Here is a 72,089-nt window from a genome sequence, read left to right as displayed (position 1 = left end):
GCAATTCATATTTAGAGCCAGCTCAATACATTCACACTGCAATTCATATTTAGAGCCAGCTCAGTACATACACACTGCAATTCATATTCAAAGCCAGCTTAGTATACACACTGCAATTCATATTTAGAGCCAGCTCGATACACACACTGCAATTCATATTTAGAGCCAGCTTAGTAAATACACACTGCAATTCATATTTAGAGCCAGCTAGGTACATACACACTGCAATTTATATTTAGAGCCAGCTCAGTACATACACACTGCAATTCATATTTAGAGCCAGCTCAGTACATACACACTGCAATTCATATTTAGTCAGCTCAATACATACACACTGCAATTTATATTTAGAGCCAGCTCAGTACATACACACTGCAATTCATATTTAGGGCCAGCTCAGTACATACACACTGCAATTTATATTTAGAGCCAGCTCAATACATTCAGACTGCAATTCATATTTAAAGCCAGCTCAGTACATACACACTGCAATTCATATTTAGAGCCAGCTCAGTACATACACACTGCAATTCATATTTAGAGCCAGCTCAGTACATACACACTGCAATTCATATTTAGTCAGCTCAATACATACACACTGCAATTTATATTTAGAGCCAGCTCAGTACATACACACTGCAATTCATATTTAGAGCCAGCTCAGTACATACACACTGCAATTCATATTTAGTCAGCTCAATACATACACACTGCAATTTATATTTAGAGCCAGGTCAGTACATACACACTGCAATTCATATTTAGGGCCAGCTCAGTACATACACACTGCAATGTATATTTAGAGCCAGCTCAATACATTCAGACTGCAATTCATATTTAAAGCCAGCTCAGTACATACACACTGCAATTCATATTTAGAGCCAGCTCAGTACATACACACTGCAATTCATATTTAGGGCCAGCTCAGTACATACACACTGCAATGTATATTTAGAGCCAGCTCAATACATTCACACTGCAATTCATATTTAAAGCCAGCTCAGTACATACACACTGCAATTCATATTTAGAGCCAGCTCAGTACATACACACTGCAATTCATATTTAGAGCCAGCTCAGTACATACACACTGCAATTCATATTTAGTCAGCTCAATACATACACACTGCAATACATATTTAGAGCCAGCTCAGTACATACACACTGCAATTCATATTTAGTCAGCTCAATACATACACACTGCAATTCATATTTAGAGCCAGCTAAATACATACACACTGCAATTCATATTTAGTCAGCTCAATACATACACACTGCAATTTATATTTAGAGCCAGCTCAGTACATGCACACTGCAATTTATATTTAGAGCCAGCTCAATACATACACACTGCAATTTATATTTAGAGCCAGCTCAGTACATACACACTGCAATTCATATTTAGAGCCAGCTCAGTACATACACACTGCAATTCATATTTAGTCAGCTCAATACATACACACTGCAATTTATATTTAGAGCCAGCTCAGTACATGCACACTGCAATTCAGCAATTCATATTTAGAGCCAGCTCGATACACACACTGCAATTCATATTTAGAGCCAGCTCAGTACATGCACACTGCAATTCATATTTAAAGCCAGCTCAGGACATACACACTGCAATTCATATTTAGAGCCAGCTTAGTAAATACACACTGCAATTCATATTTAGAGCCAGCTAGGTACATACACACTGCAATTTATATTTAGAGCCAGCTCAGTACATACACACTGCAATTCATATTTAGAGCCAGCTCAGTACATACACACTGCAATTCATATTTAGTCAGCTCAATACATACACACTGCAATTTATATTTAGAGCCAGCTCAGTACATACACACTGCAATTCATATTTAGGGCCAGCTCAGTACATAAACACTGATATTAAAATTTAGGGCCAGCTCAATACATACACACTGCAATTCATATTTAGAGCAAGCTCACTACATCCACGCTGCAATTCATATTTAGAGCCAGCTAAATACATACACACTGCAATTCATATTTAGAGCCAGCTCGATACACACACTGCAATTCATATTTAGAGCAAGCTCACTACATCCACGCTGCAATTCATATTTAGAGCCAGCTAAATACATACACACTGCAATTCATATTTACAGCCAGCTCGATACACACACTGCAATTCATATTTAGAGCCAGCTTAGTACATACACACTGCAATTCATATTTAGAGCCAGCTCAGTACATACACACTGCAATTCATATTTAGAGCCAGCTCAGTACATTCACACTGCAATTCATATTTAGAAACCAGCTAAATACATACACACTGCATTTCATATTTAGAGCCAGCTAAATACATACACACTGCAATTCATATTTAGAGCCAGCTCAAAACATAAACACTGATAATAAATTTAGAGCCAGCTCAATACATACACACTGCAATTCATATTTAGAGCCAGCTAAATACATTCACGCTGCAATTCATATTTAGAGCCAGCTCAGTACATACACACTGCAATTCATATTTAGAGCCAGCTCAATACATTCACACTGCAATTCATATTTAGAGCCAGCTCAGTACATACACACTGCAATTCATATTCAAAGCCAGCTTAGTATACACACTGCAATTCATATTTAGAGCCAGCTCGATACACACACTGCAATTCATATTTAGAGCCAGCTTAGTAAATACACACTGCAATTCATATTTAGAGCCAGCTAGGTACATACACACTGCAATTTATATTTAGAGCCAGCTCAGTACATACACACTGCAATTCATATTTAGAGCCAGCTCAGTACATACACACTGCAATTCATATTTAGTCAGCTCAATACATACACACTGCAATTTATATTTAGAGCCAGCTCAGTACATACACACTGCAATTCATATTTAGGGCCAGCTCAGTACATACACACTGCAATTTATATTTAGAGCCAGCTCAATACATTCAGACTGCAATTCATATTTAAAGCCAGCTCAGTACATACACACTGCAATTCATATTTAGAGCCAGCTCAGTACATACACACTGCAATTCATATTTAGAGCCAGCTCAGTACATACACACTGCAATTCATATTTAGTCAGCTCAATACATACACACTGCAATTTATATTTAGAGCCAGCTCAGTACATACACACTGCAATTCATATTTAGAGCCAGCTAAGTACATACACACTGCAATTCATATTTAGTCAGCTCAATACATACACACTGCAATTTATATTTAGAGCCAGGTCAGTACATACACACTGCAATGTATATTTAGAGCCAGCTCAATACATTCAGACTGCAATTCATATTTAGAGCCAGCTCAGTACATACACACTGCAATTCATATTTAGAGCCAGCTCAGTACATACACACTGCAATTCATATTTAGGGCCAGCTCAGTACATACACACTGCAATGTATATTTAGAGCCAGCTCAATACATTCACACTGCAATTCATATTTAAAGCCAGCTCAGTACATACACACTGCAATTCATATTTAGAGCCAGCTCAGTACATACACACTGCAATTCATATTTAGAGCCAGCTCAGTACATACACACTGCAATTCATATTTAGTCAGCTCAATACATACACACTGCAATACATATTTAGAGCCAGCTCAGTACATACACACTGCAATTCATATTTAGTCAGCTCAATACATACACACTGCAATTCATATTTAGAGCCAGCTAAATACATACACAATGCAATTCATATTTAGAGCCAGCTCGATACACACACTGCAATTCATATTCAGAGCCAGCTCAGTACCTACACACTTCAATTCATATTTAGAGCCAGCTCAGTACATACAAACTGCAATTCATATTTAGAGCCAGCTCAATACATTCACACTGCAATTCATATTTAGAAACAAGCTAAATACATACACACTGCATTTCATATTTAGAGCCAGCTAAATACATACACACTGCAATTCATATTTAGAGCCAGCTCAATACATAAACACTGCAATTCATATTTAGAGCCAGCTCGATACACACACTGCAATTCATATTTAGAGCCAGCTCACTACATCCACGCTGCAATTCATATTTAGAGCCAGCTCAGTACATGCACACTGCAATTCATATTTACAGCCAGCTCGATACACACACTGCAATTCATATTCAGAGCCAGCTCAGTACCTACACACTGCAGTTCATATTTAGAGCCAGCTCAATACATACACACTGCAATTCATATTTAGAGCCAGCTCAATACCTATACACTGCAATTCATATTTAGAGCCAGCTAAATACATACACACTGCAATTCATATTTAGAGCCAGCTCAATACATAAACACTGATGTTAAAATTTAGAGCCAGCTCAATACATAAACACTGCAATTAATATTTAGAGCCAGCTCAGTACTTACACACTGCAATTAATATTTAGAGCCAGCTTAGTATACACACTGCAAATCATATTTAGAGCCAGCTCAATACATACACACTGCAATTCATATTTAGAACCAGCTAAATACATACACACTGCAATTCATATTTAGAGCCAGCTCGATACACACACTGCAATTCATATTTAGAGCCAGCTCAGTACATGCACACTGCAATTTAGCAATTCATATTTAGAGCCAGCTCGATACACACACTGCAATTCATATTTAGAGCCAGCTCAGTACATGCACACTGCAATTCATATTTAAAGCCAGCTCAGGACATACACACTGCAATTCATATTTAGAGCCAGCTTAGTAAATACACACTGCAATTCATATTTAGAGCCAGCTCAGTACATACACACTGCAATTTATATTTAGAGCCAGCTCAGTACATACACACTGCAATTCCTATTTAGAGCCAGCTCAGTACATACACACTGCAATTCATATTTAGTCAGCTCAATACATACACACTGCAATTTATATTTAGAGCCAGCTCAGTACATACACACTGCAATTCATATTTAGGGCCAGCTCAGTACATACACACTGCCATTCATTTTTAGAGCCAGCTCAGTACATACACACTGCAATTCATATTTAGAGCCAGCTCACTACATCCACGCTGCAATTCATATTTAGAGCCAGCTAAATACATACACACTGCAATTCATATTTAGAGCCAGCTCAATACATAAACACTGATATTAAAATTTAGAGCCAGCTCAATACATAAACACTGCAATTCATATTTAGAGCCAGCTTAATACAAACACACTGCAATTCATATTTAGTCAACTCAATATATAAACACTGCAATTCATATTTAGAGCCAGCTCAATACATTCATGCTGCAATTCAAATTTAGAGCCAGCTCAATACATACACAATGCAATTCATACTTAGAGCCAGCTCAATACATAAACACTGCAATTCATATTTAGAGCCAGCTCGATACACACACTGCAATTCATATTTAGAGCCAGCTCACTACATCCACGCTGCAATTCATATTTAGAGCCAGCTCAGTACATGCACACTGCAATTCATATTTACAGCCAGCTCGATACACACACTGCAATACATATTCAGAGCCAGCTCAGTACCTACACACTGCAGTTCATATTTAGAGCCAGCTCAATACATACACACTGCAATTCATATTTAGAGCCAGCTCAATACCTATACACTGCAATTCATATTTAGAGCCAGCTAAATACATACACACTGCAATTCATATTTAGAGCCAGCTCAATACATAAACACTGATGTTAACATTTAGAGCCAGCTCAATACATAAACACTGCAATTAATATTTAGAGCCAGCTCAGTACTTACACACTGCAATTAATATTTAGAGCCAGCTTAGTATACACACTGCAAATCATATTTAGAGCCAGCTCAATACATACACACTGCAATTCATATTTAGAACCAGCTAAATACATACACACTGCAATTCATATTTAGAGCCAGCTCGATACACACACTGCAATTCATATTTAGAGCCAGCTCAGTACATGCACACTGCAATTCAGCAATTCATATTTAGAGCCAGCTCGATACACACACTGCAATTCATATTTAGAGCCAGCTCAGTACATGCACACTGCAATTCATATTTAAAGCCAGCTCAGGACATACACACTGCAATTCATATTTAGAGCCAGCTTAGTAAATACACACTGCAATTCATATTTAGAGCCAGCTCAGTACATACACACTGCAATTTATATTTAGAGCCAGCTCAGTACATACACACTGCAATTCCTATTTAGAGCCAGCTCAGTACATACACACTGCAATTCATATTTAGTCAGCTCAATACATACACACTGCAATTTATATTTAGAGCCAGCTCAGTACATACACACTGCAATTCATATTTAGGGCCAGCTCAGTACATACACACTGCCATTCATTTTTAGAGCCAGCTCAGTACATACACACTGCAATTCATATTTAGAGCCAGCTCACTACATCCACGCTGCAATTCATATTTAGAGCCAGCTAAATACATACACACTGCAATTCATATTTAGAGCCAGCTCAATACATAAACACTGATATTAAAATTTAGAGCCAGCTCAATACATAAACACTGCAATTCATATTTAGAGCCAGCTTAATACAAACACACTGCAATTCATATTTAGTCAACTCAATATATAAACACTGCAATTCATATTTAGAGCCAGCTCAATACATTCATGCTGCAATTCAAATTTAGAGCCAGCTCAATACATACACAATGCAATTCATACTTAGAGCCAGCTCGATACACACACTGCAATTCATATTCAGAGCCAGCTCAGTACCTACACACTGCAGTTCATATTTAGAGCCAGCTCAATACATACACACTGCAATTCATATTTAGAGCCAGCTCAATACCTATACACTGCAATTCATATTTAGAGCCAGCTAAATACATACACACTGCAATTCATATTTAGAGCCAGCTCAATACATAAACACTGATGTTAAAATTTAGAGCCAGCTCAATACATAAACACTGCAATTAATATTTAGAGCCAGCTCAGTACATACACACTGCAATTAATATTTAGAGCCAGCTTAGTATACACACTGCAATTCATATTTAGAGCCAGCTCAATACATACACACTGCAATTCATATTTAGAACCAGCTAAATACATACACACTGCAATTCATATTTAGAGCCAGCTCGATACACACACTGCAATTCATATTTAGAGCCAGCTCAGTACATGCACACTGCAATTCATATTTAAAGCCAGCTCAGGACATACACACTGCAATTCATATTTAGAGCCAGCTTAGTAAATACACACTGCAATTCATATTTAGAGCCAGCTCAGTATATACACACTGCAATTTATATTTAGAGCCAGCTCAGTACATACACACTGCAATTCATATTTAGAGCCAGCTCAGTACATACACACTGCAATCCATATTTAGTCAGCTCAATACATACACACTGCAATTTATATTTAGAGCCAGCTCAGTACATACACACTGCAATTCATATTTAGGGCCAGCTCAGTACATACACACTGCCATTCATTTTTAGAGCCAGCTCAGTACATACACACTGCAATTCATATTTAGAGCCAGCTCACTACATCCACGCTGCAATTCATATTTAGAGCCAGCTAAATACATACACACTGCAATTCATATTTAGAGCCAGCTCGATACACACACTGCAATTCATATTTAGAGCCAGCTCAGTACATGCACACTGCAATTCAGCAATTCATATTTAGAGCCAGCTCGATACACACACTGCAATTCATATTTAGAGCCAGCTCAGTACATGCACACTGCAATTCATATTTAAAGCCAGCTCAGGACATACACACTGCAATTCATATTTAGAGCCAGCTTAGTAAATACACACTGCAATTCATATTTAGAGCCAGCTAGGTACATACACACTGCAATTTATATTTAGACCCAGCTCAGTACATACACACTGCAATTCATATTTAGAGCCAGCTCAGTACATACACACTGCAATTCATATTTAGTCAGCTCAATACATACACACTGCAATTTATATTTAGAGCCAGCTCAGTACATACACACTGCAATTCATATTTAGGGCCAGCTCAGTACATACACACTGCAATTTATATTTAGAGCCAGCTCAATACATTCAGACTGCAATTCATATTTAAAGCCAGCTCAGTACATACACACTGCAATTCATATTTAGAGCCAGCTCAGTACATACACACTGCAATTCATATTTAGAGCCAGCTCAGTACATACACACTGCAATTCATATTTAGTCAGCTCAATACATACACACTGCAATTTATATTTAGAGCCAGCTCAGTACATACACACTGCAATTCATATTTAGAGCCAGCTCAGTACATACACACTGCAATTCATATTTAGTCAGCTCAATACATACACACTGCAATTTATATTTAGAGCCAGCTCAGTACATACACACTGCAATTCATATTTAGGGCCAGCTCAGTACATACACACTGCAATGTATATTTAGAGCCAGCTCAATACATTCAGACTGCAATTCATATTTAGAGCCAGCTCAGTACATACACACTGCAATTCATATTTAGGGCCAGCTCAGTACATACACACTGCAATGTATATTTAGAGCCAGCTCAATACATTCACACTGCAATTCATATTTAAAGCCAGCTCAGTACATACACACTGCAATTCATATTTAGAGCCAGCTCAGTACATACACACTGCAATTCATATTTAGAGCCAGCTCAGTACATACACACTGCAATTCATATTTAGTCAGCTCAATACATACACACTGCAATACATATTTAGAGCCAGCTCAGTACATACACACTGCAATTCATATTTAGTCAGCTCAATACATACACACTGCAATTCATATTTAGAGCCAGCTAAATACATACACAATGCAATTCATATTTAGAGCCAGCTCAGTACATACACACTGCAATTCATATTTAAAGCCAGCTCAGTACATTCACTGCAATTCATATTTAGAGCCAGCTCAGTACATACACACTGCAATTCATATTTAGAGCCAGCTCAGTACATACACACTGCAATTCATATTTAGTCAGCTCAATACATACACACTGCAATACATATTTAGAGCCAGCTCAGTACATACACACTGCAATTCATATTTAGAGCCAGCTCGATACACACACTGCAATTCATATTCAGAGCCAGCTCAGTACCTACACACTTCAATTCATATTTAGAGCCAGCTCAGTACATACAAACTGCAATTCATATTTAGAGCCAGCTCAATACATTCACACTGCAATTCATATTTAGAAACAAGCTAAATACATACACACTGCATTTCATATTTAGAGCCAGCTAAATACATACACACTGCAATTCATATTTAGAGCCAGCTCAATACATAAACACTGATATTAAAATTTAGAGCCAGCTCAATACATACACACTGCAATTCATATTTAGAGCAAGCTCACTACATCCACGCTGCAATTCATATTTAGAGCCAGCTAAATACATACACACTGCAATTCATATTTAGAGCCAGCTCGATACACACACTGCAATTCATATTTAGAGCCAGCTCACTACATCCACGCTGCAATTCATATTTAGAGCCAGCTCAGTACATGCACACTGCAATTCCTATTTACAGCCAGCTCGATACACACACTGCAATTCATATTTAGAGCCAGCTTAGTACATACACACTGCAATTCATATTTAGAGCCAGCTCAGTACATACACACTGCAATTCATATTTAGAGCCAGCTCAGTACATTCACACTGCAATTCATATTTAGAAACCAGCTAAATACATACACACTGCATTTCATATTTAGAGCCAGCTAAATACATACACACTGCAATTCATATTTAGAGCCAGCTCAAAACATAAACACTGATAATAAATTTAGAGCCAGCTCAGTACATACACACTGCATTTCATATTTAGAGCCAGCTCAATACATACACACTGCAATTCATATTTAGAGCCAGCTCAATACATTCACACTGCAATTCATATTTAGAGCCAGCTCAGTACATACAAACTGCAATTCTTATTCAAAGACAGCTTAGTATACACACTGCAATTCATATTTAGAGCCAGCTCAATACATACACACTGCCATTCATTTTTAGAGCCAGCTCAGTACATACACACTGCAATTCATATTTAGAGCCAGCTCACTACATACACGCTGCAATTCATATTTAGAGCCAGCTAAATACATACACACTGCAATTCATATTTAGAGCCAGCTCGATACACACACTACAATTCATATTTAGAGCCAGCTCAGTACATGCACACTGCAATTCATATTTAGATCCAGCTCAGTACATACACTGCAATTCATATTTAGAGCCAGCGTAGTACATACACACTGCAATTCATATTTAGAGCCAGCTCACTACATCCACGCTGCAATTCCTATTTAGAGCCAGCTAAATACATACACACTGCAATTCATATTTAGAGCCAGCTCGATACACATACTGCAATTCATATTTAGAGCCAGCTCAGTACATGCACACTGCAATTCAGCAATTCATATTTAGAGCCAGCTCGATACACACACTGCAATTCATATTTAGAGCCAGCTCAGTACATGCACACTGCAATTCATATTTAAAGCCAGCTCAGGACATACACACTGCAATTCATATTTAGAGCCAGCTTAGTAAATACACACTGTAATTCATATTTAGAGCCAGCTCAGTACATACACACTGCAATTTATATTTAGACCCAGCTCAGTACATACACACTGCAATTCATATTTAGAGCCAGCTCAGTACATACACACTGCAATTCATATTTAGTCAGCTCAATACATACACACTGCAATTTATATTTAGAGCCAGCTCAGTACATACACACTGCAATTCATATTTAGGGCCAGCTCAGTACATACACACTGCAATTTATATTTAGAGCCAGCTCAATACATTCAGACTGCAATTCATATTTAAAGCCAGCTCAGTACATACACACTGCAATTCATATTTAGAGCCAGCTCAGTACATACACACTGCAATTCATATTTAGAGCCAGCTCAGTACATACACACTGCAATTCATATTTAGTCAGCTCAATACATACACACTGCAATTTATATTTAGAGCCAGCTCAATACATTCAGACTGCAATTCATATTTAAAGCCAGCTCAGTACATACACACTGCAATTCATATTTAGAGCCAGCTCAGTACATACACACTGCAATTCATATTTAGAGCCAGCTCAATACATTCACACTGCAATTCATATTTAGAGCCAGCTCGATACACACACTGCAATTCATATTTAGAGCCAGCTAAATACATACACACTGCAATTCATATTTAAAGCCAGCTCATTACATTCACACTGCAATTTATATTTAGAGCCAGCTCAGTACATACACACTGCAATTCATATTTAGAGCCAGCTCAGTACATACACACTGCAATTCATATTTAGAGCCAGCTCAGTACATACACACTGCAATTCATATTTAGAGCCAGCTCAGTACATACACACTGCAATTCATATTTAGTCAGCTCAATACATACACACTGCAATTTATATTTAGAGCCAGCTCAGTACATACACACTGCAATTCATATTTAGAGCCAGGTCAATACATAAACACTGCAGTTCATATTTAGAGCCAGTTCAATACATTCAGACTGCAATTCATATTTAGAGCCAGCTCAGTACATACACACTGCAATTCATATTTAGAGCCAGCTCAGTACATGCACACTGCAATTCATATTTAAAGCCAGCTCAGTACATACACACTGCAATTCATATTTAGAGCCAGCTTAGTACATACACACTGCAATTCATATTTAGAGCCAGTTCCATACATTCAGACTGCACTTCATATTTAGAGCCAGCTCAGTACATACACACTGCAATTCATATTTAGTCAGCTCAATACATACACACTGCAATTTATATTTAGAGCCAGCTCAGTACATACACACTGCAATTCATATTTAGGACCAGCTCAGTACATACACACTGCAATTTATATTTAGAGCCAGCTCAATACATTCAGACTGCAATTCATATTTAAAGCCAGCTCATTACATACACACTGCAATTCATATTTAGAGCCAGCTCAGTACATACACACTGCAATTCATATTTAGAGCCAGCTCAGTACATGCACACTGCAATTCATATTTAAAGCCAGCTCAGTACATACACACTGCAATCCATATTTAGAGCCAGCTTAGTACATACACACTGCAATTCATATTTAGAGCCAGTTCAATACATTCAGACTGCAATTCATATTTAGAGCCAGCTCAGTACATACACACTGCAATTCATATTTAGAGCCAGCTCAGTACATACACACTGCAATTCATATTTAGTCAGCTCAATACATACACACTGCAATTTATATTTAGAGCCAGCTCAGTACATACACACTGCAATTCATATTTAGGACCAGCTCAGTACATACACACTGCAATTTATATTTAGAGCCAGCTCAATACATTCAGACTGCAATTCATATTTAAAGCCAGCTCAGTACATACACACTGCAATTCATATTTAGAGCCAGCTCAGTACATACACACTGCAATTCATATTTAGAGCCAGCTCAGCACATACACACTGCAATTCATATTTAGAGCCAGCTCAATACATTCACACTGCAATTCATATTTAGAGCCAGCTCAATACATAAACACTGCAGTTCATATTTAGGGCCAGCTCAGTACATACACACTGCAATTCATATTTAGAGCCAGGTCAATACATAAACACTGCAGTTCATATTTAGTCAGCTCAATACATATTCACTGCAATTAATATTTAGAGGCAGCTCAATACATAAACACTGCAGTTCATATTTAGGGCCAGCTCAGTACATACACACTGCAATTCATATTTAGAGCCAGGTCAATACATAAACACTGCAGTTCATATTTAGAGCCAGTTCAATACATTCAGACTGCAATTCATATTTAGAGCCAGCTCAGTACATACACACTGCAATTCATATTTAGAGCCAGCTCAGTACATACACACTGCAATTAATATTTAGAGCCAGCTCAATACATTCAGACTGCAATTCATATTTAAAGCCAGCTCAGTACATACACACTGCATTTCATATTTAGAGCCAGCTCAGTACATACACACTGCAATTCATATTTAGAGCCAGCTCAGTACATACACACTGCAATTCATATTTAGAGCCAGCTCAATACATTCACACTGCAATTCATATTTAGAGCCAGCTCAGTACATACACACTGCAATTCATATTTAGAGCCAGCTTAGTACATACACACTGCAATTCATATTTAGAGCAAGCTCAATACATACACACTGCAATTCATATTTAAAGCCAGCTCAGTACATACACACTGCAATTCATATTTAGAGCCAGCTCAGTACATACACACTGCAATTCATATTTAGTCAGCTCAATACATACACACTGCAATTCATATTTAGAGGCAGCTCAATACATAAACACTGCACTTCATATTTAGAGCCAGCTCAGTTCATACACACTGCAATTCATATTTAGAGCCAGCTCAATACATACACACTACAATTCATATTTAGAGCCTGCTCAGTACATACACACTACAATTCATATTTAGAGCCTGCTCAATACATGCACACTGATTTGTATGGTTGGGAAGCTTTTAACATGTTGTGTAAGGGGTGTCATATCCATTGAAACTGGGAGGGGAACAGATCTCCTCCGTTTTATCCACTTGTACACCATAGGAGGTTGGTAGCACCTTCATTGGGGAGAACGGGCTTGTGGTAATGACTGGAGTGGAATCAGTGGAATGGTATCAAATACATCAAATACATCTGTGTTGTTTCTTCTTCTCTTCTACATGAGAGATGTTACATGTTAATCCTCCTCAAAGTTCACAGCCTTCTCTTTCATCTGTAATACCATTTTCAGACACCGCCATCAAAGAACCAGAATATTCGGTGGATTATGCTAACCACATTTTGTTCTACGCTTTTATCTTGACCCAGAAAATGTGAGGGTAGCTTAGTTTGAGCATGCACAGCTTATTTGTGTGCATGTCTGTGTTAGTAGAAGGTCTTTTTGTGATGCACTTCATTTGAGGGCATGCATCGTGTCCATGTGTGTGTGTGTGCTTCTCTCTGTGTGTACTTCTGGGTGTTCGTGTACATTTCTGTGTGCATGAGCTTTCTTAAGCGTGAGACCACCATTGTGTGTGAGGCAGCGCGGAGAGAGTGGGACAGCCAGAGAGTTGAACCACTTTTCAACACAGCTCTTCCTGTCCCCGGTCAATGACCAGCATCCCGCTCTCAATCCATTTCTGTATGTGTTATTATGATGTGGCCTGCATTTTTTCTATAATACAATTACTCTGGATAACCATAATGCAATTTAAGCATTGTTTATTATACCCTCACCGTATATAACTCTCCTTGTCAAACATAGGATGTTGAAATGCCATAGCCCATGAAAGGACCTCTTTATGTTTCAGAAGTTAGAGTTTCTCTCTGCGGTCTCCAGGGATCATGTCTATGGGAGAATTAAATTAACGTGGCCAGCAGAAAGAGCTTCTTAGAAGCTTTCAATTGTAGACAAGCCCTTTAAAATCAATTTTCCACTCTTTGATTAGATTTAGTGTTATCATCACTGTAGCACAGATATGTCTGTTCTTCATTCATATTTCAGAGAAGAAACATTAATCCCACAAATTGGTTCCTGTCTCTTCTTGTTAAAGTGATCTAGATTTATGACTGAGAAACTACAAGGCCTGAGTCTCGTTGCTTGTCTCCTCAGTTCTTCAGCTTCCTAAATAAACTATCCATGTTTTCATGTAACCGCTGTTTTCACAGAAATGAAACTACAGTAAATCAAACTGTCTATCATCTATGAGAGCTTACTGTTCCATTAATTGTTAAAGAGCATAAAATATGATAATTATCATGGAATAATTTATACCCACACAAAATGGAATGTTGTTCTTTAGCAAACCCTTTCAACAAGTTTTTGGTCCCCCTCTCCCATAGGGTGACACATATTCAGGCTTTGCTGTGAGGCAGTGAGCTGGTTGGTATATTGTTGATGGTGGGGGGGTAGACCTGGACCATCTCTCTCTCACATAAGCCCAAGGAGGAGAGGGGCGGGCTGGGGAGGGAGGGGAGGGTTGGCTGGCCTGGTCCTGGTCCCCTGCTGCCAAATGCGTTTTAACACCTGGAGTCCTGGCTGGGCTGTCTCTGAGTGCTGCAGCATAATGAATTGTTAAAGGGGGCTCAATAGGGGCAAATCACCTGATAAAAAAAAGAGATATTGAGTGTCGATGAACACAAAAATGGGCCATTTAGAAGAGGCCCTGGTTAGGGTTATTGTGCAGTTAAGCTATAACCAGTAATTCAATGGGCTCTCAGTCATATGTTTGTTTTGATACCTGCTTTATTTGTAAATTTAAGCAATTGAGAAGAGGACCTATACCTTGTATAACATGTGGTCTAAGCATTACTCATATGTGGTATAAGATTGTTTTGTGTATCATCTTTCTCATAGAGTGCATGCCACACATGTTTTCCAATTTCTCATATCACGTATGGTGGTAAACTTGTGAGACATTTGATAGCATGCATTATAGTGTAGTATAGCCTTGAAGTATTTTAGAGAAGGCTTGGAAAAAGCACGGATCTTAACTTAACTGTTTTCTGCCTCTTACAATGAGTACTCTGCTATCACTGTGTTTGCTCAAAATAAGGCCTTTTGTGCATTGCTGCACTCCGTTGTTTGCTGCAGTTGTGTAAAGCTGTGACAAGGGACAACAGCAGTATTGAAGAATACAGAGAGCTCTGAGCCAACGAAGTGAAGTGAAAGAGAAAGGGGAGATGACAACATTCTCCTCCAGAGACATACTGCTGCAATGTCTCGTGTGGATAGGATACTACTACTGGTCCCATTTCCTTTCCTGTCCTCCTGGGTCTGCTTGAGCATGACTGTGGTTTCCACTCAACAGTGGTCAGCCTTTAAACCCCTCCTCAGGACCAGGAAGTTCAGTATGGGTAGAGTTGACGACATCTCTCACAAACATTGTGATGTCAGACAGAGGGAACTTGTGCCAAATTAGGCAACACTGGTATACAAACATAGTTTAGTAAAGCATAAATCCCAAACAAAACAATTGAAGGTATAACAACAATTGTATGCTTCTGATAGAAGGCTGTAATTTTATATGGTCTTTATTGTTTGAATATTCCACCAATGCCTATTTCCTTTAACGACATCGTCAGGCTGAAATAATGGAGTGTTTTGCTCTGAGGTATTTCCCTTCATAATACAGCTCTTGTATCCTTCTAGGTGTATCATCAATTGAACCATATCTTGTCCTCGTTCTCTCTTGTGCTTTACAGTCAAAATGCAGCACAATACATCTTCAAAGCTGCTATTGTGGCAAATAATTGAACATATCAGTTCACAGAAGTTAATAAGGTATACTTTTGTAATGTAGGAGGCTTACATTGACAAACGGATTGCATTTACTCCTCGCTGCCTTGCTTATTATCAGTAACTTGTAATATATGCAAATATCCCTGCTTGAACTTTACAATCTTTCAGTTGAGGCCATTCATCTCTTTTTAAGTGTTCATTTGCATCTGGAGAGTGCCCATGCATCATGCCGTGTCATTTTGAAAGCAAATATTAATCAATTTTGCATCGTGAATTGCCCCCAAGCTGTGCGTAATGGGCGATAGTGTGACTGTTTCTCTGTCTGGATGGATCTTCACATACTTCTCTGTTCAAACTTATGAAGATAATTAAGGAGTGGATGAACATTCATCAGGAGCAGACGAAGGCGTAAGCCTCCTTATCACGTGAGAGCACAGTTGTCCTGCTCTGATCTGGGGCTAACAGCTAGGACTTCATACTTCTCTCTCTTATCCTATGATCAGTCATAGGAAGTAGACTCACTCAGTCCTATTGCTCATTATGGAGATATTGTAGAGTAATAATCATAAAATAAATTAATTATAGCAACTGGGATTATGACTTCAAGGATGAGTTGAAAAGCCAGCTGGCATGTTGGTAGTTTACTGGCAGTGTGTGTTTACTCAGTGACTCGTTATAGAATTACAGTCAATGCCTTTTCAGACCTGTTCGAGTCATACAGTATTTAAGACTTTACAGTAATACAAACTGGCCTGAGTCATACCACCTACTGGGCACAGAAGTCAGTTCAACGTCTAGTTTTGATTTACACTTGATTGAGCTGTCAACTAAAGTGAATTCAACGTGAAATCAACAACAAAAATGACCATGTGATTGGATTTAAGTTAAAAGTTGGATGAAAAAAATACAAAAATCCCCTATGTTGATGACTTCTTGCAAAACCAGTTACAAGTTGATTCAACGTCATCACATTGAATCTTTTTGTTGAAATGACGTGGAAACAATGTTTATTCGACTGTTTCAACAGATTTCGTTATTCTGATAGTTTGCTAACACCAGTCACAACTTGTCCACTGGACTGCAACATCATTATTAAGTTACAGGAAATTGCCTATTTATACATTTCATAGCTGAATAAAATACTACTATACTGCTATGTTTAATGAGATCTCCTTTATCTGAATCGTGCTTATGCCTTAATGCTGTTTACTGTCCAACACGGCATTATAAGAGAACACTAATGAGCTTAAACATTGTGCCATGTTTTCTAGCAGAGTTACTGCAAACACACACACACACACACACACCATGCAGTGGTACGCAGAATGACTCAGACAGGCCTTGGCCTCATTAAGGTTTGTTATAAGTGGTGAGATGGATTCCATCCGTGTGTGTCCATCTGTGTCTCAGCCTCCTGGGATATCACACTCACTCAGGCATGACACTCGTCCACACAGAGCCCCCTTGTATTAGTTGCACTGAATACATTGCAGAGCGTCGTACTATGTCATACCACATCAGGCCAGGCACCCGTTTCTGAGGAGTGTGTGACAAACCAACATGTTTTGCTCACAGAACAATTGGCAGACTGCATGGAGGCTGAATCCTAATGAAAACACTCACCCCCACACTACAAAGTGTCATCTGACCGGCCCACAGACAAACGATGATAAAGTGATCCTCTCATGACTTTGACAGGCATGACAGACAGCGCCAAGCCGGCCCACGCTATAAGGCCGGCCAGACAGCTTCTCTCTTGCCATCCCACACGATTCAAACACACGCTGTGGTTTTCACTGTGACAGCATGATCAAAGCAAACACCACCTCTGATAATGCTCGCAAATACCAGCAGACCCTTGTTTTTTATCAATAAGCTCATGTTTCACAAAGGAGTAGTGACACTCTTTTCAGAAATTACAAAACAGAATTGACATACTTTAAAATGCTCTACATCTATAACATACATTAATGGTAAAACATATCATTTATGAACATGTTCACCTTACAAAACGTGGATTATTTTGCTATGCAACTTGAACTTGTTTTGAGATGATTTAGCCTTACATTTTGAAACATTGTTACTGTTTCTCTGGGTTCATAGATAACTTTCTAGGCATCCTTACGATGAGGTACATACTGTATAAATAATTTTGGATGAGCTATTTCTTCGAAATTCATTACAGGTGTATTTGGACCTATGCATCCAATCACAGGCTAGGACTGCTGGTGACTTTTAAGCACTGGTAAGGACCATATTAGATTTTTCAAGAAGTGGTGAAAATGTGACAAGCCTGCAAGGAGAGTGGTAAAGTAAAAAGGTCAAGCATGTAATATCAGGAGAACAAGAGTCCCCTGGAGCAGAAAGAATAATATCAGGGGAACAAGAGTCCCCTTGAGCAGAAATAATAATATCAGGGGAACAAGAGTCCCCTGGAGCAGAAAGAATAATATCAGGGGAACAAGAGTCCCCTGGAGCAGAAAGAATAATATCAGGGGAACAAGAGTCCCCTGGAGCAGAAAGGCAGAAAGAATAATATCAGGGGAACAAGAGTCCCCTGGAGCAGAAAGGCAGAAATAATAATATCAGGGGAACAAGAGTCCCCTGGAGCAGAAAGGCAGAAATAATAATATCAGGGGAACAAGAGTCCCCTGGAGCAGAAAGGCAGAAAGAATAATATCAGGGGAACAATTTCAGGCTCCCGAGTGGCAGAGCGGTCTAAGGCACTGCATCTCAGTGCAAGAGGTGTCACTCCAGTCCCTGGTTTGAATCCGGGCTGTATCACATCCAGCTGTGATTGGGAGTCCTATAGGGTGGTGCACAATTGGTCCAGCATCGTCCAGGGTAGGCCATCATTGTAAATAAGAATTTGTTCTTAACTGACTTGCCTAGTTAAATAAAGGTACAAATTAAAAATAGTCCCCTGGAGCAGAATGGCAGAAATAATCATATCAGGGGAACAATAGTCCCCTGGTGCAGAATGTCAGAAAGAATAATATCAGGGGAACAATAGTCCCCTGGTGCAGAAGGAATCCATTCTGTTCAACATCAGCAGCCAGTCATCTCTTCTGTTAATTATAGTCATATCGCCCTATTGAAGTCTGCTGTCCCTTAACATATTCCACTTTATTTTGAGGCCTGTTTTCTCTAGTAATGAAATGTCAACTCTCTGCCGGTTCCCCCCCGTGTCGCAGAGTGTTGATCAAAGTGACCTTTGTCCCTGTTCTCCACGCTTCGCAAATCAATACACACACAGTCAACAACACCTTGACAGATGAAGGCACAACATATAATAAATGACAATTCACCATCACAATGGCCAGAGCATATCTGACACCTACTGCTCATAGCAGTCATTTTCAACACAATGCCAGCCTGTTATGTTCAGAGTGGGGTTCATTTGCCGGGCCTGTCTCATTCTCTCACAGGTGTTGATATTACAGAGGAGCGACTTTGTTAAAAAAAACACTTAATCTCACAGTCATACATTTCTCCTAGTATATACGCCTGTCCTGGCTAAGTGCTGACAGAGGGAATGGTATGACTACAGTTGTAGGTGTTTTTTTTATTTTTTTTATTGTTGTTGTCTTTCAGAAGAGAGGTTATATCGAAAGCAATTTTCCTCTTAAGGGAGCAAATTGTTCTAAGGAAAATTGTAACTGCCGTCACTCTGGGATGATTGGCAGTGTGTTTGGTTGTTGGTAGACAGGAATGAAGGGGGGATGGAAAAAAAGGGAGGGGAAAAAAAGGCAGAGTGCATATTACAAAAATGGTGGTGAAAAACAAGTGTGAAATTTCACACACTCCCTAGATCGGATGAAAATGGCTGCTGTTTTTCCAGGTTGGCTCAGATGGAGCGGTAGAAATCTGACACATGTATTGTATGTACACAGGTTTAGAGAGAGGAAATGCAGTGTGTTCTATAGTCTACTCTATAGGGGGGGTAGAGAAAGAGAGAGAGAAAGAGGGGGGAGAGAGAGAGAGAGAGAAAGAGGGGGGAGAGAGAGAGAGAGAGAGAGAGAGAGAGAGAGAGAGAGAGAGAGAGAGAGAGGAGCCCCTCCAGATGCTCATTCATTGTGTAGGCTCCACGGTGGGTCATCAGAATGGTAGAGACTGTGTGTTTCACAGATTTGTAAGGATCAAGAGGATTTGTTTCCGCTGGCAACCTTCCAGTCACCTGAGACAAAGGAGAAAATGGGAGGGAAAGGGACATTTGGGTTTCAGAAATGCTCTTAAACTGTCCTCTAACCAAAACAAATCCTACTAAGACGCAGTTCCTTGGTGTGAAAGTGTAAAACTAACCCTAGCTTCATGTCTACATCCTGGTTCAACCCTAACTCTAGCCTAAATGACAACCCTAACCCTCAGCCACAATGACAACCCTAACCCTGGCCCTCAACCACAAACCTAACCCTCAGCCACAATGACAACCCTAACCCTGGCCCTCAACCACAACCCTAACCCTCAGCCACAACCCTAACCCTCAGCCACAATGACAACCCTAACCCTCAACCACAACTCTAACCCTCAACCACAACCCTAACCCTCAGCCACAATGACAACCCTAACCCTGGCCCTCAACCACAACCCTCAGCTACAACCCTAACCCTCAGCCACAACCCTAACCCTCAGCCACAACCCTAACCCTCAACCACAACCCTAACCCTCAGCCACAATGACAACCCTAACCCTGGCCCTCAGCCACAACCCTAACCCTCAGCCACAGCCCTAACCCTCAGCCACAACCCTAACCCTCAACCACAACCCTAACCCTCAACCCTAACCCTCAGCCTCAATGACAGCCCTAACCCTAGCCCTCAACCACAACCCTAACCAACAGCCACAACCCTAACCCTGTTGGAGTTCGGTCTGCTGTGTTGTCCCCACCCTGCCTCTCTCTGTCTCTTTCGTTCTCTGTCTCTGTGGCACACAGCTCTCTCCCTGCCTCTGTCTTTCTTTCTGTCCGTTTGTCTCTGCTCTGCTTTTTATTTAACCACGTAAGTTTGCATTTACAGCAATGACCTGGGGAATAGTTACAGGGGAGAGGAGGGTGAGCCAATTGTACGATGGGGATGATTAAGTGACTGTGATGGTATGAGGACCAGATTAACACCCATACTCTTACGATAAGTGCCATGGGATCTTTAGTGACCACAGAGAGTCAGGACACCCGTTTAACGTCCCATCTGAAAGACGACACCCTATACAGGGCAATGTCCCCAATCACTGCCCTGGGGCATTATGAGTTGTTTTTTTAACTAGAGGAAAGCGTGTCTCCTATTGGACCTCCAACACCACTTCCAGCAGCATCTGGTCTCCCATCTAGGGACCGACCAGGACCAACCCTGCTCAGCTTCAGAAGTAAGCCAGCAGTGGGATGCAGGGTGGTATGTTGCTGGCTGCTGCCCTGCCTCTCTTGGTCTCTCTGTCTCACAGCTTTCCCCTGCCCTACCTTCCCCTGCCCTGCCTCTGACTTTCTTTCTGTCTGTCTGTCTGTCTCTGCCCTGCCTCTCTTGGTCTCTCTGTCATACAGCTCTCTCCCTGCCCCGCTCCCCACCTTTTCCCTGCCTCTCTGTCTATCTGGCACCCAGCTCTCCCCCTGGGCCCTTGAGCCAACAGGTCCCTGCTGCAGCTAATTGCCCAGACCAGACACTAACATGTCTCTTATTATGGACATAATGAATTATGAAAGTGACTGAGCAGTCGTCGTCGTCCCCCATTCATCCTCCTTCCTCACACCCCTAAATAAACATGTTTGTTTTGGGTCTGGCTCAACCTCATCCATTAATGTTATTGTTTTCCCTAAACATTACATTGATTCAATTTAACACCAATCAATTTGAAATGGTTCTGACATTCAGATATGACCTTAAAGCGAGGCGATCTAAGAACTATGATTAGGATTAAACTTTCAGCTAATGAGGTGATTTCTCTTCCTGGAAGTGCGTCAGACAAGACCCAACAGGAATGGTCAGTAAAAATTAGATCAATTATTGCAAACTGAACAGGTTTAACTTGATTACCCCTTTGCACCCGCTAATTTGTGTAATTAATAACCCTGTTTCGACCGGGACAAAGCAGTTTATTAATATCAATCTATATCTGTGCTCCTTAATGAAATGGCATGGGCAGGTCATCCGTTAGGCAGGTAATGTCATAATCAATGGTGCCAAAGATGCATGTTAATTAATACCATTATTAATTGTTACAGTTATAGTTCAACGCTACACGCTGTCAGCTCCTTTGTCCTATTATGTATGGCAATCAGCGGATTGGAAATGGCAACGTAATTAACCATTCAGACAGGCAGCGCTGGAAATCCAAATGAGACGGTATCGGCTCTGACAGCTGGCAGGCGGAGCGCTGCACATACTGGGCGTCGAACAAAACCAGCATTATCCACTGACCCGGGAACAACAGGAAAAGGGATGTATTGCAAACTAATAAATACATTCACAGTAGCCGGCCTGCCATATCACACAAAGGCCTGATGAAATGCCTGCTTGATGCCTTTGTGTGGGTACAAGCAGTGTTTATGCATTGGCTGTGCGTTTGGGTGGTGTAGTACTTCAGCCTGGCCTCAGAGCCATACGAAATATACTTTACGTATTTCTGAGAACCTCCAAGACGTATGATACCTACTAATGATCTAGTTACTTCAGACAGAAACAAAAGTAGATAGGTTAGTCAGGCAAAAAGGGTTGGTGTAATTCGTGACAGTCTAGCAATCCAAAGGTGTCCACGCTAACCCTTCCCTTAACTCTTATTCCAAAGTTAAGGCTCTATAACCCTTCCCTTAACTCTTATTCCAAAGTTAAGGCTCTATAATCCTTCCCTTAACTCTTATTTCAAAGTTAAGGCTCTATAACCCTTCCCTTAACTCTTATTCCAAAGACTCTATAACCCTTCCCTTAACTCTTATTCCAAAGTTAAGGCTCTATAACCCTTCCCTTAACTCTTATTCCAAAATTAAGGCTCTATAATCCTTCCCTTAAATCTTATTCCAAAGTTAAAACTCTACAATCCTTGCCTTAACTCTTATTTCAAAGTTAAGGCTCTATAACCCTTCCCTTAACTCTTATTCCAAAGTTAAGGCTCTATAATCCTTCCCTTAACTCATATTCCAAAGTTAAGGCTCTATAACCCTTCCCTTAACTCTTATTCCAAAGTTAAGGCTCTATAACCCTTCCCTTAACTCTTATTCCAAAGTTAAGGCTCTATAATCCTTCCCTTAACTCATATTCCAAAGTTAAGGCTCTTTAACCCTTCCCTTAACTCTTATTCCAAAGTTAAGGCTCTATAACCCTTCCCTTAACTCTTATTCCCAAGTTAAGGCTCTATAACCCTTCCCTTAACTCTTATTCCAAAGACTATATAATCCTTCCCTTAATTCATATTCCAAAGTTAAGGCTCTATAACCCTTCCCTTAACTCTTATTCCAAAATTAAGGCTCTATAGAGCTTGCCAGCTTGTAGTCCTAAAACCCTGAAACAAGTTACCTCTTGTTTGTTCAGCCATCCCTATGGAAATGAATGGGGAAAGAATAGGGCTTTGAAATAAACACTGAAATAAGGTCTTAGGCTTAGGGGATCTTATACATTTTGTTCTATGAGATAATAGCAGTCAATTAACATGCCCTTTATGAATTATGAAGCCTTTGTGTGATTTATGTTTTTTATTATTTCATAAATTCTTAAAAAATTCACAAAAAGAGACGTTAGATATTTTCCTCATAGGCTTTGTCCAACGAACCATGGTGGAGTTAGTGCCGATAAAAATACTTCATTAATATTTCTCTCTATTCAATCCGCATTGCATAATTAAACTTTACAGCGTGATTGAAATTTAAAGGCAATGTCCCCACTTTAAAGGAGACCGCATTCAAGGTAAACGCTGCATTATGTCGGCTCAATCGGAAATTACCTTTACACTTTTATCGCACAATCTGTAATACTTCAGCTTTACGCAAATATTATAACAATTTAAACAGCTAAATGCATGAATTTAGTGCACTTTGAGATTAACATTGAGAGATTAGATATTTTTCAGGTAACTTTCACCTTACCACCTGACACAGCAGACAATCTAGTACTCAATTACAGTTGCTACTGTGAGTACAAACTCCTCTGGAACACTCTCTACTCTGGAACACATACAGTACCAGTCAAAAGTTTGGAAACACCTACTCATTCCAGGGTTTTCCTTTATTTTTACTATTTTCTACATTGTAGAATAATAGTGAAGACATAAAAACTATTAAATAACACACATGGAAGCATGTAGTAAACAAAACAAATGTTAAACAAATCAAAATCTATATTTTTTTGAGATTCTTCAAAGTTGCCACCCTTTTCCTTGATGACAACTTTGCACACTTGTGGCATTCTCTCAACCAGATTCATGAGGTAGTCACCTGGAATGCATTTCAATTAAAGAAAAAGTATCCTCATAACAAAGCAACACAACTCCATACATGACAGAAGCTACATAGCCCCTAGGGCCTAGGGTATATGAATATAAAGCGAGACATGGGCCAAAAATGTTTTACCTGTAGAAGGGAATAAGTTATAAGACCTCTATGACATTTGAGGACACATAAATTAAGGGCTTAAGTTTTAAATGTTTTGTTCACCTAAACTTAGCAAAAAAAGAAACGTCCCCTCACTAGCACCTGCGTTTATTTTCAGCAAACTTGACATGTGTAAATATTTGTATGAACATAAGATTCAACAACAGACATAGATTGAACAAGTTCCACAGCCTCTCTCAGCCTATTGCGGACAGTCTGAGCACTGATGTAGGGATTATGCGTTCCTGGTGTAACTCGGGCAGTTGTTGTTGTCATCCGGTACCTGTCCCGCACGTGTGATGTTCGGATGTACCGATCCTGTGTGGGTGTTGTTACGTGTGGTCTGCCACTGCGAGGACAATCAGCTGTCAGTCCTGTCTCCCTGTAGCGCTGTCTTAGGCGTCTCACAGTACGGACATTGCAATTTATTACCCTGGCCACATCTGCAGTCCTCATGCCTTCTTGCAGCATGCCTAAGGCACATTCACGCAGATGGGCATCTTTCTTTTCGTGTTCTCAGAGTCAGTAGAAAGGCCTCTTTAGTGTCCTATTGCCTACCGTCTGTAAGTTGTTAGTGTCTTTATGACCGTTCCACAGGTGCATGTGCATTAATTATTTATGGTTCATTGAACAAACATGGGAAACAGTGTTTAAACCCTTTACAATGAAGATCTGTGAAGTTCTCTGGATTTTTACTAATTATCTTTGAAAGACAGGGTCCTGAAAAAGGGATGTTTCTTTTTTTTTCTGAGTTTCCAATCGAACCACAAAGCTGGCCATCTTTTCCCCTCTCTTTCTGGTTGCCACCCCCCTTCCCTTCTAAGTTCAAGTTAAAGTTTGTTCATTTGTCATATACACATGATAATATATATTGAACAAAATTATAAACGCAACATATAAAGTGTTTGTCCCATGTTTCATGAGGTGAAAAAAATGTTGTGCACAAATGTATTTACTTCCCTGTTAGTGAGCATTTCTCCTTTGCCAAGATAATCCATCCACCTGACAGGTGTGGCATATAAAGAAGCTGATTAAACAGCAGGCCTAATGTTGCCACAGCCCTTAAGCCAATTCACCTTTAGTTCTCCTAACCTTTGTAGTTAGTTCCCCTAACCTGCAACATAAAATTCTCCCCATAATTCTACTTTGTTGTTACCATATAACAAGCAATCTGGTTTCAGATAAAGACGTGCAATACTAAATACACTCCATGATGTATGATAAGTTACGCCATCAATTCATATGCTACGACAGGGTACCCGCATGATACCATACGTCCTCTAATTCATATGATATTTTGTACAACCACTATTCCATTCATAACGTAACGTAACATATCATACTAAAGGGCAACACCGATTTACGTACAGAATAATACGAATTGCCCTGAGACCACATTGCTTACTTTGTCTGTCCCCATCCCCCTTCTTTAATTAAGGATCGGACCCTTTTCTTCAATTTTCGCCTAAAATGACATCCCCAAATCTAACTGCCTGTAGCTCAGGACCTGAAGCAAGGATATGCATAGGAAACACTTTGAAGTTTGTGGAAATGTTAAATTAATGTAGGAGAATATAACACAGATCTGGTAAAAGATAATACAAAGAAAAAACATGCGTTTTCTCGTATTCTTTTGTTCCATCATCTTTGAAATGCAAGAGAAAAGGCCATTATATGACTTAGAGGAGTCTAGATGCAATTATGATTTTGGCCACTAGATGGCAGTGTATGTACACAGCTTTAGACTGATCCAATGAACTATTGCATTACTGTTCAAAATGTTGTATCAAGTCTGCCAAATGTGCCTAATTGGTTTATTGATACATTTTCAAGTACATAACTGTGCACTCTCCTCAAACAATAGCATGGTATTCTTTCACTGTAATATCTACTGTAAATTGGACAGGAGTTAGATTAACAAGAATTTAAGATTTCTGCCCATACAAGACATGTCTGTCCTGGGAAATGTTCTTGCTACTGACAACGTCATGCTAATCACATTAGCGCACGTTAGCTCCACCATCCCACGGAGGGGATACGGATCTTAATACAGAAAAAAGGGCTTCTCTCTTTTCTGAAATGATCACACATTTCTCTTCTCACACCTCTCTGAGAGCAGGGCTGAGTTCTCAGAGACTGTTATTGGTAAACATCCAGACAGTTTCTGTCTCTCCATGCTCACTAGGGGCTCTGAAAGGCAGATGCTCTCTCAGAGATCTGTTGTAAACAGAGTAGTTCTAACCTGCCCTCCTCCGCACCCCCCACATGACATGTACTTCTTAGAAGTATCATCCTGGAATGTGTATAGTCAGAGGCCACCATACAACCCAAACAACAGGTATTTTGTGTCCATATTGCTTCAGTTAAGACCAAAGGCCAATCACTCAGCATGTGCTTTGCTGATGTCTTGGCTCTTGGTATTTGCAGAGGGTCAACTGTAAATAGCACATTTAAAAACTTTTTATTTTTAAACCCAGTCATGGGTTTCAATCAGAGCTCTAATGTTATTGATACCATTGAAAATGGTTCTGGAATGAATACCAAACAGTCTGATCATTGTTTGGTTTTTAATTATTAACCTTTGCATGACCCTCAGTATATTTAAGCAATAAGGCCCGAGCAGGTGTGGTATACGGCCAATATACCACGGCTAAGGGCTGTTCTTACGCACACCACAATGCGGCGTGCTAGGACACAGCCCGTAGCCATATATTGGCCATATATCACAAACCCGAGGTGCCTTATTGCTATTATAAACTGATTACCAACATAATTAGAGCAGTAAAAATACATGTTTTTCATAACCATGGTGTACGGTCTGATATACCACAGCTTTCAGCCAATCAGCATTCAAGGCTCGAACCACCCAGTTTATAATGATTGATCATGACCAATGTTATTTGGAATGGAAAGTGAATTTGACAGAAGGAAGCACTAATCAGGGCAACAGTGCTATATTAGAAATGGTATAGAAACTCAGAGTTTCTCCTATCCAACATGCATTATATACCATACAGCAGACAGATGGTATTGGTGCAAACTTCTTCCAGGAACAGTAAGACAAGACTGGGAAAGTGGGTGGCTGAGGGCTAAAACACACACACACTAATAGCCTCTTAGAGCTACCCCCTACTTTTTTCAATTTCTGCCTGAAGACATACCCAAATCTAACTGCCTGTAGCTCAGGCACAGAACCAAATACAGTCAACATACGTTTGTTATTTTTATTGCTGTATCATCATCTTTAAAATGAACAAGATAAAACAAACATTCAGATAGGATGATGAGGGCAACAGTACTTGGGCAAAGTTTCAGAATGATAACTTCCAAAATGAGTGTGCTACATGACATGTATCATGAAGTCACCCAGGTGTCCCACACAAGTAGCCCAAATGTACCCAAGTGGCCAAATTGGTGAAGTTATACATTTTGAATGGAATAACTATATACAAAATACCAAAATGGTATTCTAACACCCCCCCCCCCCCAAAAAAAAAAATTAAATGGAGAAAAAACATGAACAAAAATATATATACATTTACAAAATAACACTTTCCATATTTGGAAGACCCTCAGTCCCCTACACAATATTGTGCTGCTGATGCCAGGTGCCATAGCACATCCATGCCTGCAGAAATACATTTGGGCAGATGAACACCACTTGTGGCAGGAGCTGGATGAACCAGCTTCAGAGGGGGATGGACACCTTGGCACTGGGGGCTCCCATTCGGAGTCAGTGTCACTGTGAAAGAAAATGTTCAGTTAGAATAATTTCACATACAGTGGGGCAAAAAAGTATTTAGTCAGCCACCAATTGTGCAAGTTCTCCCACTTAAAAAGATGAGAGAGGCCTGTAATTGTCATCATAGGTACACCAACTATGACAGACAAAATGAGAAAAAAAATCCAGAAAATCACATTGTAGGATTTTTAATGAATTTATTTGCAAATTATGGTGGAAAATAAGTATTTGGTCAATAACAAAAGTTTATCAATACTTTGTTATATACCCTTTGTTGGCAATGACAGAGGTCAAAAGGTCAGAAGTCTTCACAAGGTTTTCACACACTGTTGCTGGTATTTTGGCCCATTCCTCCATGCAGATCTCCTCTAGAGCAGTGATGTTTTGGGGCTGTTGCTGGGCAACACGGACTTTCAACTCCCTCCAAAGATTTTCTATGGGGTTGAGATCTGGAGTCTGGCTAGGCCACTCCAGGACCTTGAAATGCTTCTTACGATGCCACTCCTTCGTTGCCCGGGCGGTGTGTTTGGGATCATTGTCATGCTGAAAGACCCAGCCACGTTTCATCTTCAATGCCCTTGCTGATGGAAGGTTTTCACTCAAAATCTCACGATACATGGCCCCATTCATTCTATCCTTTACACGGATCAGTCGTCCTGGTCCCTTTGCAGAAAAACAGCCCCAAAGCATGATGTTTCCACCCCCATGCTTCACAGTAGGTACAGTGCCTTGCGAAAGTATTCGGCCCCCTTGAACTTTGCGACCTTTTGCCACATTTCAGGCTTCAAACATAAAGATATAAAACTGTATTTTTTTGTGAATAATCATCAACAAGTGGGACACAATCATGAAGTGGAACGACATTTATTGGATATTTCAAACTTTTTTAACAAATCAAAAACTGAAAAATTGGGCGTGCAAAATTACTCCCACCTCAGCTGTAGATCTCTGCAGTTCATCCAGAGTGATCATGGGCCTCTTGGCTGCATCTCTGATCAGTCTTCTCCTTGTATGAGCTGAAAGTTTAGAGGGACGGCCAGGTCTTGGTAGATTTGCAGTGGTCTGATACTCCTTCCATTTCAATATTATCGCTTGCACAGTGCTCCTTGGGATGTTTAAAGCTTGGGAAATCTTTTTGTATCCAAATCCGGCTTTAAACTTCTTCACAACAGTATCTCGGACCTGCCCGGTGTGTTCCTTGTTCTTCATGATGCTCTCTGCGCTTTTAACGGACCTCTGAGACTATCACAGTGCAGGTGCATTGATACGGAGACTTGATTACACACAGGTGGATTGTATTTATCATCATTAGTCATTTAGGTCAACATTGGATCATTCAGAGATCCTCACTGAACTTCTGGAGATAGTTTGCTGCACTGAAAGTAAAGGGGCTGAATAATTTTGCACATCCAAATTTTTCAGTTTTTGATTTGTTAAAAAAGTTTGAAATATTCAATAAATGTCGTTCCACTTCATGATTGTGTCCCACTTGTTGTTGATTCTTCACAAAAAAATACAGTTTTATATCTTTATGTTTGAAGCCTGAAATGTGGCAAAAGGTCGCAAAGTTCAAGGGGGCCGAATACTTTCGCAAGGCACTGTAGTTGTTTTTTATGGGGCTCTATCCTCAGATAATCGCATCGTATTCTTTCGCAGAAATCCTTTTTAAAATCTGACAACGCAGTTGGATTAGCAAGATTCTAGGCTTTCGATACATGTGAGACACTTGTATCTTCATGAATGTTTAATATGACTATTTATGTAGTGATCACCGTATGTTGTCGAATTTCATCCCGCTAACGGGTTCTGTGCGCAGAGAGGTTAATGGTGTGGGTATAAGGACTATCTGAGTTGCCCTTTGTATTTTATTCTTATTTTTGCGCTCTCTCTACGCACACTGATACTCCAACACACATACAAACACTCACTGATACTCCCACACACATACAAACACTCACTCCCATCATTTGCTCACACACACACACACACACATAATATGCATACTTTTACACTGACTCTACATCCTGATGCCTAGTCACCTTACCCCTATACATATCTACCCCTAATGATCCAGTGTCCCTTCACATTGTAAATATGCTACTGGAACCGACCCTGTATATAGTATGCTTACTGACTATCGTGTTCTTCTTATTTCATATCTCGTGTGTCTTTGTTCTACCTTGTTATTTTTACTATTACATTGTTATTGATTAAAGCATTGTTGGAGTCAGAGCTTGGAAGAAAAGCCTTTCACTGTACTTGAGCATGTGACATTAAAACTTGAAACACTCACTCATATTTAATCTGGAAAGCAGCTTGCGTGCCAATCCAGTCAGCATCTGTAAACAATGCAGTGTTAAAGGTGGCAGCAGGAGGGGAATAGGCAGTACACATGTGTGGGGGCCTACACGCATGCACACACACAGACACCACCAGTCCCATCCCACTGCCATTGCTGCCATGTCTTGCTGTCACTCCCAGCCCCCTTTTCATTACAGACGCCATACAGATCCCCAGAGGGGGCCACCGGCCCAGCGCCATACAGACCCCGGTGGGGGGCCACCGGCCCAGCGCCATACAGACCCCCAGAGGGGGCCATCGGCCTAGCCTGCCCCCCCTTCTCCATACACACACACACACACACACACACACACTACAGAGCAGTGATGGGCAATAAAAACACTTCACACCTTAAGTGAAAGATACGACTTAAAATATTTTACGCACATCCTGCATATGCAATTTGCCCACACCTGGCTGTTAGGAGGAACAACATCTGGCAACGGTTGCTTTAGAGGCAATTAATTCTTCATCCGTCACTAGCATCCTCCTACTGAACATCATTTCAGAGGGGGGAGATGTGTAAGCAACACAAGTGTGAAGAGATACATACGTAAGCAAGTGAACTGGTTCATCTGTGGAGAGCAGAAGGGAGGTGTAGTACTTGACCCTCATGTTGCATCCAATAGAACAATGTTTTCCATTACAAGACGCATGCATCATTCCTACATCAAAATGTTGAGGTATGATTACAAACTCATTTTGTCAGAGAATAGTATTTGAATTAGAATATAGTTTAGAGTTGGAGCCCCAAAATTGCCCTCGCTGGAAGCCTGTGTTTCAAACATAAGGAAGTGGATGGGGGCAAACTTTCTACTTTTAAACTCGGACAAAACAGAGATGCTTGTTCTTGGTTCCAAGAAACAAAGAGATCTTCTGTTCAATCTGACAATTAATCTTGATGGTTGTACAGTCATCTCAAATAAAAAACTGTGAAGGTTCTCAGCGTTACTCTGGACCCTGATCTCTCTTTTGACGAACATATCAAGACTGTTTCAAGGACAGCTTTTTTCCATCTACGTAACATTGCAAAAATCAGAAATTGTCCAAAAATTATGCAGAAAAATTAATCCATGATTTTGTTACTTCTAGGTTAGACTACTGCAATGTTCTACCTTCCGGCTACCAGGATAAGGCACTAAATAAACTTCAGTTAGTGCTAAATACGGCTGCTAGAATCCTGACTAGAACCAAACAATTTGATCATATTACTCCAGTGCTAGCGTCCCTACGCTACGCGGTCTTCCTGTTAAGGCAAGGACTGATTTCAAGGTTTTATTGCTAACCTACAAAGTGTTACATGGGCTTGCTCCTACCTATCTATTCAATTTGGTCCTGCCGTACATACCTACATGTACAATACGGTCACAAGACGTAGGCCTCCTACTTGTCCCTCAAATTTCTAAGCAAACAGCTGAAGGCAGGGCTTTCTTCAATAGAGCTCCATTTTTATGGAATGGTCTGCCTACCCATGTGACAGACGCAGACTTGGTCTCAACCTTTAAGTCTTTATTGAAGACTCATCTCTTCAGTAGGTCCTATGATTGAGTGTAGTCTGGCCCAGGAGTGTGAAGGTGAATGGAAAGGCACCGGAGCAACGAACCGCCCTTGCTGTCTCTGCCTGGCTGGTTCCCCTCTCTCTACTGGGATTCTCTGCCTCTAACCCTATTACAGGGGCTGAGTCACTGGCTTACTGGTGCTCTTCCATGCCGTCCCTAGGAGGGGTGCGTCACTTGAGTGGGTTGAGTCACTGATGTGGTCTTCCTGTCTGGGTTGGCGCCCCCTCCTTGGGTTGTGCCGTGGCGGAGATCTTTGTGGGCTATACTCGGCCTTGTCTCAGGATGGTAAGTTGGTGGTTGAAGATATCCCTCTAGTGGTGTGGGGGCTGTGTTTTGGCAAAATGGGTGGGGTTATATCCTACCTGTTTGGCCCTCTCTGGGGGTATCATAGGAAGGGGCCACTGTGTCTCCTGACCCCTCCCGTCTCAGCCTCCAGTATTTATGCTGCAGTAGTTTGTGTCGGGGGGCTAGGGTCAGTCTGTTATATCTGGAATATATCTCCTGTCTTAGCCGGTGTCCTGTGCGAATTTATGCATGCTCTCTAATTCTCTCTTTCTTTCTCGCTCTCTCTCTCGGAGGAGGACCTGAGCCCTAGGACAATGCCTCAGGACTACCTTGCATGATGACTCCTTGCTGTCCCCAGTCCACCTGGCCGTGCTGCTGCTCCAGTTTCAACTGTTCTGCCTGCGGCTATGGAATCCTGACCTGTTCACCGGACGTGCTACCTGTCCCAGACCTGCTGTTTTCAACTTTCTAGAGACAGCAGGAGCGATTATTGTTATTTGACCATGCTGGTCATTTATGAACATTTGAACATCTTGGCCATGTTCTGTTATGATCTTCACCCGGCACAGCCAGACGAGACCTGGCCACCCATCATAGCCTGGTTCCTCTCTAGATTTCTTCCTAGGTTTTGGCCTTTCTAGGGAGTTTTTCCTGGCCACCATGCTTCTACACCTGCATTGCTTGCTGTTTGGGGTTTTAGGCTGGGTTTCTGTACAGCACTTTGAGATATCAGCTGATGTACGAAGGGCTATATAAATACATTTGATTTGAGTAGTTTCTCTGTCAAAATCATGTAATTTAATTTAAGTATGAAAAATAACTGCTTCTGCAGCTGGCCATTTGAACAGGATTGCGAATTAATGGAAACTATCTTACAACACAGATATTTAAAAGGTCTCAAAGTGATTGAAGAACTGCAGAGTTAATAGTTTCAGTTCTAAACATTAGTTTGATTGCACTGCTTTGACTTCATCAGACTGTGACCTTTAAAGCCACTAAATAAAACCCCTTATCACAATAGAGTTAAAACAGCACCTAAGTGGTATATTGAGTTAGGACTGATTGGCTTGAAATTGTTCTCTCTCAGCTCCCTTTTCATCTTTAGTGTCGGAAATCACTGTTTTCCTGTTGTCCGAATGGGCTTTTACATTTACCTTCTCTCTCCAGGCTCTGATAGGATTTCTGTTTACTGGCTGTCTTTCCCATGGGAATGAGACTGGATTTCAAGTGCAATGCTGAGTGTGAACCAACCATTCTGCATTCCTATGTATAGTAGACAGGCAGCAGAATCACTACCTGATGTGATGGGAGGCTGTTTACAATAAAAACCATACCGCCCATGTCTTTTTCAAGGTCCCGTGCATGGAGTAGATGTGAGAATACCAAGAACAACATCAGCCAATCTTGGGAAAGTATAAGAAAAAAAGAACAAAATAGTCCCATATTTTAACTCAGGCCTGACTATTATGAGTGAGAAAGAACAGGAAATTCAGACAAAAAAAATACTTCAAACAGCACTAAAATAAAAGGGAGAAAGTGATTCTGAGTGTGTCCCTCTGGGCTTCTGTTGTGTGTGACTGTACCATAAGTAGACAGTGGTTGGAGAAGAACACAGTCTTGGATCCACAATGAAAATCGCTTTGTTTCACTTCACTAAAACAGCACAGTAGTAAAAGCAATATTCTGTGTGTTTTCCAGGCTAAGTAAGTTCGAGGTCTTTCCAGAGGCCCAATCCACCAGTGTAATATTTGCTCCTGTCCAGTGGAGACTCTAGGTGGTAGACCCTGCCTCTTTCCCAGCAGCCCCAACCCAGCGGTGTTGGAGGGCCATTGGCTGTTTATCATAAACAGCCTAGCAAGGTCCATCTGCTTTGATTTTATTTAGCATTCTCCCCCAGGGCCTCTGAGCTGGAGTGAGAATAACAATACTTGAGCCCATCTGCTCCTGAAGTACCAGTCCCGGCTAAATTATCACAAGCTACGAGCGGCTGGCATATGCTGTGGCATTAAGATACAAGAGGGCATTGTGGCGCCAGCTGTTGTGTTGACAAATACTTATCTGGCACTTCTGAAGTCAGCTTGCTAAGCTGGTTTCAAGTTTGACTAAAAACTAAATGGGTGTAAGGTGTGTAAGAGGGTTCCTGTGGGGGAAATGCATGTATAATACAGGTTGATTTATCTATTTGTTGCGAAGTGTCTGGGGAATTGGGTCATAGGGTATATGGAACTTAATCCCAACATATAGGCCATGGGGATAATAACAATGAAAAGCCAGTCACACAAGTAGTCAAACAAACTGCCATCTTAAAACTGATCTGTCATACTTTATTGTTAAGAATATTGCACCCAATTTGTATTTATTTCCTGGACAGCAGATGATTGACTGTTGTTTTAAAGAGGACTAAACTGGGGCCCATATTGTAATAAGCCTATGACTAAAGGCATAAACCCACTTGCTCACACATTGTCAACAACTGCTTAAACATAGATGAGACTTTTCTCAAGAGCTTGAAGTGCTGCAGCCCACACAGACAGGCACTGCAAGTCACTCACTAAGCTAGAAATGTAGCCATGCACCCGCTGGGCACACACTGGTTGAATCAACGTTGTTTCCACGCCATTTCAATAAAATAACATTGAGCCATGTGGAATAAACATTGAATTGATGTCTGTGCCCAGTGAGTTATGACTAACTCAAAAAAGCATACCCTTTTCACTATAACAGCGATTGATCAGAGATAGGTTTAAAAAATGTAAAGTATTTCTGCCTTTTCCAGTAGACTGTAGTTTGAGGTGATAAAGAGAAGAAAATAGAACCTTGTGTTAATGTGCTGTCTGGGCCTCGAGCTCCCTGTCGGACCAGTGTCCAGCTGCTGTGTCTCTGCCCACGGGGAGGTTAGTCCCATCTGCACCGCATCAACCAGAGCAGAATCCTCGCTGTGCTGAGCCCCTGCAGAGACACCATGCTAATGAGACCTGCACCTCTGTGACAGGTGAGGATACGGACCCCAGAATTGAATCAAGCTACATGACAAGCGTACCCCAATTCACTCGTACTCAGACTCGCCAAACAAAGCAAACTGCCAGGCACATGGCAAACATCTCCAACACACAAATAAACACTTTTCAAACTTTTCAAAACAGGGGTTTTAATTTAGTTAACATTTACGAGAACAGGACTGACATTAATTTGCATCCGTTATATAGTTTAAAGATAGATGCACAAGTCAATGTTCATAGATATCCATATCAGAGACTCACATGCTCCAGTGGAGTAAAGAAAGTCCTCCTGTCTGTCTGTGATGAGCATTAAACTTCAGCAGTGCAGAAACAAGCACATACAGTAATAATGTCTCCTTTGAGGGTCCCTGGGAAAACAATCACAATGGGGCTTTGTGGAAGTTGTAATCATCTGGAAACCAGCATTGAACCTCCCAATCAGGCCTTCATTGTGACATTAAACTACACTACCCAGCATGCCACTGGTGGTAACATTCAGTAGTATTAATGGGACAGCATGAATCACAAGAACTCACTTCAATATCTGGTGAGAGATGGGAGGAGGAGTAAAGATTATATTTAATATATTTTTTACATTTCCTTCAAAAAAGAAAATACGAGAATGTAAATATATTCAGATTAAAATATATTTAGGTATATACTGTATTTTAAGTTACTTGATTTTGATCCATGGTTGGGGAGTTGACTGTCACAAATGTATGAAAAAGACACAAAAGGCATATACTGTTTGTCCCATCAGATAGATAACTATTGAGTATGACAAATGTCAAGGAGTTTGCTATGTCTTGAGTGCAGTTAAAAGTTTAGATATAAAATAATTTAGTTTGCTGACACAATGCCTTGAGACTTACAAAAAAGAAAAATCTAAAATTTAAAATTTCAGTTGAATATTTCCACAACCTGTTAATTCAAAAACACCTGCCAGGCTTTAGAGTACCTGACCTGTCCTCTGACTGCATGGAGAACTGTCATGCAGCCGCCTTTACCATATATCCATTTGGAACACACACACTTTCATGAAATCTACAAGGTATAATAGGGAAATATGCCACCCAAAGTATTCTGGTTGAGCCTAATGCTATATTCGGTTGACACAAATATACTGTTGGTGATGGTACACATCTGACATAATGGATCATGGTACTAAGGAGGTCTTAAGACAAGCTGTTTAAACCGTATACATAGTTGGTTGAGGGTTTTGAACGTGGCATTATTTCCACTATGAGTTGAATTATGGAGCGCTCCCATCTCTTACACTGATTAAGAAAAGCAGGACTCCCCCTGCTTTAGGTAAATGAGGTGGCCTCTGTCCTTCCATTAACATGGCTTGTTTTTGTTTCGCATGTTTGGTCAGCCGAGGCGAGCATGCTGTCCCCCTCTCTCGCTCTCTCCTCTTCCTCTCCACAGGAAGAGAATAATATTCAGCGGGCTTCTCGTGTCTCCATCGACCGCCATCCCCCACCACTCAGCTACGAGGCACAGGGAAGCTACTGACGTCAAGATCAGCTTGTTTTGTTGTTCACCACAGAGGGAAAACAAGAACAACAACACTTCAACAAATGCACAGTGCAAATAAGCTTTTCTCTTTTATAGTCTTCACTTTGGGCAGAGTAGACTGAGGAGACAGGGGCAGGCATTGAGGAGGAGGTGGGGACACAGGGAGAGAGCTCTGGACTGCAGCTCTGCCGTCTGTCTATCTGTCTGTCTGGGAGTCTCCTGCCCCAGGGGCTCTACTTGTACAGGCTCATGGTGGGGCTCTGGTACATGCACATGTAGGCGTCACACAGCAGACGGCGGGCCTGGCCCTGGATGCTCTTGGGGTCCAGGGCGTGCAGCTCCTCAGGGGTCATCTTCAGATAGGCCCCCACCTCCGGACATGGAGACACCTGGGGGATGTTGAAGCCATTCTGCCCTCCTGTGGAACAACAAACACAGACAGAGCACTCAGATCTGTGGTTTTAAAGCAATGGCAAGTGTTCTAGTTATATTGCTATGTAATATCATTTCTGTGTGTGAATTAATCCAAAATATTTACTATTGAGCTGAATATCTATTCATAATTATGAACAAAATCTAAAATAGCATGACAGTTCATAATAACTTTGTAAATGATTCAAAATACTGCTTCCCCCACAACAAAAAGCGAAAAGTTATCCAATAACTCCTGAAGAAGATTTCTCCCCATACCGTCGCGGTCGGCCATACTGTCGAAGAAGAGCCATGCAGAGTCTTGGTGGCCGTACTTGACGAACGCTACGTAGTGACTGGTCTCGATGCAGAGCACAGCGAACAGCTCCATCCGCTGGCGAGGGAAGCTACCCTGCCGCCACACACCCTCTTGCAGTTCCTTGGGGACGGACAACTTGCCGTGGCGATGGGCCTTCCTCCTCGGGTGGAGGTGAACCTGAGGGAACACATACACGTATGACACATACACATAATGGTTGGAAATAAGTATTTACCTATTTCTTGGGGATTTTGTAAGTATTTCTAATCTCTAGTTATAAATCGGTCTAATAACAGTTCTCACAGATCGATGGCAACTACAGAGTAAAGAATAAAACTGAAGAATGACAAGTTTCACAATTCTTTAGTTACATTTTTTTTTTTTTTTACACATATATTCACAAATGTGCCTCAAAGTTCAAGGTAAATATTTTGTCTTCAGCTATATGTTATTTAAGCAATAAGGCACGAGGGGGTATGGTATATGGCCAATATACCACGGCTAATGGCTGTTCTTGGGCACGATGCAGCGAGAAGTGCCTGGATACAGCCTTTAGTCGTGGTATATTGGTCATATACCACAAAACCAGGAGCTGCCTTATTGCTATTATAAACTGATTACCAACGTAATTAGAGAAGTAAAAATACATGTTTTGTCATAGTCGTGGTATATCAGACCTTATACCACGGGTATCAGCCGATCAGCATTCAGGGCTCAAACCACCCAGTATAAAATACAACTTAGAAAGTTACATGAAACTCAGGCATTCCTTAGGACTTGTCGCCCCCAAGTGGATTGTACTGGAACTGATGAGATCCCCTTAGTTTCTATGTTGGTGAAATGGCACTCTCTGTCGGTTACCTGTGTATTGCACTTTTCACAGAACTGTTTTATCTTCCCGGCAGTGATGTCACCGTCCTCGTAGCACTCCCTGCATTCATACAGAGCCAGACCCCCGCAGATTCGACACTCCCTGGGAGCTGAGAGAGAAGCACAAGGTTGAGGGTTGACTATACACACCAACACACAACCATATGTCGATGGAGAACAGTAGATTTATGATATGGAAAACAGTTATCACATTCAATAATGATAATCCAACTTCAACCACATTCAAATAAAATAACTTTTTACGCACTGTCTTCAAGTAAGTCTGTGATGTCTAACTCTAGTGAGGGGAAGATCTTGTTGAACATCTTGAAGTCCTTCCCAAAGCGAGGCATTTGGATGATAAGGCAGGAAGGAGCCTGAACAGAGAGAACACGCATGAAGTCACCACATCAAATTGTATTGGTCACATACACATATTTAGCAGATGTTATTGCAGGTGTAGCGAAATGCTTGTGTACCTAGCTCCAACAGTGCAGTAGTATCTAACAATTCACACAAATCCAAAAGTAAAAGAATGAAATTAAGAAATATATAAATATTTGATCGAGCAATGTCGGAGTGGCATTGACTAAAATAATGTAGAATAGAATACAGTATATAAATATGAGATGAGTAAAGTAGTATGTAAACATTATTAAATTGACTAGTGTTCCATTAAAGTGGCCAGTGATTCCAAGTCTACCGTATGTATATAGGGCAGCAGCCTCTTTTATATGTATTTATTTAACCTTTATTTAACTAGGCAAGTCAGTTAAGAATAAATTCTTATGTACAATGATGGCCTACCCCTTCCAAACCCTAACCAGGACGACGCTGGACCAATTGTGCGCCAATAGGGACTCCCAATCCTGGCCGGTTGTGATACAGCCTGGAATCGAACCAGGGTCTGTAGTGACGCCTCTAGCACTGAGATGCAGTGCCTTAGACCGCTGCGCCTGCCGGGAGCCTCTAAGGTGCAGGGTTGCGTAACCGGGTGGAAGACAGCTAATAATGTCTATTTATAAGTCTGATGGTCTTGAGATATTGGCTGCTTTTCAGTCTCTCGGTCCCAGTGTTAATGTACCTGTACTGACCTCGCCTTCCGGGTGATAGCGGGGTGAAGTGGTGGTTGATGTCCTTGATGATCTTTTTGGCCTTCCTGTGACATCGGGGGCTGTAGGTGTCCTGGAGGGTAGGTAGTTTGCCCTTGGTGATGCGTTGAGAGTTGCCGTACCAGGCGGTGATACAGCCCAACAGGATGCTCTTGTGCATCTGAAAGTTTGTTTGGGTTTTAGGGGCCAAGCCAAATTTCTTCAGCCTCCTGAGGTTGAAGAGGCGCTGTTGCGCCTTCTTCACCACACTGTCTGTGGGTGGACCATTTCAGATCTTCAGTGATGTGTAAGCCGAAGGGAAGTTTTCCACCTTCTCAACTGAGGTACCGACAATGTGGATAGGAGCGTGCTCCCTCTGCTGTTTCCTGAAGTCCACAATCAGCACTTTTGTTTTGTTGACATTGAGTCAGAATTTACTTTCCTGGCACCACTCTCCCAGGACCCTTACCTCCTCCCTGGAGGCTGTCTCGTCATTGATGGTAATCAGGCCTACTACAGTTGTGTCGTCTGCAAACTTGATGATTGAGTTGGAAGCATGCGTGGCTACGCAGTCATGGATGAACAGGGAGTACAGCAAAGGGCTGAGCACGCACCCTTGTGGGGCCCCGGTGTTGAGGATCAGCAAAGTAGAGGTGTTGTTTCCTACCTTCACCACCTGGGGGCAGCCCATCAGGAAGTCCAGGACGCAGTTGCACAGGGCGGGGTTGAGACCCAGGGCCCCGAGCTTAATGACGATTACATAGGTATTCCTCTTTTCCAGATGGGATAGGGCAGTGTGCAGTGCGATGGCATTGTCTGTGGATCTATTGGGGCGGTAAGCAAATGGAAGTGGGTCTAGGGTGTCAGGTAAGGTAGAGGTGATATGATCCTTGACTAGTCTCTCAAAGTACTTCATGATGACAGAAGTACAGGGCGATAGTCATTTAGTTCAGTTACCTTTGCTTTCTTGGGTACAGAAACAATGGTGGACATCTTCAAGCAAGACTGTGTTCCCTTTGTAGTCCATGATTGTCTGTAGACCCTGCCACATACATCTCGTGTCTGAGCCGTTGAATTGCGACTCCACTTTGTCTCTGTACTGACGTTTTTCCTGTTTAATTGCCTTACGGGAGGGTACTACACTGTTTGTATTTGGCCATATTCTCAGTCATTTTGCCATGGTTAAATGCGGTGGTTCACGCTTTCATTTTTGCGTGAATGCTGCCATCTAGCCAAGGTTTCTGGTTTGGGTAGGTTTTAATAGTCACAGTGGGTACAACACCTCCTGATGAACTCAGTCACCGTATCCGTGTATTCGTCAATGTTATTCTCAGAGGCTACCCGCAACATATCCCAGTCCACGTGATCAAAACAATCTTAAAGCATGGATTCCGATTGATCAGACCAGCGTTGAATAGACCTTAGCAAGGGCACTTCCTCTTTGTTTCTGCCTATAGGAAGGGAGAAACAAAATGGAGTCATGCTCAGATTTGTCGAAGCGAGGGTGGTGGAGGGCCTTGTAGGCATTTCGAAAAATTGAGTAGCAGTGGTCCAATGTTTTTCTAGAGCGAGTACTACAGTTGGTAAAACTTCGATAGCGTTTTCCTCAAATTTGCTTTGTTAAAATCCCCAGCTACAATAAATCCAGCCTCAGGATATGTGGTTTCCAGTTTGCATAAAGTCCAGTGTAGTCCTTTGAGAGCCACCGTGGTATCGGCTTGAGATGGAATTTACATGGCTGTGACTATAACCGAAGAGAATTCTCTTGGGAGTTAATTCAGTCTGCATTTGATTGTGGCGGATTTTAGGTCGGGTGAACAAAAGGACTTGAGTTTCTGTATGTTATCACAGTCACACCATGAGTAGTTATTCATGAAACATACACCCCCGCCTTTCTTCTTCCCGGAGAGTTCTTTATTCCCGTCTGCGCGATGTATTGAGAACTCAGTATATCCCGAGATAGCCATGTTTCTGTGAAACAGAGTATGTTACAATCCCTGATGTCTCTCTGGAAGGAGATCCTCGCTCTGAGCTCGTCTACTTTATTGTCCAGAGACTGAACATTAGCGAGTAATATAAGCGGTGGATGGTGTGCACGCCTCCTGAGTCGGACTAGAATTCCACTCTAAATACCTCTTCTCCGCTGGCGGTGTTTTGGAGCAGGCTCTGGAATAAGTTCAATTACCTTGGAGGGTACGAACAAAGGATCCAATTCGAGAAAGTCGTATTCCTGGTTGTAATTCTGGCGAGTTACCACCGCTCTGATATCCAAAAGTTCTTACGGCTGTATGTAATAACACCCCCAAAATGATGGGCTAATAATGTAAGAAATAACACACAAAAAAACAAAAAACAAAATATTGCAAAGTTGCTTTGGACCTAGAAGCAGAGCTGCCATATCTGTCAGCACCATCTTACCTTACTGAGGAACAGCCATTACATAACAAACAAAATCCCACTAAAATTCCACAAAAGAGAACTGTATGTGTGTTCTACAAACTACTGATCCTGCCAATTTCCCATAGTAGTTTAGCCTGTCATTGATTAACTAATCATTAGAATTGATAGTCAAGTTGACTCTCCCTTCATGCTCCTAGAGTGAATTGCTTCTTGATTGCAATCAGCAAATCATTCACCTCTGAGCAACCCAACCACTGACAGACAGCCAGCCAGACATACAGACATGTCACCTCAGCAAACTTGAGGTCACTGTTGATGAAGGACCACTCTATGAGCTGCTGGCTGGTTGGCACGCCCACTTTGTCCTTCTTATCCATGAAGATCTGGTAGAAGTAGCAGTCCTGAACCTTCTGACCTGCCGACCTAGACACGACAGACACAAACAGGATATCATGTGTAATACATTGGAAATCATACTAATTTGAGCTCATCTTAGATGCATGTCTAAATATTATTAAAATGTGTATACTATTAGCAGAAATAGTTTAGATAAGCAATAACAAGAGGATATGTTTAGGAGTACGTTTCATGTAGACTGACCTCAGCTTGAGTAAGGGGTCCACCCTCAATATGTGATGGAACAGAATATTGAGGAACTCCTCAGGATCTGTGAGGTGACCATTAAGTTAATAACAAGCTTAAAACATTTAGAATAAGTTTGACATTAATAACAAAACCCCAAATCTTTAATATTTTGATAAAGGCATTAGACACCTTTTTCTTCAGATGTGAACCCTGAGGCAGCTTCTACCTTCTCCAGTATCCTTCTGAGCTTCATCACTTTAGTGGCACACACATAGCCATGTCTACCAAGACAAATAAAAATAGAATCAGAGGATCTCACAGTTATGATATTTGGCTGTGTTTAGAAAACTAATGAAAGTGCTTAGAAATTACATGTTAAGCATTGGTTTGCCACATTACATTATACTGAATGAATGTGTCTGAACAAAACACAATGAGTAGTTTCCTACTTACATGCGCAGGGGGTTGACTATCTCTGTGCGTAGCAGCTCCTGTGTCTCTCGGTAATACTCTACGTCAGTCTTGGACCTCGGCCTCAGCAGAACTGTGTCCAGGACTGAGCTGAAGGAAAACAGGCTAAAGATGGGAAAAGAGGGAAAGAATAAACATGACTCCCTGTTGAGAGACTAAAAAAAAAAAAAACTCACTACAGTGACATAGGAATGAGGTTAAGAACTCTAAAATAATACACGCAAGGAAGAAGTGAAAACTCAGATCTCTTTTCTATGTCCTCACCAGAAGAGTGTGGAGTCCAGGTAGCAGGAGTTGTAGTGTCCCTGGATACCTTTCTTCTTGCCCACCATGATGTCTAGACCGTCATTCTCAGTGCGTGGAGGAGTGTTCTCATGCACCACCTCACTCAGATAACCCCCGAAAGCTGGACAGACACAAACATTGAAGTTTAAGTTGACAATCCTGGGCAGGACTCCTTAGCTGGGTGGAAATGTCCCTGTATAGCCTTTACCCGTCCAATCCTAGGGAGTACCTAGGGGTCAATTTGTAATTCAGCGCAGGACTGACAGATGACACCAGTGACTCACCGATAGAGTTGCATCTCTCTATGGGGTTGGAGGAGTGGTGTAGGGAGGGGAAACGGGAGTCGGGCCGGCAGCATTTCAGCTTCACAAACAGGGCCTTCTTGGGCGCGCAGCTGAAGTAGCGGGTACCTTGAAAGGTGCCGTCTGTACAGCCAACACACTCTTCCTCCTGAGAGAGCAGAACCAGACAAGGCCATCATGATGTTGAGTGCAGTTACCTGTATGCTATTACAACAAACATATAGCTAGTAATGATACTGGATTTGGATGATTCTACCATTCAATTAACCAAATGTTGGTTTCTCTGAAGTTTTCCTGAAATTCTTAGTTCACTTGCTGTGACAATGTTATTGGGAAAAACATAAGACAAAACAGCCAGGTCTCAGAGGCGACAAAGAGACAATCCTTCCAGTCAGTGTAATGATCTCTCACCAGCTCCAGGCCAGCCAGTGGCTCTGGTAGTCCCGGGGGCTGCCCCACCCAGCGGATGACCCCACACAGGGGCGGGTTCTCCTTCACCTCCACTAGGGACCCCACCTCCAGACCAGGTACTCCGCCACCCCCGCGAGAGCTGGGGGGTGAGGGGGGCCTCGGGGAGGGAGGGCTGGACGATGGGGGCTCTGGCATCTGCTCTCCCATCACTGACTGCACGGAGAGGGAGAGGGGTCCATGGCTCATGCTGCCATTGGGCCCCGTCTTACGGCTCAGGCTGAAGGGCAGGGAGTGGAACTTGTTGTCATTGGACAAGGAAGCAGAGGGCGGGGCCCTGGTAGGAGGTGTGGTTTCATTGAAGTCAGGGGGCGTGTCTGTGAGGGACTTGGCAGGGTCCTCCCCTACTGCAGAGGAAAACAACAGACAATCAATTTTCACTGCAGCAGATATTACACTGACAGAGAGCTTCTAGCATTGTGGACTCATCAGATATTAATTAGGCTTTTTTTGCCAACTTTGTGAATAGGGAGTGTGCAGGTGGTGTCACAGCTTCATATCAGCATTAGCAAACCAAATGTAACCTTGGCTTATAAACACATTCACTATAAAGTGGATACACATTTTTACATTCACTGTAAACAGAACCACAAAATGTATCTTGTGTGACACAAGGACATTTTAATTTACCTCCCATGGGAGTTGAAAAACGTTAATATTTGTGTCACTGTGAGAGTGTGTTGAGAAAATCTAAATGCCTCCACATGGAGACACCCACAGAATAATCCAGAAGAGATGGGTGAGTCATAAGATCATCACGTCACCAATGGAAAGTACAATACACCATCAAATATGAATATGAGGGACCTGAACATATGGGTAAAGAAGGCAGTGATGAAAAACAAAACAGAGGTGATGAAACAGAACAGAGGAAACAGCTGTGACAGGATTTCTCTCATTCCTGCGACAGAGGAGTCATCTCCACTGGGTCTTCCTCACCCTAGAGTCCACTGATAGCTCCATAACTTTACACACAGGCTTTACATGACTCAATCATTTTCAATCCCTTGGTTTCACTTGTGTAATTATCCATTCATCACCACCACGCTGTAAGGAAAACTATATTTGACCGCATGTAGGCTACCTACCTAAACTACACCACACCATCCCCCATGAAACATATCCACGTCCTCACTTAAACCAAGTACTGAAGGCTTTCACTAATGCTTACAGGAAACCATCAAGAATAAAGTACAATATTTTACCTAATTTAATTATTCTGAGTGTGAATAAATGCAAGAAATGTTAAAGCATTATTAAAAGCCTTTGTGATTTGAGGAAGACCATGACATCGCAATTGCACCATGCAGGTGGATCTCACAGTTAATGGAAATGAATAGATGGAGGACTCAGTGAAGGGTCTTCATCAGGGCCGGGACAATTCCAGTATCGCGATACTCGTTAGCATAGTCTCAAGGAAGCAAAACACAAATTTAACTTTAGGAAAACAACCCCCATTGTGTTGCCATCCAGTCACATTTATTTATTTTCCAAGCTATAGAACACACTATTTTACATACAGCAGGTATTTTAAAAAGAAGCAAAAGAGTTTGATCTGCTTCATGTTTTTATTTTTGCACTGGAAAAAATATCTTGATACTGGTATCACCACAGCCCTAGTCTTGATAGCAAGCTTTTTTAAATAATGTTATCTGCCTAAACAATACAACAATTAAGTTAAAGATCAAACGCATTCTTTATTTGTTCACTGATTGGTAAATGAATACTGTAAAACAACCATGCATTAACAGTATCTGCTATCAAGACAGATGGGAGTCTCAGTACTGTATCTTGTGGGGCTTTACCTTCATCAATGTACCATGTGCTTTTGGATTTGGCCTGGACTGGGTGGTCAACAGAGCTGCCATTTAAAGTATAATACAATTCTGACTTGCTTCTACTCCCACACTGAAGACCTAAGCCTGGAGATAACACAAGTCAACAGAGAAATAGAAAAGAAGCAGGTATGTGTTTGCTGCAGTGGAGCCTGCTGGGGGAGAACGGCTCATAATAGCGGCTGGAATGGAGTAAATGGAATGGTATCAAATCTGTTTTTCAATACCATTCGCTCCATTGCCGCCATTATTATGAGGCGTTCTTTAATGACAGCAGGATAGGTGGGGAGAGGAGGGAGAGAGAAAGGCATAGAGAGAGGGAACGGAGGCAGATCGTCAGCACACTGTGCAGGTCAGTAGCCATGCAAGGAACACAATGGTTCAGTAACTCTCACCACTCCAAACCATTCACATCAGCTCTGGAATCCAAATTGACCATTCACACAAATGGAAAACTTCAATTTTCCAAAATTCAGTCATCATGCCTTATTGATATTATTTCCCAATGACAGAACCATCAGCACACTAACACCATGTTAAAGTGTTATAGTGTTAGCTAGTACATGCACTTGAAGCCAGCAGCAGTACCTTTGCTCTTTGGTTTGCTTTGGCCAGAGGACTTGTCACTGCTGCTGCCTCTGGGGGTAAAACTGTGCTTCTGCAGCCTCTGGTCCTGCATGGAGTATTCTGCAAACACACAGTCCAGTAAAACAACAGTGTGGAACAACACTGATATACCTCAACACTGCACAGCTGTCTGTCTTGTTGCAGGTGCTGGCAGGTTTACAGTATATACCGTCGGAAGTTTACATACACCTTAGCCAAATACATTTAAACTGAGTTTCACAATTCCTGACATTTAATCCTAGTAAAAATTCCCTGTCTTAGGTCAGTTAGGATAACTTTATTTGAAGAATGTGAAATGTCAGAATAATAGTAGAGAGTGATTTCAGCTTTTATTTCTTTCATCACATTCCCAGTGGGTCAGAAGTTTACATACACTCAATTAGTATTTGTTAGCATTGCTTTTAAATTGTTTAACTTGGGTCAAACATTTCAGGTAGCCTTGCACAAGCTTCCCACAATATGTTGGGTCAATTTTGGCCCATTCCTCCTGACAGAGCTGGTGGAAGTGAGTCAGGTTTGTAGGTCTCCTTGCTCGCACACACTTTTTCAAGTCTGCCCACAAATGTTCTATAAGACTGAGGTCAGGGCTTTTCTTGTCCTTAAGCCATTTTGCCACAACTTTGGAAGTATGCTTGGGGTCATTGACCATTTGGAAGACCCATTTGCGACCAATATTTAACTTCCTGACTGATGTCTTGAAATGTTGCCACAATATAGCCACAATTGTCCTACCTCATGATGCAATCTATTTTGTGAAGTGCACCAGTCCCTCCTGCAGCAAAGCACCCCCACAACATGATGCTGCCACCCCTGTGCTTCACGTTTGGGATGGTGTTCTTCAGCTTGCAAGCCTCCCCCTTTTTCCTCCAAACATAATGATGGTCATCATGCCCAAAAAGTTATATTTTTGTTTCATCAGACGAGAGTACAATTCTCCAAAAAGTACGTCCTTTGTCCCTATGTGCAGTTGCAAACCGTAGTCTGGCTTTTCTATGGCGATTTTGAAGCAGTGGCTTCTTCCTTGCTGAGCGGCCTTCCAGGTTATGTCGATATAGGACTCGTTTTACTGTGGATAAAGATACTTTTGTACCCCTTTCCTCCATTATCTTCCAGGGTCCTTTGCTCCTGTTCTGGGATTGATTTGCACTTTTCGCACCAAAGTACATTCATCTTTAGGAGACAGAATGTGTCTCCTTCCTGAGCGGTATGACGGCTGCTTGGTCCCATGGTGTTTATACTTGAGTACTATTGTTTGTACAGATGAACGTGGTACCTTCAGGCGTTTGGAAATTGCTCCCAAGGATAAACCAGACTTGTGGAGGTCTGATTTCTTTAGATTTACCCATGATATCAAGCAAAGGGGCAATGAGTTTGAATGTAGGCCTTGAAATACATCCACAGGTACACCTCTAATTGACTCAAATTATCTCAATTAGCAGAAGCTTCTAGTTAATCAGAAGCTTCTAAAGCCATGACATAAGTTTCTGGAATTTTCCAAGCTGTTTAACGAAATGTACAAACCCCACCCACCCATGCGCGCGCACACGCACGCACGCACAAAGACCATGTCCAAGAAGACCGTGAAAGTCAAAGCATCTGAACCATTGTTGGGGTTCAGAGTCAGACAGCACACACAAACAAATCAATAAAACCAATGGCTAGAACAAAGAGGCTGAGAGGAGCAGCATCTCACTTGACTTTCAAAAACAAGCAGAGCCATCATACAAAAGAGCCTCTGTTGCTGCTGCTACTCTTGCTACTACGGTACTACTGCTGCTGTTGCTGATGCTGTTAATCCTGCTGCTGCTGATGCTGTTACTACTTCTGCTGCTGATGCTGTTACTACTGCTGCTGCTGATGCTGTTACTACTGCTGCTGCTGTTACTACTGCTGCTGCTGTTACTACTGCTGCTGCTACTGCTGCTGTTACTACTGCTGCTGCTACTGCTGCTGTTACTACTGCTGCTGCTACTGCTGCTGTTACTACTGCTGCTGCTGCTGTTACTACTACTGCTGCTGCTGATACTACTGCTGCTGCTGTTACTACTACTACTGCTGCTGCTGTTACTACTACTGCTGCTGCTGCTGCTGTTACTACTACTGCTGCTACTGCTGCTGTTACTACTACTGCTGCTGTTACTACTACTGCTGCTGTTACTACTACTGCTGCTGCTGCTGTTACTACTACTACTGCTGCTGGTACTACTGCTGCTGCTGTTGTTACTACTGCTGCTGCTGCTGTTACTACTACTGCTGCTGTTACTACTACTGCTGCTGCTGCTGTTACTACTACTGCTGCTGCTGCTGTTACTACTACTACTGCTGCTGCTGTTACTACTGCTGCTGCTGTTGTTACTACTGCTGCTGCTGCTGTTACTACTGCTGCTGCTGCTGTTACTACTACTGCTGCTGCTGTTACTACTACTACTGCTGCTGCTGCTGTTACTACTACTGCTGCTGTTACTACTACTGCTGCTGTTACTACTACTGCTGCTGTTACTACTACTGCTGCTGCTACTACTACTGCTGCTGCTGCTACTACTACTGCTGCTGCTACTACTACTGCTGCTGCTGTTACTAGTGCTGCTGCTGCTGTTACTACTGCTGCTGCTGCTGTTACTACTGCTGCTGCTGCTGTTACTACTACTGCTGCTGCTGCTGTTACTACTACTGCTGCTGGTACTACTGCTGCTGCTGTTGTTACTACTGCTGCTGCTGCTGTTACTACTACTGCTGCTGCTGTTACTACTACTGCTGCTGCTGTTACTAGTGCTGCTGCTGCTGTTACTACTACTGCTGCTGTTACTACTACTGCTGCTGCTGTTACTACTGCTGCTGCTGCTGTTACTACTGCTGCTGCTGCTGTTACTACTGCTGCTGCTGTTACTACTGCTGCTGCTGCTGTTACTACTGCTGCTGCTGCTGTTGCTACTACTACTGCTGCTGTTACTACTGCTGCTGTTACTGCTGCTGCTGCTGCTGCTGTTAGTACTGCTGCTGCTGCTGCTGTTACTACTGCTGCTGTTACTACTACTGCTGCTGTTACTACTACTGCTGCTGTTACTACTAATGCTGCTGCTGCTGTTACTAATACTACTGCTGCTGCTGTTACTAATACTACTGCATTTACTACTACTGCTGCTGCTGCTGTTACTACTGCTGCTGCTGCTGTTACTACTGCTGCTGCTGCTGTTACTACTACTGCTGCTGTTACTACTACTGCTGCTGTTACTACTACTGCTGCTGCTGTTACTACTACTGCTGCTGTTACTACTACTGCTGCTGTTACTACTACTGCTGCTGTTACTACTACTGCTGTTGTTACTACTACTACTGCTGTTACTACTGCTGCTGCTGTTACTACTGCTGCTGCTGTTACTACTACTGCTGCTGTTACTACTACTGCTGCTGCTGTTACTACTCCTGCTGCTGCTGTTACTACTCCTGCTGCTGCTGCTGTTACTACTCCTGCTGCTGCTGCTGTTACTACTACTACTGCTGCTGTTACTACTACTACTGCTGCTGTTACTACTACTGCTGCTGTTACTACTACTGCTGCTGTTACTACTACTGCTGCTGTTACTACTACTGCTGCTGTTACTACTACTGCTGCTGTTACTACTACTGCTGCTGTTACTACTACTGCTGCTACTACTACTACTGCTGCTGTTACTACTACTGCTGCTGTTACTACTACTGCTGCTGTTACTACTACTACTGCTGCTGTTACTACTACTGCTGCTGTTACTACTACTGCTGCTGTTACTACTACTGCTGCTGTTACTACTACTGCTGCTGCTGCTGTTACTACTACTGCTGCTGCTGTTGCTGCTGTTACTACTACTGCTGCTGCTGTTACTACTACTGCTGCTGCTGTTGCTGCTGTTACTACTACTGCTGCTGCTGTTACTACTACTGCTGCTGCTGATGTTACTACTACTGCTGCCGCCGCTGTTACTACTGCTGCCGCCGCTGTTACTGCTGCTGCCGCCGCTGTTACTGCTGCTGCCGCCGCTGTTACTGCTGCTGCCGCCGCTGTTACTGCTGCTGCCGCCGCTGTTACTGCTGCTGCCGCCGCTGTTACTGCTGCTGCCGCCGCTGTTACTGCTGCTGCCGCCGCTGTTACTGCTGCTGCTGTTACTGCTGCTGCTGTTACTGCTGCTGCTGTTACTGCTGCTGCTGTTACTGCTGCTGCCGCCGCTGTAACTGCTGCTGCCGCCGCTGTTACTGCTGCTGCCGCCGCTGTTACTGCTGCTGCCGCCGCTGTTACTGCTGCTGCCGCCGCTGTTACTGCTGCTGCCGCCGCTGTTACTGCTGCTGCCGCCGCTGTTACTGCTGCTGCCGCCGCTGTTACTGCTGCTGCCGCCGCTGTTACTGCTGCTGCCGCCGCTGTTACTGCTGCTGCCGCCGCTCCGCTGTTACTGCTGCTGCCGCCAAAGCCGCCGCCACCGCCGCAGCCGCCACCGCCACTACCGCAGCCGCTACAGCTGCTACTACTGCTGCTGCTACAGCTGCTGCTACAGCTGCTGCTACAGCTGCTGCTACAGCTGCCTATACAGCTGTTGCTACTGCTGCTGTTACTACTACTGCTGCTACTACTACTGCTGCTGCTGTTACTACTACTGCTGCTGCTGTTACTACTACTGCTGCTGCTGTTACTACTACTGCTGCTGCTGTTACTACTACTGCTGCTGCTGTTACTACTGCTGCTGCTGTTAAGACTGCTGCTGCCACTACCGCAGCTGCCACTACCGCAGCTGCCACTACCGCAGCTGCCACTACCGCAGCTGCCACAGCTGTTACGACTGCTGCTGTTACTGCTACGACTGCTGCTACGACTGCTGCCGCTGCTGCTGCTACGACTGCTGCCGCTGCTGCTGCTGCTACGACTGCTGCCGCTGCTGCGACTGCTGCTGCGTCTGCTACCGCTGCGACCGCTGCTGCTAAGTCTGCTACCGCTGCGACTGCCGCTAAGTCTGCTACCGCTGCGACTGCCGCTGCTGCTAAGTCTGCTACCGCTGCGACTGCCGCTGCTGCTAAGTCTGCTACCGCTGCGACTGCCGCTGCTGCTAAGTCTGCTACCGCTGCGACTGCCGCTGCTGCTAAGTCTGCTACCGCTGCGACTGCCGCTGCTGCTAAGTCTGCTACCGCTGCGACTGCCGCTGCTGCTAAGTCTGCTACCGCTGCGACTGCCGCTGCTGCTAAGTCTGCTACCGCTGCGACTGCCGCTGCTGCTAAGTCTGCTACCGCTGCGACTGCCGCTGCTGCTAAGTCTGCTACCGCTGCGACTGCCGCTGCTGCTAAGTCTGCTACCGCTGCGACTGCCGCTGCTGCTAAGTCTGCTACCGCTGCTACTGCCGCTGCTGCTACAGCTGCTACTGCCGCTGCTGCTACAGCTGTTACTACCGCTGCTGCTACAGCTGTTACTACCGCTGCTGCTACAGCTGTTACTACCGCTGCTGCTACAGCTGTTACTACCGCTGCTGCTACAGCTGTTACTACCGCTGCTGCTACAGCTGTTACTACTACGACTGCTGCTGCTGCGGCTGCTGCTACGACTGCTGCTGCTACGACGGCTGCTGCTACGACGGCTGCTGCTACGACTGCTGCTACGACTGCTGCTGCTGCTACGGCTGCTGCTACGACTGCTGCTGCTACGACGGCTGCTGCTACGACTGCTGCTGCTACGGCTGCTGCTACGACTGCTGCTGCTGCTACGGCTGCTGCTACGACTGCTGCTGCTGCTACGACTGCTGCTGCTGCTACGACTGCTGCTGCTGCTGCTACGACTGCTGCTGCTGCTGCTACGACTGCTGCTGCTGCTGCTACGACTGCTGCTGCTACGACTGCTGCTACGGCTGCTGCTGCTGCTGCTATGGCTGCTGCTGCTGCTAATGCTGCTACGGCTGCTGCTGCTGCTAATGCTGCTACGGCTGCTGCTGCTACGACTGCTGCTGCTGCTGCTACGACTGCTGCTGCTGCTACGGCTGCTGCTGCTGCTACGGCTGCTGCTGCTGCTACGGCTGCTGCTGCTGCTACGGCTGCTGCTGCTGCTACGACTGCTGCTGCTGCTACGACTGCTGCTGCTGCTGCTGCTACTGCTGCTGCTGCTGCTGCTACGACTGCTGCTGCTGCTGCTACGACTGCTGCTGCTACTGCTACGACTGCTGCTGCTACGACTGCTGCTGCTACGACTGCTGCTGCTACGACTGCTGCTGCTGCTGCTACGACTGCTGGTGCTGCTGCTACGACAGCTGCTGCTACGACAGCTGCTGCTGCTGCTGCTGCTGCTACGACTGCTGCTGCTGCTACGACTGCTGCTGCTGCTACGACTGCTGCTGCTGCTGCTACGACTGCTGCTACTGCTGCTACTACTACTGCTGCTGCTGCTGCTGCTACGACTGCTGCTGCTACGACTGCTGCTGCTGCTACGACTGCTGCTGCTGCTACGACTGCTGCTGCTGCTACGACTGCTGCTGCTACGACTGCTGCTGCTACTACTACTACTGCTGCTGCTGTTACTACTACTGCTGCTGCTGCTGCTGCTACGACTGCTGCTGCTACGACTGCTGCTGCTGCTACGGCTGCTGCTGCTACGGCTGCTGCTGCTAATGCTGCTACGGCTGCTGCTACGGCTGCTGCTGCTGCTACGACTGCTGCTGCTGCTACGGCTGCTGCTACTGCTGCTACGGCTGCTGCTGCTACGACTGCTGCTGCTACGACTGCTGCTGCTGCTGCTGCTACGACTGCTGCTGCTGCTGCTACGACTGCTGCTGCTGCTGCTACGACTGCTGCTGCTGCTGCTACGACTGCTGCTGCTACGACTGCTGCTGCTGCTGCTGCTACGACTGCTGCTGCTACGACTGCTGCTACGACTGCTGGTGCTGCTGCTACGACAGCTGGTGCTGCTGCTGCTGCTACGACTGCTGCTGCTGCTGCTACGACTGCTGCTGCTGCTGCTGCTGCTACGACTGCTGCTGCTGCTGCTGCTGCTGCTACTACTACTGCTGCTGCTGCTGCTACGACTGCTGCTGCTACGACTGCTGCTGCTACGACTGCTGCTACGACTGCTGCTGCTACGACTGCTGCTGCTGCTACGACTGCTGCTGCTGCTGCTGCTACTACTACTACTACTACTGCTGCTGCTGTTACTACTACTGCTGCTGCTACTACTACTGCTGCTGCTGTTACTACTACTGCTGCTGCTACTACTACTGCTGCTGCTGTTACTACTACTGCTGCTGTTACTACTACTGCTGCTGTTACTACTACTGCTGCTGTTACTACTACTGCTGCTGTTACTACTACTGCTGCTGCTGTTACTACTACTGCTGCTGCTGATGTTACTACTACTGCTGCTGATGTTACTACTACTGCTGCTGCTGTTACTAATACTACTGCTGCTGTTATGACTGCTGCTGCTGCTACGACTGCTGCTGCTGCTGCTGCTACGACTGCTGCTGCTGCTGCTGCTACGACTGCTGCTGCTACGACTGCTGCTACGACTGCTGCTGCTACGACTGCTGCTGCTACGACTGCTGCTGCTACGACTGCTGCTGCTACGACTGCTGCTGCTGCTGCTGCTACGACTGCTGCTGCTACGACTGCTGCTGCTACGACTGCTGCTGCTGCTGCTACGACTGCTGCTGCTGCTGCTACGACTGCTGCTGCTGCTACGGCTGCTGCTGCTGCTGCTACTGCTACGACTGCTGCTACTGCTACGGCTGCTGCTACTGCTACGGCTGCTGCTGCTGCTACGACTGCTGCTGCTGCTACGACTGCTGCTGCTGCTACGACTGCTGCTGCTGCTGCTGCTACTGCTGCTGCTGCTGCTGCTACGACTGCTGCTGCTGCTGCTGCTACGACTGCTGCTGCTACTGCTACGACTGCTGCTGCTACGACTGCTGCTGCTACGACTGCTGCTGCTACGACTGCTGCTGCTGCTGCTACGACTGCTGGTGCTGCTGCTACGACAGCTGCTGCTACGACAGCTGCTGCTGCTGCTGCTGCTGCTACGACTGCTGCTGCTGCTGCTGCTGCTGCTATGACTGCTGCTACTGCTGCTATGACTGCTGCTACTGCTGCTACTACTACTGCTGCTGCTGCTGCTGCTACGACTGCTGCTGCTACGACTGCTGCTGCTGCTACGACTGCTGCTGCTGCTACGACTGCTGCTGCTGCTACGACTGCTGCTGCTACGACTGCTGCTGCTACTACTACTACTGCTGCTGCTGTTACTACTACTGCTGCTGCTGCTGCTGCTACGACTGCTGCTGCTACGACTGCTGCTGCTGCTACGGCTGCTGCTGCTACGGCTGCTGCTGCTAATGCTGCTACGGCTGCTGCTACGGCTGCTGCTGCTGCTACGACTGCTGCTGCTGCTACGGCTGCTGCTACTGCTGCTACGGCTGCTGCTGCTACGACTGCTGCTGCTACGACTGCTGCTGCTGCTGCTGCTACGACTGCTGCTGCTGCTGCTACGACTGCTGCTGCTGCTGCTGCTACGACTGCTGCTGCTGCTGCTACGACTGCTGCTGCTACGACTGCTGCTGCTGCTGCTACGACTGCTGCTGCTACGACTGCTGCTACGACTGCTGGTGCTGCTGCTACGACAGCTGGTGCTGCTGCTGCTGCTACGACTGCTGCTGCTGCTGCTACGACTGCTGCTGCTGCTGCTGCTGCTACGACTGCTGCTGCTGCTGCTGCTGCTACTGCTGCTACTACTACTGCTGCTGCTGCTGCTACGACTGCTGCTGCTACGACTGCTGCTGCTACGACTGCTGCTACGACTGCTGCTGCTACGACTGCTGCTGCTGCTACGACTGCTGCTGCTGCTGCTGCTACTACTACTACTACTACTACTGCTGCTGCTGTTACTACTACTGCTGCTGCTACTACTACTGCTGCTGCTGTTACTACTACTGCTGCTGCTACTACTACTGCTGCTGCTGTTACTACTACTGCTGCTGTTACTACTACTGCTGCTGTTACTACTACTGCTGCTGTTACTACTACTGCTGCTGCTGTTACTACTACTGCTGCTGCTGATGTTACTACTACTGCTGCTGATGTTACTACTACTGCTGCTGCTGTTACTAATACTACTGCTGCTGTTACGACTGCTGCTGCTGCTACGACTGCTGCTGCTGCTGCTGCTACGACTGCTGCTGCTGCTGCTGCTACGACTGCTGCTGCTACGACTGCTGCTACGACTGCTGCTGCTACGACTGCTGCTGCTACGACTGCTGCTGCTACGACTGCTGCTGCTACGACTGCTGCTGCTGCTGCTGCTACGACTGCTGCTGCTACGACTGCTGCTGCTACGACTGCTGCTGCTGCTGCTACGACTGCTGCTGCTGCTACGGCTGCTGCTGCTGCTGCTACTGCTACGACTGCTGCTACTGCTACGGCTGCTGCTACTGCTACGGCTGCTGCTGCTGCTACGACTGCTGCTGCTGCTACGACTGCTGCTACGACTGCTGCTACGACTGCTGCTGCTGCTACGACTGCTGCTGCTACGACTGCTGCTGCTGCTGCTACGACTGCAGCTACGACTGCTGCTGCTGCTGCTACGACTGCTGCTGCTGCTGCTGATGCTACGACTGCTGCTGCGACGACTGCTGCTGCGACTGCTGCTGCTGCTGCTACGACTGCTGCTGCTGCTACGACTGCTGCTGCTGCTACGACTGCTGCTGCTGCTACGACTGCTGCTGCTGCTACGACTGCTGCTGCTGCTGCTACTGCTGCTGCGACTGCTGCTGCTGCTGCTACTGCTGCTGCGACTGCTGCTGCTGCTACGGCTGCTGCTGCGACAGCTGCTGCTGCTACGACTGCTGCTGCGACTGCTACGACTGCTGCTGCGACTGCTGCTGCTACGGCTGCTGCGACTGCTGCTGCTGCTGCTGCTACAACTGCTGCTGCTGCTACGACTGCTGCGACTGCTGCTGCTACGACTGCTGCTGCTGCTACGACTGCTGCTGCTGCAGCTGCTACTGCTGCTGCTGCAGCTGCTACTGTTGCTGCTGCAGCTGCTACTGCTGCTGCTACTGCTGCAGCTGCTGCAGCTGCTACGACTGCTGCTGCTACTACGACTGCTGCTGCTGCTACTACGACTGCTGCTGCTACGACTGCTGCTGCTGCTACGACTGCTGCTGCTGCTGCTACGACTGCTGCTGCTGCTGCTACGACTGCTGCTGCGCTGCTACGACTGCTGCTGCTACGACTGCTGCTGCTGCTACGACTGCTGCTGCTGCTGCTACGACTGCTGCTGCTGCTGCTACGACTGCTGCTGCTGCTGCTACGACTGCTGCTGCTGCTGCTACGACTGCTGCTGCTGCTACGACTGCTGCTGCTACGACTGCTGCTGCTACGACTGCTGCTGCTGCTGCTACGACTGCTGCTGCTGCTGCTACGACTGCTGCTGCTGCTGCTACGACTGCTGCTGCTGCTACGACTGCTGCTGCTACGACTGCTGCTGCTACGACTGCTGCTGCTGCTACGCTGCTACGACTGCTGCTGCTACGACTGCTGCTGCTACGACTGCTGCTGCTGCTACGACTGCTGCTGCTGCTACTGCTGCTGCTGCTACGACTGCTGCTGCTGCTACGACGGCTGCTGCTACGACTGCTGCTGCTACTGCTGCTGCTACTGCGACGACTGCTGCTGCTACGACTGCTGCTGCTGCTACGACTGCTGCTGCTACGGCTGCTGCTGCTGCGACTGCTGCTGCTGCGACTGCTGCTGCTGCTGCGACTGCTGCTGCGACTGCTGCTGCTGCTGCTGCGACTGCTGCTGCTGCTACGACTGCTGCAGCTGCTACTACGACTGCTGCTGCTGCTACTACGACTGCTGCTACTACGACTGCTGCTGCTGCTACTACGACTGCTGCTGCTGCTATGACTGCTGCTGCTGCTACGACTGCTGCTGCTGCTACGACTGCTGCTGCTGCTACGACTGCTGCTGCTACGACTGCTGCTGCTACGACTGCTGCTGCATCTCACTTGACTTTCAAAAACAAGCAGAGCCATCAAGCAAAAGAGCCTCTGTTACTGCTGCTGCTGCTGCTAGTAAAACATACAACACACTGCCTGGCTGACTATATGGCTAATAGGCAATACCTGAAGCCTCTTCAGTTATCATTTATAGGATCCAAATAAGGGAGAGAATATTTGAAAAATATATAGTTTTGCGCTTGATGAAATTGTAATAAATTGAAATAACAATATACATTTGATGTGAGGAAAAAAAGGAGAGAATAGACTACCGGACCACTGGACTCACCTGGCATTACGTCACAGATGGGGACTAGACGGGTGTGTTCCAGACTGGCGAAATTACACAGCAGCTTCCCATCGATAACACCATCCCAGTCCCCAATAGGATTGTCCTGGAAGATCCGGAGACAGCAACCGATTACTGCTGCGGGCGTTCCTCATCTCCTAAAACCTGTACTTACAGTCCCAGTCTCAGCAGCAGTCCTGTCATCACTACGACAGCGCTTCTCTATCCAGTCAACTACCCCCTCTACCCAGTAATGGTCCTCTGTCTGCACTTGAACTTTAACTCCCTCTTAACCTTCCCTCTCTCACTTCTCAAAATGTACCTCCCTGCATCTTCAAAACAGAGGGGTGCTTATTCCAATCCCCAGGAAGCAGGGTCAAAGTTCTCCAGTACTGGTTGCTCCACTCCACCACACTAATCTATGTACTCTTGGAAGGTTGGCCCCATTGTGAACAAAAATGGATCCAAATAAACAAAAACGTTACACAAATATCACCTAACACTAAGCTGTTTTGTATATGGCGTGTCAGAGTGTTGTTGATGTTCTCTGTATGCTGGGCGAGGCTGAAGCAGAGTGGACTGAGCAGTGGACTCTCCTCTCCTTTCCTCGGCTGCCTGGCCAACCCGCTGGCCCTGTGCCACGCTACTGGTCATACAGCCCAGTGCTGTATATGCGTCCCCAATGGCACCCCATTGCCAATTTAGTGCACTACATTTGTGCCCATAGGACTGTAGTCAAAAGTAGTTCACTACATAGGGAATAGGGTGCCAATGGGGACGTAACCTGCAACTTTACCTCACTCCCCAGCTCCCCGCATGACTACTGCCCTTTGTGTGTGTCCCAGGCCAGAGTAGACAGAGTAGGCTCACTGCTGCTGCTACTAACAACCTGCAGTCAAATGCCTCTGTCATTATGCATGTTCCCTTTTCTTAACTGCTATGCCATCTGATTATATTGGCAACAGGAAACATCAACACGAGCAGCTGGTTGTTAGACTGCAAAATAAACATTAGGAATGATATTTTCTTTTCTGGATAGACAATCAAATCATACAAACAACCTTACATGGGCTACTTGAACTATGCTCTTGCCTAACTTGAGATTTAATTTACAAGTTGTTAGCCATGTTCTATAAATATAGCACTATTATATATGTAGGGAGGACATTTCACCTTTACCTAGTGTTAACAGCAGAGGAAAGGGTAATCTCCACTCTGACAGTATTTACATTGCCAGTCTGCCATTCTACAACAGACAACAGCAGGTTGAAGAGGTCCCACTCAGTAAGGCCCCAGTATGGAACCAGCGTCTCAAGCCTTACCATGTCTACTCCCACATAGTACCCCAGGCTCTCGTTCCCAGGCAGCAGGTCACAGAAGATGATGGTTCCCCTCTCCGGCCCCTCTCTGGTCTGGACCAGGACCCTGGAGTTGATCTCCAGCGGATGGAAATCCATCTCCTCCTCCACCAGGATGACGTGATCCACCTCTAGCTCTCCCAGCTCCTCTTCCTCGTCATCCCACAGCTCCAGCTTGTCCAGGGCCACGAACACCCCGCACTCATCTTCACAGCGGAACAGCTGTCGGCCCTGGTAGGAGCCCTCTGTGAAGCCCTGGCCTCTGCCCTCCTCCTAGGTAGAGGCATAGGTTACATACAGTATGTTAAACGTGGGATAACCTGTGAGTGCCAGTCGCATGTGGCTTACTCAGACACGCTAACCCTTCCCCTAATCCTTCACACAGTAATGCCAAAGAATTTCCCTGACCCTTAACCTCTTCCCTAACCTTTACCTTAACCATCACAGGAAAAGCCTAGCACTGGGCTGAGCTGATACAAGAGGCATGAGCTGTCATTACAGTGAGGTGAGCTCAGCTACTCAGCAGAATGCCTACTCAGCATTCTACAGGGGAGGGAACAGGGATGATAAGGGTTTGATGAGGGTTTGAGATCGATACTGCGGAGGGCATAACAGCATACTCAAAATGTTTCATTGCTGAGAGTAGCCGGCAGGCCCTGAACTGAATAATCTTTGCTCTTACACAGGGATAATGGACAGTTAGAAGGTGTAGTTACATGATCCTATACACTGCACTTCTTCTTGAGTGCCATGTAAGGCTTTTCAGTATTGGCATCGTTCAATTTATGTTTGTATGATCAAGATCAGAAGTACACATTGTTGACTGTAAATGTGTGGTAAGTATTCTCAATCGTGGTACAAGTCTGGCATTCAATCAAGACGCTGATCTGAAACCCAAGAATGTGCTAAACCCTTTATAGTGAGTAAGGGTCAGCCTTTCCTCCTTCACCCACTCACCCAGCCTACAACTGGACACGGAGGAATAAACACAACATTGTGCTCCAATAAACAAGCCTTTGTAGCCCGCTACTTTACAGAACGTAGGCTACGGCAAGAGAGAGTCCATTTACTAGCTTAGCTGTTATGAAATCCTCAGGGAACATTTCACAAAGACCAAATCACAGACGATATCACACATAACTGAAGTTCCCTCTGGGACAAATAAAGTTATTATAAATACGTAACTGAGGGTCAATTGATTACAGAGTGCATTTTAAAAGAACAGTAAAGATGAGGTTTCTCACCAGCAGCTCCACTCCAAACCAGACCCCGGAGAGAGCCCTGTCTGGGAGGAGAGATCCTTTAAATCGGACTACCCCGGGCAAAGGTTCATCCCCCGAACGCAGCTGCACGCGCACCTTGGAGCCACAGTCGATGTCTCTGGCCCGCTCCAGCCTGGGCTTGTTGCACAGCAGGGCATAGCGCTCCTCACAGTTGGTGATGGGGAACAGCAGCTCAGCTAGCTTCTCATCCAGCTCCAGGACGTCCCTGATTTGGTTGCAAATCAAACACAACAATATGTACATTTGAATCCCAGAGGAAAACACAAGAAAATATTAAAAAGTTTTTTTTTTTTAAGTCAATATATCATACACTATTTGTACAAAAGTATGTGGACACACCTTCAATTTAGGGGATTTGGCTATTTCAGCCAAACCCGTTGCTGACAGGTGTATAAAAATATACTCCTCATAGATAAACATTGGCAGTAAAATGGCCTTACTGAAGAGCTCAGTGACTTTCAATGTGGCACCGTCATAGGATGCCACCTTTCCAACAAGTCAGTTAGTCAAATTTCTGCCCTGCTCCGATGTTGACTTGTAAGTGTATGACTTGTAAGTGCTGTTATTGTGAAGTGGAAACGTCTAGGAGCAACAACAGCTCAGCCACGAAGTGGTAGGCCACAAAAATTCACAGAAAGGGACCGCGAGTACTGAAGGGCGTAAAAATAGTCTGTTCTCGGTTGCAACACTCACTACCAAGTTCCAAACTGCCTCTGAAAGCAACATCTGCACAATAACTGTTTCGTCGGGAGTGACATGAAATGGGTTTCCATGGCCGAGCAGTCGCACACAAGCCTAAGACCACCATGCACAATGCCAAGGGTCGGCTGGAGTGGTGTAAAGCTCACTGCCATTGGACTCTGGAGCAGTGGAAACGTTATCTGGAGTGATGATTCGCGCTTCACCATCTGGCAGTCCGACAGACAAACCTGGGTTTGGCGGATGCCAGGAGAACACTAGCCCCAATGCATAGTGCCAACTGTAAAGTTTGGTGGAGGAGGAATAATGGTCTGGGGCTGTTTTTAATGGTTCGGGCTAGGCCTCATAGTTCCAGTGGAGGGAAATCTTAACGCTACAGCATACAATTACATTCTGGACGATTCTGTGCTTCCAACTTTGTGGCAACCTTTCCTGTTTCAGCATGACAATGCCCCAGTGCATTGTCATGTGATTAGGACTGGCCTGCACAGAGCCCTGACCTCAACCCCATCAAACACCTTTGGGATGATTTGGAACGCCGACTGCGAGCCAGGCCTAATCGCCCAACATCAGTGCTCGACCTCACGAATGCTTTAGTTGCTGAATGGAAGCAAGTCCCTGCAGCAATGTTCCAACATCAAGTGGAAATTATTCCCAGAAGAGTAGAGGCTGTTATAGAAGCAAAAGGTGGAACAACTCCATATAATGCCCATGATTTTAGAATGAGATGTTTGATGAGCAGGTGTCCACAAACTTTTAGTCATGGAGTGTATATCAAATGTGAGTATTGTTGTTGTTTTGTATTGTCTTTATATAAAATTGCAATATAGCATGACAGTGTCACTATCCATTAATTAGACCAACCGCTCATCCAGGCTCAGCACCACGTTGGTCTGGTCCAGGACGCGTAGGCTCCTCTTGCCTTTGCTGGGGGGCAGCGTGCGCCCCAGGCTGTTCCTCTCCTGACAGGCCTGTCCCAGGCTGCCCCGGGGGATCCTCAAGGTCTTCTGGGGGGGCTTCTCCACTGTACACTCCTTAGTAGAATTGTGTTGAGTTATTAAGGGTCTCCGTCTGTTAGAAATGCCACCCTATTCCCTACACTGATTTTGACCAGGGCCCATTGGGCAGATATAGTGCATTATATAGGGAATAAAGAACCAATCCAAACATAATCGAAGATACTCATTAGTACATCAGGACTTATCTTCCTAAGTTTATTCTAAAAAAAAAAACACACAATAGCCAAAACAACAAAATATGAAACACAAAATAAACCTTTTGATAAAAAACCTTGAATAACCCTAGCGAAATTCAGGAATTTCTTAAAGAGCAACTGCTTTTAAAAAGCAACGAATCCCTTTGAAAATGGCTTATTTGGCATCGATATGAGCCAGAAAGTTATTCTAGTGTCAATAGGATCATTTTTGCTCAAAGTCAGTCTAAAACAGAGTTTGGAACATCTGTGAATCACAATGGGTAAACGAAGATAGGGTTTTGATTTGACGATGTCCATTAGTACATTAACATGGGGTGAACAGCTGCAGTGATTACTCTCTATCCAATAGCATAGACAGTGAGACTGTTTAAATAAGACATGTCACATTTTTTTTTACTTGAGAAATACTGCACCAAACACCTTAAGTTAGATGTAAAAAAAATATATATAAAAACATCCATGGCAAAAACTTCAAAATGAATTACAGGTATCTTAATTCTGGGGATTTTGAGGAAGTAAAATGGGCTTCCATGTCTACAGTGTCTCATGGGAGACAAGAATCATTAACCAAACACGGAATCGGTCAGGAAACACACCAACAGTGGTTCGTCCTTTAAAAGTTGCAGTGTACTGCAGCACTGTTGCAAAATTCTATGGAACGTTATTTAAGTGGCATTTAAAACCTTTTTTTAAGAAATGTTGCTTAATTAATTTGATTCATTTTATGGTGTTTCTATTCCAATAAATACAAAAAGCCCTCTGGGGTTCCATTAGGATGGAATGGAAAATATGGCGCTGTACGTGATGGTCAGGAGTAGACAACAGTTCTGGGCTATTTAGCTAAAGAATCGCAGTGTCGTGCGAGCACGCGGGAGACCTGGGTTCAATACCCCGGCGGGGAGGAAGGAGTAGGCTTTCCATGTACAGATGAAGTCAGAAGTTTACATACACCTAAGCCAAATACATTTAGCCTTTCAGGTTATGTCGATAAAGGACTTGTTTTACTGTGGATAAAGATACTTTTGTACCCGTTTCCTCCAGCATCTTCACAGGGTCCATTGCTGTTATTCTGGGATTGATTCACTCCAAAGTACATTCATCTCCAGGAGACAGAACACGTCTCCTTCCTGAGTGGTATGACAGCTACGTGGTCCCATGATGTTTATACTTGCGTACTATTGTTTGTACAGATGGATGTGGTACCTTCAGGCGTTTGGAAATTGCTCCACGGGTGAACCAGACTTGTGGAGGTCTACAATTTTCTTCTGAGGTCTTGGACTTCTTTTGATTTTCCCATGATGTCAAGCAAAGAGGAACTGAGTTTGAAGGTTGGCCTTGAAATACATCCACAGTAGAGGTCGACCGATTATGATTTTTCAACGCCGATACCGATTATTGGAGGACCAAAAAAAAGCTGATACGGATTAAATCGGCCGATTAATTTATTTGTAATAATGACAATTACAACAATACTAAATGAACACTTATTTTAACTTAATAGAATACACCAATAAAAACAATTTAGCCTCAAATAAATAATGAAACATGTTCAATTTGGTTTAAATAATGCAAAACAATGTTGGAGAAGAAAGTAAAAGTGCAATATGTGCCATGTAAAAAAGCTAACATTTAAGTTCCTTGCTCAGAACATGAGAACATATGAAAGCTGGTGGTTCCTTTTAACATGAGTCTTAAATATTCCCAGGTAAGAAGTTTTAGGTTGTAGTTATTATAGGACTATTTATCTCTATACCATTTGTATTTTATATACCTTTGTCTATTGGATGTTCTTATAGGCACTTTAGTATTGCCAGTGTAACAGTATAGCTTCTGTCCCTCTCCTCGCCCCTACCTGGGCTCAAACAAGGAACACATCGAAAACAGCCACCCTCGAAGCATCGTTATCCATTGCGCGGCCCTTGCAGAGCAAGGGGAACAACTACTTCAGGGTCTCATAGCGAGTGCCGTCACCGTATGAAACGCTACTAGCGCACCCCGCTAACTAGCTAGCCATTTCACATCGGTTACACCAGCCTAATCTTGGGAGTTGATAGGCTTGAAGTCATAAACAGCTTAATGCTTGAAGCACAACGAAGAGCTGCTGGCAAATGCACGAAAGTGCTGTTTGAATGAATGCTTACGAGCCTGCTGCTGCCTACCACTGCTCAGTCAGACTGCTCTATCAAATCATAGACTTAACTATACCATAATAACACACAGAAATACGAGCCTTAGGACATTAATATGGTCAAAACCGGAAACTATCATTTCGAAAACAAAACATTTATTCTTTCAGTGAAATATGGAACATATGGTATTTTATCTAACGGGTGGCATCCCTAAATCTAAATATTGCTATTACATTGTACAACCTTCAATGTTACGTCATAATTATGTACAATTCTGGCAAATGAATTACGGTCTTTGTTAGGAATAAATGGTCTTCACACAGTTCGCAACGAGCCAGGTGGCTCAAACTGCTGCATATACTGCTTGCACGGAACGCAAGAGAAGTGACACAATTTCCCTAGTTAAAAGAAAGTCATATTAGCAGGCAATATTAACTAAATATGCAGGTTTAAAAATATATACTTGTGTTTTGATTTTAAAGAAAGGCATTGATGTTTATGGGTAGGTACACATTGGTGCAACGACAGTGCTTTTTTCACGAATGCGCTTGTTAAATCATCACCGGTTTGGAGAAGTAGGCTGTGATTCGATGAGAAATTAACAAGCACCGCATCGATTATATGCAACGCAGGACAACTAGTAATACAATCAACCATGTGTAGTTAACTAGTGATTATGTTAAGGTTAATTGTTTTTTATAAGATAAGTTTAATGCTAGCTAGTAACTGGACTAGTAACCGGAAGGTTGCAAGATCGAATCCCCGAGCTGACAAAGTAAAAGTCTGTCGTTCTGCCCCTGAACACCCACCATTCCTAGGCCGTTATTGAAAATAAGAATGTGTTCTGAACTGACTTGCAGAGTTAAAAATATATATTTTTTTTACCTTTATTTATTTTAAATCGGCCACAATTGGTGTCCAAAAATGCTGATTACCGATTGTTATGAAAACTTGAAAATCGGCCCTAATTAATCGGCCATTCCAATTCATTGGTCGACCTCTATTCCACAGGTACACCTCCAATTGACTCAAATGATGTCAATTAGCCTATCAGAACCTTCTAAAGCCATGACATAATTTTCTGGAATTATCCAAGCTGTTTAAAGGCATAGTCAACTTAGTGTATAATCTTCTGACCCACTGGAATTGTGATACAGTGAATTATAAGTGAAATCATCTGTCTGTAAACAATTGTTGGAAAAATTATTTGTGTCATGCACAAAGTAGATTTCCTAACCGACTTGCCAAAACTATAGTTTGTTAACAAGAAATTTGTGGAGTTGTTGAAAAACGAGTTTTAATGACTTTAATGACTAAGTGCATGTAAACTTTCGACTTCAACTGTAAATAGGAATTTGTTATTAAGTGATTCCATGTGTGTTATTTCATAGTTGTGACGTCTTCACTATTACTCTGCAACATAGAAAATAGTTTAAAAAATATTGAAAAAACTGCAATGAGTAGATGTGACCAAACTTTTCACTGGTACTTGCTTAACTAATTTGATTAATATTATGGTGTTTCTATTCCAAGAAAAACAAAAAAACATCTGGGTTTCCATTAGGATGGAACTTCAATATGCTCTTTAAATAAATAAGACCTACATCTTTTAACAGCACATTACTCAACACCAGCGAGACTCAGGTCACCTACGGTAGGCCTACAGTATATTGAAAAATATTACATGACTCTCCGCCAATAAATACATATAGAGGATTGGAGGATTCTAAATTAAAACCAAAAGCCGCCTCAAACTGAAAATTGCAACCAATCACGGCCGGTTGTGATACAGCAAACCTAACTTCGAATTCTCCCCCTACCCTCCTTCTAGGCAAGTCTATTCTCCAGCTACCTGCTAGCAGCCATAATGGCGCTGTACAGCGTGACCGTGTGTGTTTGCAAGAGTATTTTCCAGTAAGCAACAATTTGTTTACCTTTAGACAACTTTGTTCCAATATTTCTGTAATTCAGTGGTATTTATTCCCATAGTACTTCATTATAGAGACATAACTAAATAAACGTTGGCATTTTGAAAGAGTATTTTTGTCATTATTGTATTAGCGTAAGCATAAATATGCCATTATTAGTTACATCGTTTTAGTTTGAATGTGCAGACTGGCACTAAGAACAGTGGGAATGTTTCCCTAGTCAGCGCCATTATTAGTGCAATGCCCCTTAATGTGTTGCTCTGTGCTACCCCCGTACCATACTAAACCACAAAATACATCTAAGTACCGCAGCATAATCGCAAAACTTTTAGTGGGGCAACCACTGTACAAGACTGAAATCTGGCAACAGAAAAACACAGGTGACATTCGGAATATTCAATGGCTCTTTAAACATATTAATATTTACCTTGACCACCATGTAGAAGCGCCAGTCCTCCCTGAAGCCCCCACTGGGCTTCTCCTGGCTCCACAGGGCAGAGCTCATGGCTGTAGGGGCTGGGTCAGCTGGTGCATAGCAGGGGGAAATACAAGGTCCACTTGTCTTCCTAACCCAATATGAAGCCCCTCTCTCTTCCCTTTATGGACGTTCCTCTATCCCCAAAGCAGTGAAAGGGGCATAACAAGGGTGAGAGAGAAACTAGGCCTAACACCTGAGGGGAAGGTTGTCTGGTTAGAGAGTAGACAGAGGGTGTTATGGCCGGTCACAGGCTCCTGCTGGCCTGGGGTGCCCTCATAATGGTCTCAACTGTCTGCCTGCATGCCCCAATGTACTTTGAAGGACCTGTGTATGAAAAGAAAGGCATGCTGTTATTATTACAATGTTGTTAAAAGGTCATGGAATGCCTCCAGGTTAATTGTATTAAATCACTGACTTATCATAAATCTCAGCTCAATTTCTCCCCCGAAAAATTGGCCTATGGCTAGGCTATATTAACCCAAATAAGCATTGAGCCTTTTGGGAAAACAACAAAACATTTAGGCAACACAAATCTGGGATAAGCTCTGAATAAATGGAATTCAAACTGGCATGTAAACAAACAGGATGTAGCCTCATTAGAATGTAGTCCTATTATCGGAGTGAAGCCTGATTGCACCATTAACTACAGGCTGCTACTGTACCTCATAACACTGACGGTGAAAACCAGTTGAGCACAAACATGCTTAGGCCTAACCTTATGTACTACCAGTATCTTGCAACCAGATAGGCCAAAAAAGTTACTACCTGTATTCTGATTCCTGACAAACCTGTTTTACATAAGGGTAAAATTGATTTGAATTCAATCCCTTTTTGACAGCTCCCTTTTGATTTAAACGAAACCTTCCATACATATTTGCCCATTGTAGAAGTGCTCAGGAAGTGACTTTGTAGCTGAATGCCAAAACATTCAGGAAATAAAGGTGCTCAAAGTTGACTTATTTTGCATACCCCACCATACCATGAAACATCAATGTCGTCATCACTAGAAAAAAAATAAAGAGTTTGGGATTGACATAATTTAAAAGTTTACAAACAGGGTTGTCAAACTATTTAATAGTTTCTGGAAAAAGAAACTGCTAATTAAATTAAAATGCTTCATTTCAAGAAATAATAAAATAGTTTGACATGATATCAAGCTGAATCACTTATCTTTTCCAGTGACGAAGACACGGATGTCTCATGGTATGGTGGGGTATGCAAAATAGGTCAACTTTGAGCACTTTTACCTCCTGAATGTTTTTGCATTCAGGTCCAAAAAGTCACCTTCTTAACACTTCTTCCATGGGCAAACATGCATAGAAAGTTGACAGGGATGCTGTCCAAAAACTGACTGAATTCAAATGGCTTTACCCTGAAGGCAATTTTGAAGAAGGCAGACAATATGCTCAAAACCTGTTGATACTCTCCTCTTAAGATGAGAAATGGGTGATTCCGCATAGGCCTTGGTACTACAGTCAATATTAACACAAATGGATTCTAAGCCAGCCGTTATTCAAACACACCGTTATAAACACGTTATTCAAAACTCACTCGGGCCTGACTCAGAATTTGAGAAATGTTGGATTTCCCCTAGGTGTGTGATGATCAGATATGGTCAGAGTGTGTTAAGAGAGCTGTGAAGGGGAATTCAGACTAAAGCAGTCAAACGCCTCTTCCTAACAAACAGAATCACCGCCACTTTAATACAGGGTCGACCTGTTTTGACAAACCCAATATGAAGGGGGGATTCAAGCACCTCTGACATGACTCCTCTTTATGGTTCTCTGGCCACTCTCACATCTAGGCTATTCACACCTCATGTCTGTGCATCAATCAAGCAAGTTGGGGATCCCGATTGGCGCAGCGGTCTAAGGCACTGCATCTCAGTGCTAGAGGCATCACTACAGACCCTGGTTCAATTCCAGGCTGTATCACAACCGGCCGTGATTGGCCCAGCTTTGTCAATGTTAGAGTTTGGCCGGAATTTGTTCTTAACTAACTTGCCTAGTTAAATAAAGGTTAAATAATTTTTTTTTTTTTTTTTAAATCTATGTTAAAAGACATGCTCCGGAACATTGGCGACCACTAACTGTTATTTGAACCTTCCGTTTTGGGCTTGATGTGTCAATGTGTAGTTCATACATGCATACTCCATGAGAAGAATTACGGTCTTGCCTCAAATAGCAACAAAACCTCTAGTTTAGCCTGTTAGCCTTGGTTTGCATTGCAACTCCTCTTAGGCTGCGTATCTGTGCATAACATCAATTTTCACAGTTAAAATGTTCACATTGAGGACTTGTTGTTTATCATGCCCCTATTTGAGCTTGAGGAGGGAGCATGGAGTGAGCAAAATAACATGACAGACAATTACTATGTTGTGATGTTATTCTAACAGTCTACTTTAAGGAAGGAGTGAGGGCAAAAGGCCTACTACCCTTTCAAAATACACATAATTGAATGACCCTTGGTCAACAACATGCACTACTGCAGTGCTTACTGCTTACATGGGCATTATCTGACATGACAACTACTTCTGAAAGTAGCCCACTTGTCCCTTTTGCTTTGCCTTTTAACAGTATGAATGTGTGAAGTACAATATAGCCACATACTGATGGTGCTGACTTCCTGAAAATAAAATGACTGGGATGTAACACTGACTATTTAAACACACCATCACAACATTCAAAAGCCCCAACAGATTAAATATTATTAACAGCAGAGTAATTGTATCATCATTGCAGCAGTGGTCTTGCATATTCCATCAGTGACATCACTGAATCAAGCCAGTCAGCAGCAGCGAGTGATGATGATGATGCGTGAGAGAAGAAGGAAGAATGTGTCACTGCCAAGCCTTGCTTAATCATGGATGAGGGACCCTCATTGAGAAAACACCCATGGAACATGTCAATTAGTGTAAAACAGCACACATACTTGGACATGTTTGCTGTAGGGCTAGCTAACCAGTATAGCAAACCATGCAATATTTGATCAGGTGCCTCCATATCATAATCTGACGTATGACGAGGAAGCAAACATGAAATATAGCTATCATTGTGACATAACGTCGTTAGCTAGCTCGTTTTCTTACCTTATTCAAACGTCAATTCAGTGCTGGAGTGTCATGTCACCTGCTCATTCCAATACTGTCCTTTAGTAGCTGACGTTTTGATACGTTTGTACAATTAACTGTCTAGCTTGTTGATAGCAAGCCAGCTGATAATTGATATGACAGCCTCGAAATTAGCTAGGCAGAGTAGCTAGTATGGATAGCTAGCTGTCCCATGCAACAAGAGCATGTTATCTACGGCTTTTAAATATTTTTCTGAACGACTCTTAGACTATACTATTAAATACTGACACACAAAACATATATTACGTGACAGACAAAATAAGTCAGGCCTTATAGCGAGAGGAATAAAGATAATTTACAGAACCAATAGACCCCGAAATGTTAGTCTCCTGAAAATATGCCAAAACATAACCCATTGGCCAATCTGCATCCATCACAAGTGCCAATAGGCTGGGTTTCAGGTTAATCATTAAGTCCCACCCCCCGGGATTTTCCCACGAGTTTGGTTGACGGGTATTGAAGAATCTGCGAATGAGTGGTTCTCTCTAGTAGCAGTTTCTAAACCTGTATTCGTCTCCCTGGCAGACGGTCTTCACTAGTTAAACAACCACAAAGCCTTAAAGCCCGCCTATTTCTACAATATATCTTCTTAACGTTGTAATTTAAACATAGCCATAACATTAACCACACTGCTAACCGTATGCCTAACCCTAACATTAAAATAAGACCAAAAGGCAATTTTTTTTCCCGTGAATTTTTACGATATGGCCCATTTTGACGTTGTGGCTGTGGTAACTAGTGATAACACTGGTAGACCCTGTACACTAGATGACATATAGGGGACGCTGTGTTGAAGCCATCGTGCCTCTATCTTGGCCTGATCTATATGCAATATTCCAGTCAAGGAAAAAGTAACATATACTCAGCAAAAAAAGAAACGTCCCTTTTTCAGGACCCTGTCTTTCAAAGATAATTCGTAAAAATCCAAATAACTTCACAGATCGTCATTGTAAAGGGTTTAAACACTGTTTCCCATGTTTGTTCAATGAACCATAAATAATTAATGAACATGCACCTGTGGAACGGTCTTTAAGACACTAACAGCTTACAAACGGTAGGCAATTAAGGTCACAGTTATGAAAACTTAGGACACTAAAGAGGCCTTTCTACTGACTCTGAAACATGAAAATAATGATGCCCAGGGTCCCTGCTCATCTGCGTGAACGTGCCTTAGGCATGCTGCAAGGAGGCATGAAGACTGCTGATGTGGCCAGGGCAATAAATTGTAATATCGGTACTGTGAGACGCCTAAGACAGCGATACAGGGAGACATGACAGGCAGCTGATCGTCCTCACAGTGGAAGACCACGTGTAATAACACCTGCACAGGATCGGTACATCAGAATATCACACCTGCGGGACAGGTACAGGATGGCAACAACAACTGCCCGAGTTATACCAGGAACGCACAATCCCTCCATCAGTGCTCAGACTGTCCGCAATAGGCTGAGAGAGGCTGGACTGAGGGCTTGTAGGCCTGTTGTAAGGCAGGTCCTCACCAGACATCACCGGCAACAACGTCGCCTATGGGCACAAACCCACCGTCACTGGACCAGACAGGACTGGCAAAAAGTGCACTTCGCTGACGAGTCGCAGTTTTGTCTCACCAG

At 43.5% G+C, this 72,089-nt stretch overlaps 1 protein-coding gene across 3 annotated transcripts; it reads right to left on the bottom strand.

Annotated features, from left to right (window-relative positions):
- Positions 1-35,100: 35,100 nt before the first annotated feature.
- On the bottom strand, positions 35,101-70,916 carry cylda (cylindromatosis (turban tumor syndrome), a). Of its 3 annotated transcripts, XM_021607700.2 has the most exons (19): positions 70,438-70,916; positions 67,299-67,673; positions 62,463-62,632; positions 60,861-61,104; positions 59,581-59,889; positions 58,259-58,364; positions 46,940-47,038; positions 46,322-46,438; positions 44,460-44,863; positions 44,031-44,196; positions 43,726-43,867; positions 43,444-43,566; positions 43,180-43,271; positions 43,006-43,072; positions 42,696-42,828; positions 39,183-39,291; positions 38,906-39,024; positions 38,005-38,221; positions 35,101-37,732 (listed from the first exon to the last, which is right to left on the bottom strand). In XM_021607700.2, exons 2-19 carry the CDS (start codon positions 67,374-67,376, stop codon positions 37,548-37,550), a joined length of 2,880 nt encoding a protein of 959 aa, XP_021463375.1. In that variant the 5' UTR covers positions 67,377-67,673; positions 70,438-70,916; the 3' UTR covers positions 35,101-37,547. The 3 variants fall into 3 exon arrangements, with proteins under 3 accessions (XP_021463375.1, XP_021463376.1, XP_021463377.1); XM_021607701.2 differs by lacking the exon at positions 46,322-46,438 and having other exon boundaries at positions 70,438-70,911; XM_021607702.2 differs by lacking the exons at positions 46,322-46,438; positions 46,940-47,038 and having other exon boundaries at positions 70,438-70,912.
- Positions 70,917-72,089: the final 1,173 nt, after the last annotated feature.

Source organism: Oncorhynchus mykiss, chromosome 6 (genome assembly GCF_013265735.2).
Source record: "Oncorhynchus mykiss isolate Arlee chromosome 6, USDA_OmykA_1.1, whole genome shotgun sequence".
NCBI lineage: Eukaryota > Metazoa > Chordata > Actinopteri > Salmoniformes > Salmonidae > Oncorhynchus > Oncorhynchus mykiss.
Note: the sequence above shows the minus strand (reverse complement) of the source record. Positions and strands in the feature narration are given on the sequence as shown.

Excerpts from the sequence above, each read along its gene's own strand:
- cylda (XM_021607700.2), bottom strand. The coding sequence starts at position 67,376 with ATGAGCTCTGCCCTGTGGAGCCAGGAGAAGCCCAGTGGGGGCTTCAGG. Across the intron at positions 61,105-62,462 it reads GTGCTGAGCCTGGATGAGCG|GGACGTCCTGGAGCTGGATG; the intron begins GTTGGTCTAATT and ends CAACCAAATCAG. Across the intron at positions 39,025-39,182 it reads CACAGACTTACTTGAAGACA|CTCCCAGGGAGTGTCGAATC; the intron begins GTGCGTAAAAAG and ends CTTCTCTCTCAG.